At 30.0% G+C, this 72,089-nt stretch overlaps 5 protein-coding genes, 1 long non-coding RNA gene and 2 pseudogenes across 10 annotated transcripts in view; 4 read left to right on the forward strand and 4 right to left on the reverse strand.

The window, feature by feature from the left end:
• The window catches only part of LOC114423869, a 3,989-nt gene extending 404 nt beyond the window's left edge, over nucleotides 1–3,585 (reverse strand). Inside the window, exons 1-3 of one of the 3 annotated variants that reach the window (XR_003668947.1) lie at nucleotides 3,259–3,585; nucleotides 1,357–3,163; nucleotides 1–981 (exon numbers count right to left, since the gene is read on the reverse strand). The exon at nucleotides 1–981 is cut by the window's left edge and continues 404 nt beyond it. This is a non-coding gene — a long non-coding RNA (uncharacterized LOC114423869). Of the gene's footprint in view, nucleotides 982–1,356 lie in introns of all 3 variants that reach the window. The other 2 variants (XR_003668946.1, XR_003668945.1) reach the window with 2 other exon arrangements.
• Nucleotides 3,586–16,492: 12,907 nt separating this feature from the next.
• Nucleotides 16,493–17,587, forward strand: LOC114423879. The gene has a single exon (XM_028390792.1). It carries the CDS (start codon nucleotides 16,606–16,608, stop codon nucleotides 17,458–17,460), a length of 855 nt encoding a protein of 284 aa, XP_028246593.1. The 5' UTR covers nucleotides 16,493–16,605; the 3' UTR covers nucleotides 17,461–17,587.
• Nucleotides 17,588–19,376: 1,789 nt separating this feature from the next.
• On the reverse strand, nucleotides 19,377–25,156 carry LOC114423888 (adenine phosphoribosyltransferase 3-like). Of its 3 annotated transcripts, none has more exons than XM_028390807.1 (6): nucleotides 24,932–25,156; nucleotides 24,606–24,716; nucleotides 22,514–22,606; nucleotides 21,807–21,884; nucleotides 20,093–20,151; nucleotides 19,377–19,633 (listed from the first exon to the last, which is right to left on the reverse strand). In XM_028390807.1, the coding sequence occupies exons 1-6, from the start codon at nucleotides 25,011–25,013 to the stop codon at nucleotides 19,574–19,576; spliced, it is 483 nt and encodes a 160-aa protein (XP_028246608.1). In that variant the 5' UTR covers nucleotides 25,014–25,156; the 3' UTR covers nucleotides 19,377–19,573. The 3 variants fall into 3 exon arrangements, 2 of the variants coding, with proteins under 2 accessions (XP_028246608.1, XP_028246603.1); XM_028390802.1 differs by having other exon boundaries at nucleotides 21,735–21,884; nucleotides 24,932–25,148; XR_003668952.1 differs by having other exon boundaries at nucleotides 19,567–19,633; nucleotides 21,697–21,884; nucleotides 24,932–25,150.
• Nucleotides 25,157–30,008: 4,852 nt separating this feature from the next.
• Nucleotides 30,009–37,908, forward strand: LOC114397319 (annotated as a pseudogene).
• A 12,114-nt stretch (nucleotides 37,909–50,022) lies between these two features.
• On the forward strand, nucleotides 50,023–54,889 carry LOC114423908 (acid beta-fructofuranosidase-like). The gene is made up of 7 exons (XM_028390819.1): nucleotides 50,023–50,658; nucleotides 51,632–51,640; nucleotides 52,460–53,316; nucleotides 53,577–53,738; nucleotides 53,852–54,087; nucleotides 54,231–54,318; nucleotides 54,418–54,889. Exons 1-7 carry the CDS (start codon nucleotides 50,193–50,195, stop codon nucleotides 54,625–54,627), a joined length of 2,028 nt encoding a protein of 675 aa, XP_028246620.1. The 5' UTR covers nucleotides 50,023–50,192; the 3' UTR covers nucleotides 54,628–54,889.
• A 7,056-nt stretch (nucleotides 54,890–61,945) lies between these two features.
• Nucleotides 61,946–65,911, forward strand: LOC114423918 (hsp70-Hsp90 organizing protein 3-like). The gene is made up of 7 exons (XM_028390831.1): nucleotides 61,946–63,006; nucleotides 64,258–64,546; nucleotides 64,697–64,782; nucleotides 64,873–65,096; nucleotides 65,196–65,262; nucleotides 65,353–65,412; nucleotides 65,510–65,911. The coding sequence occupies exons 1-7, from the start codon at nucleotides 62,089–62,091 to the stop codon at nucleotides 65,621–65,623; spliced, it is 1,758 nt and encodes a 585-aa protein (XP_028246632.1). The 5' UTR covers nucleotides 61,946–62,088; the 3' UTR covers nucleotides 65,624–65,911.
• Nucleotides 65,912–68,832: 2,921 nt separating this feature from the next.
• On the reverse strand, nucleotides 68,833–69,742 carry LOC114423927 (pectinesterase inhibitor 9). The gene has a single exon (XM_028390837.1). The coding sequence runs from the start codon at nucleotides 69,634–69,636 to the stop codon at nucleotides 69,025–69,027; it is 612 nt and encodes a 203-aa protein (XP_028246638.1). The 5' UTR covers nucleotides 69,637–69,742; the 3' UTR covers nucleotides 68,833–69,024.
• A 1,899-nt stretch (nucleotides 69,743–71,641) lies between these two features.
• LOC114397393 overlaps nucleotides 71,642–72,089 on the reverse strand; it is a 1,851-nt pseudogene continuing 1,403 nt past the window's right edge.

Here is a 72,089-nt window from a genome sequence, read left to right on the forward strand (position 1 = left end):
ACCCATTTTAATAGGTTCATTTAGTACCTCTCTCTTTCTCTGCCACAACACCATTTCTTTCTCAATACCACAATTTATGTTAAAACGGTTAATTTGTCATGAGATAGCAAATAGTCAATCATGGAAGTCATAGATAGCACTTTTACTGAATTCAGAATCAGTTCACATTAGTTGGGTAAATTAGTGCATAGAAAAGAAAAATCTATCTTACTAATTTGTAGAAACTTGTGGCAGGCAACATTAACAAGTTCTTAAAGCTAAATGTGATTTTTGTAGTAAGTTCAAGAGGGAAAAAAAAGTAAAAAGGAAAAAGAGACTCATGCCTCAAGATTGGAAATAATATCTATATAGTATAAAATAAAGTGTGGGGTTAGGAGACAGATTTCTAATGATGCCTACTGTCTTCATCTCATGAAACTCTTGTATCATTTTGATTTCCTGGTGCTGTCAGTAAATAATCTATCTTTCTTCCCTGCCTGCATCAGCCTGCTGAGTTTCTGAGTTTGTAGCAGTGATAAATTTGCATAGATGGCAAAATTAGAAAGACATGTAAAGTTGAGCAGTATCTGGCTTGAGTATCCCGTTTGGTTGAGTGGTCCTGTATTTAGCCTTTTTCTTCAGATGAAAGTATCCTAGATCCTCAGGAGATAGAGATCATGGCCAAATGTCAGCAAACTACCAAAATAATTCGTACGAAACTCAGAAAAGCCTCACATGGTTACAGGACTTTTGTATGTATGGCTGCAGTCACGATTCACAAGTCCACTGTCAGACCATCAACTCTGCCCATTCATCATTGTCCATCACCCATCATCATTCAACATGTTTCAGACCTCTCAGCTAATAAACTTAGATTAATTTTCTTACTCCCATTTTCATTGTGAGTGAGGCCATGCCATTACTTATGTAACACTTCACGCATAGGCCTCATTGTGTGCTAGTCCAAAACCCAAATTTGTGATGTACACTAACAGCAATGCCCTATGCTCAATCATAAAAAATAGTTTAACTATTTTTCTTTTCAGAAACAAGATATTTGACTAAAATGTTTTTGCCCCTGTAAGTTGTAACTTTCTGATACTAAAAAAGCAACTCTAGCATGGTATTGAGGGGGGAATTTTCTTACTTAACATTTGCCTAAAAATCTACACACAATGTTGGCTAAGAAAAATCACACAGTTTTCCAAACTCGGAAAAAGAACCAGCAAACAAAATAAAAGTAGGTATTGACCAAAATACAAAGCTAATATATGCTAATAAGAGGGTATTACAGATTCTTGAGCCTAGTCATCCTATCAGCATGTACCAAAATAAAGAAACGTATACCCTTAAATGCAAAAAAAAAAAATCAAATACCTTGATTTGTTTGCATTTATAGGCGAATTGCATCAACAACGGCTCAGTTCACTGCGTATCAAACACTCCTCTTACAAGAAAAAGTAGTATTTTTTGCACACAACCTGGAACCTGCAGTTCCCATTATTAATAATACAATCATGAAAAAGAGACAGGGTGTTAGTAGCCGGCGGGACACAAAAGGAAGGACACTGATTAAAATATAGAAGTTCACCCCTCATTTTTCTTCAAATACTGAAGTGGTTGAATTTAAATTAGCAGACTCAATTTAATTTACATCCTTCTTATTCTGTGTTGTACTCATAGAAAAATTTATCCTAAACACGTTTAATATATTCTGTTAAATATTTTTAACTGCTCAAAATATAAATATTAGTCACTTTTCTATTTTTAATATAATAAAAAGATGAAAAAAATTACCTATAAATTAACAATATAAAGAGATTTTTATATTATTATCTAATTGCCTTTTATAATAACTTGCTTGTATATCATAATTTCTTATTGGTTGATAGGACAAAATATTTTACATGTGCATAAAAATTAAATCCTAAAAAATTATCAAATATTTATTGTTTTAATGAGTTTAACTTTTACATGTTGTTAATGCAAAAAAAAAGTATATATTGACAATACCAAGATTGTAAATTCTTATAAAAATCAATTAACTTATCATTTATAATAATTTGTAATTGAATTTTTAAACTATCATAGTGGAAACACTCTTTACTCTATTTTAATTTGCTCAAACATTGTGGAAATTCCAGAGATCTAAACAGAAATATCAAAACCACCAGTGGAAGTGTCCCACAGAATACAAAGTTCCAGCCACAGCCAACTTCCTAGCAGCAGTAGCTTGTTTTCTCTAACCAACATGCCAGGCAGGCAGTTAGTTGTTCATGCCAGTGGTAGGCCACTAAAATTATTGTAGTGGATTCAACTACCAGTTTGAGCATAGTAACAAGAACAATGACCTTATATACTTCTCAATCCAAGGCAATAAATTCATAACCTAAATGCGGATGCAATTATTCACCAAAGCACGGAGAAACAGACATGATAGTCAATGTTCGGCGGATCAATATCTATCTAAGCTTATGAAAGCTTCCTCCAAATATAAGTGCTTAAAATTATCTTTGCGGTAATCCCATTAACGATGATTTGTTGCACTAGTATTGGTGTTTTCCACATAATAGCAATGGCAGTTATGCTGCCAGCACACAATAATAAAACACCGTCGACACTGGTTTGGTAACTTTATAAATCTTTTCCAAAATTCAAAGTATGGAGCAGTCAATAATAACATAACAACATACTATCAGATAAAGTTTATCACATGGTAAGATACTATAAGATAGAATAGAACATTCTAAGCAACTAACCGAACTAATTTTATTTATTCAATTGGTATAGTCAAAATTTCAACTTACAGTCAACGTGACATTGTACAAACCACAATCATCTTGAATCAAACTTGATGCATTAGAAGGTGGCACTGGGCACATGCTTACTAGTATCATAACATGCCCCAAAAGATAAAATTATTTTTAGCATTATAAAAAGTAGTATATTTTATTGGTTATCACTTTATGAATCCAAACACTTGCACTTACACTCAACCCACCTGAACTGACAGAGTATCATCCGAGACATGATAGACATAAATCAACTCCAGCACCTGGCATAGTAACTCTCAGAAATATGATAACGGATTTCAATTCCTCAGACCAAATGGTTTTCTGCATCAGTGGCTGTGCAAAAAATCTGACAGCAGCAACAAATTTGCACATGGTAACGCCATGAAGAACTGCTCATTTGCGCTTTTGTCAGCACACACATCCTGTAGTTAGGATGGAAAATGAGACAAAAGCTGAAAAGAAATTATATACAACTCTGCTGTACCTTGATGTTATAATATATGTTAACAATTATGTGTCGGTAACTCTGTAGAGAGTAGGAAGCGTAGATACTCAAATGCCAAGGAAACAATAAATTACAAAACAAAACAACATCTAAGCAGTGTTAACAGATGGATTCACTGAAGAGTTCAGACCAACGATTCGCAAGATGTTTAGCCATAGACATAGAGGTTTGTAATGCTTTCTGCCTCAATATAAAGATGCGGCCAATGCACAAAAACACTCCCATTATTCTATTAAAAACAAATAAGAAAGAGAAATCGTCCCGTTGGATATTGCATAAGGTTCAATGTGCTCCATGAGAACCTGAATTATTAGAAGGACAAAGTATAGCCCACATCCGTCACATTCTAAATCAATCTTGCAAAATGAAATTACGACATGAGTCAGATTTTTCCACCTCTCACTGTCAAAAATCAAAATTACTTGGTACTTGATTTTACGACAAGCCATCCAAGATCACGTGAAAATATCAACTTATGTATACTAGCTAAATAACATGTGGGTGTCCATTATCATTTTTATTTTGCATAGGTGGTTTTAGTTTCAAGAATTGATTTTGAGTTCCAAATTTTTCAATTCATAGGATAAAAAAAATTATACTGAATTTTATATTTATTTTTAAAATAAAAATAAAAATACTCCATTATAAATCACTTCAATTGAACTAACATGCGCATGTTTAAGACTTTGAAGTGAAAGTTAACTCAAATTTCTTAAACAAAATAATATTGTGAATAAAAAAATGTGACTAAAAAAAGAATTATGTTAAAGATGACTAATTAAGTCTTCATAAAAAATATTAGTGAATCCCGTATTTTATATCAATATGGTTATATGATGACTAAAACAACTGCTTTGATTCAAAAGTAATTCTAATAAGTATCAATTCCATATTATTTCGAACAAGTTTTCAAACACTCAATCAATATCTTACATGTCGTTTTCCCCGCGAAACAAAGAAACGTGAGAGAGAAAGAGAAAGCAAATGCTTGTAAGTACAGACAAAACTGTGAGGGAGGGTGAAGGAAAAGACTTAAAACAATTTCATTTTTACCATACAAGCCAATTACTAAAAAAAGAAAAAAAGGGACACGGGCGTCATCCACAATGCCTCATACTTACTAGAGTAAGAACCTTTCTAACCATTCTTATTCACCCCAATTTATATATGCATTATATAAAAAAATTATATTATAATTTTGTAATCTTTCTTTATTATATTAAGTATCATATTTTGCATAAAATCAACTGTTTATATTAACTATAATATTTTCACTTCCCAATTTTTTTATCATATTTTCAATACTTGTATTTTTTTCCTATGATACGATTTCTTTTATAGAATCAATTATACCATGACCAACATTAAAGAGTAAATCCATGGTAACAAGTGTTTAAGGACTCATTTGTTTGAGACTTTAAATAAATAATTTTAAAAGGGATTATTTTAAATTTGAGATATTTTGAGCCGATCTGTTTTATTTTAGTTAATAAAATTAATTTATTATTAAAAAAATTAGTGTGTTTGTTTATTTTTTAACAAAATATTAATAAAAAATATTTTAATTATTTTGATAAGTTGTTTTAATTAATAATGAATTAGACATGTACTAATAGTATAGATATTTTTTTTTACATTGCCATTCTATTCCAAAATATTATATATGATAAATTTATTAATTTATATAAAAATTATATTAAAAATCACATAAAAATAATAATTTCTAACTTTTGGATATTGTCTTTTGCACTAACCTGATAGTATAACTAACATGTCAAGGTCATTATAAAAAGAAAAGACACAAAAATAACTAATGGACCTACATTAATAATGGAGAGCCCAACTCTTAAAATTGTTTCTTTCTTTATCAGAACTTGATATTGTCATGTTAGTTACTAACATGAGAAGATTCCAATCCATTTTAAGTAGTTTCTAAAAAAATAACAATAATTTTCTTTTAAAAAACAATAAATAATATATGCAATGATACTTTGAAATTTGAATTCAATCATAAACTATTATATGATAAATTTATAATAATTATCTTAAAAAATTATATTAAGAATAATTTTCATTAGTTAACAATATAAAATTCTTTACACTAATACATGTATACTAAACTCAATATAATTATCAACATATTTGTTTTGGCATTTTTCATTATATTATTTTGAAAACAAAACTCTTTTTAAAAAATTTAGTGCGTTTATTTAATGTTTTTATAAAAAGTTATAATCTAATAAAGTTATTTTAATAAGAAATTTTGGGCAGCTTTTAAACAATGTTAAAATTGTAATCATCCTTTAAATTAAACAACAATAAAATAATATGTAAATAAAAACTATATGTATTTTTTTATCTTTAAGAATCAAATTTAAATACTAAGAAATTTATAATAACTCATACATTCAACTAATTGAACTAGATTTATTAATAATATTTTATTTATTTTAAAAGACTTGAGATCATTTTTAGACAACACAAAACTAAACACCCATTTAACATCACACAAAACTTCATAAAATTCACATCAATAATGAGTAACCAAACACATTATGGTTATACCATGTAAACATCCCAAATTTATCTCTAAAACATAAACAACTATTTTTAACTTCTTCTTTTCACATTAATAATGTGCATATCAAGTTTCGGGAAATCTAACCAAACACATGCTTAAGAATTTCAAAGTAAAGTAACTAGAGTCTCAACCTTCGATGACATTCAATACACAGCCCACCCAATAAATTAACAACCATAGCACAGTAATCCCGGTAAAAAAAAATAAAATTAGGAGTGATAGCAAGATATTTTTTATTATTACAATAAAGTTTATTGGAAACCAATAAATCATGCGTGTGCTCATTAAAAAAGAGATGATATTTATATTTTTATGTGTTTTTATAATTTTTTAACTAATAATAAAAAGTGTTATAGAATTGTTAATAATTTTATTAGTATTGTTTAGCAGACACACCCGGACCACAATCAAACAAACTCAGCTATGTGGATTGTGGAAATTCAAAAGGACCAAAACCATTTTGGTCGCCACAACAATAAAGTTTTCGTGGTTATGATAGAATATAGATAAATGGTTGGGCCGTTGTGGTGGGCGAACGAGGCCCAATAGATCATATACATTTTATTAAGACCAGAAATATGTAAATAAATAGTTAGACTGTGACAAGCACGCTGCATGACTTTGACATGATTTCTATTATTACTTTTTTATAATTAATATATTGTATTAGTCTCTTAATATTTTTTAACTTCCTTAATATTTAGAATCAAATCATTTCACCATTTTTTTTATTTCTAAAAATTTCATTTTCTCATTTTCTATTTTTTTTTCCATAAATTTATCAATTAAACTATTTTAAACGTTCTTTTTCTAAAACTCCCACAATTGAATTATTATATGTCACTGAAAATTAAAATATCTCAAAGCTTTGACATTTAAAATCCTAATCTATCACATGATAAAATATTTTAAATATCCTTAAATTTTAACTTTTATTTTGTATGTCATATTTGTCTAAGGACCTCCATTATTTAAAAACAACATTTAAGAAATTCATAAAAATAAAAATTGATTTAAAAAAGGATTAATTATAATAGTCTTCGCATTGGCCCCATCCACGTACTCAACAACGTGAAAACAAAAGAGTGGTTAATTTAAACATGTTAGCTCAAGCTAGAAGAAATGTTTGGAGAGAGAGCATTACAAAGCTTTTGGATTCAATGTAATTTAAACATTCTTGGCCTTGCTAATGACAAAAGTTGAGACCTACGTTTGTTGTACACATATCAACGAGTCAATTGCCTACAGACTGGCTTGCCATCCATGATGATAATCAAGTCATAAACTTATTGTTTATCCCACCACATAGCGTGTTTGGATAACTATCATATGCATAATCAATTATAATCCTAAAACCATGGTAAAAATTTGAGAAAAAAATAATAATTTGTTGATTTATCTTTTAACGTAGAATTGAAATTAAAATTTGATAGAATTTTCTACGAGTTCAAGATAAAAAAAAATTGATGCATTTTTAAGGACTAGTTTAAATTTCATTCCGATTCATCTCAATTGGTCTAATATCATATATTCTTTTAAGAAAATATAATTTTTAACATGATTATATATTAATAATACAAGTTTTAACTCAATAAACAATAGTTTTTTTTTATAAATATATCTTGATTGTAGTCATATGTTTATTTAATTTTATGATTTAATTACATATATTGTTTAAATTAATATATTGTGTTAAATGTCAACGGTCAATAGATTAAGTATCTTACTGTAAGTTTGTTTAAATTTATTTATTGAAATAAGTATTTATATTAATAAAGTAGGTGCTTACTTAAAAAAAAAAAAAAACAAACAATTTTATATTTATCTAGTGTTTGTCTAAATTGTTTTTACTTAATTTTTTATTTTAAGAAGTAAATCCTATTTATTTCTTAAAAATGTTTATATAGAAATCATTTATTTTAAAATTATTTTTTTATGTTTAAACGAACTCAATCTTTTCTCATTTTTATATACAAAAATTGATTTTATCAAAATTTTGATCCTAGTTGAGACATATTTAAATCCGTTTTATGAGCACCCTAATATTTTCTCAATCTTTTCTACTATTAATAGTGCCGTAAACTTTTTATTTCACAGAATTTTTTTTAAATTGTTTTAATTTACGTAGTTTGTGTGTAAACAAAATCTGAAGGGATTTTTTTTTCTTCTCTCGAGTGACCTAGTGATTTATTGAGTGAATCGATTTTAGTGTCTCACTAACTTATATTACTTCCACTTTTATATATATATAATACTTTTTCAATTAATTCATATCCTTTAAAAAATTGATTTAGTTGATCATATTAAATTTATTAAATATTTATATTATTTATTTAAAATTATCCTTCATTTCTTTCTGTCAACTTAATTACTTTTCAACAATAAGTGATTAATGTTTCAAGTGAGAATGTTGAATTAATTAAGGTTGCTAGACTTTTAGAAGATTATCTTATAAAAGAGACAAGTAATAAAGTAAAAAGCATCTTATAATATATAAGAAATAAGATAATGTTCTAACTAAATAGATATTTAATAAACATACACTTAATATCTTCTAACAAACTACTTGAGCCCATCATTATTGAATGCATTGATTTACAAATGTTCCAAAACAAGTATCAAACTCGGAGGCAATGTACCAGGGATATTATAATATTTTTCTTTATCATGAGATTATCTATTAATTTTATTTTATTGATGATTAATTATTGCTAGTATAAAAATACTTGTAATTCAAATCTATCAACTTTATAATAATCTTTTAAGTGGATTCTATTTGCAACCTAGCATGTCATTGATATCTAGTTCGGTAGTATTAGAGATATTTTTTTTCTACCTTATTATAATTTTTATATTAATTATGAATTTTAAACAGTGTTTAACAATAATATACTGATATTTTACACTATGACATATAATCATATGTCATGATATAATTTTTAAGATAATTTTATAAAAATTAATAAACTTATTATAAATAATAATTTATGATTTGATGATAATATAAAATTATTTTATATTATTATTGTATAACATTTTCTTATCTTTTTAGTGTATTACAATTTTATATTTAAATATTTATTTCTTGAAAATTTTAATTATATAAAAATATAAAATATATGATGTACTTACAAACTAAGACTAAAATTCTAGTACTAATAATAATATAATAGGTTATGAACTGTTGCAATGGGTCCTAATTAACACTTAGCATTTACATGCGCGTTCAAGTAAAGCACTCTCGGTGAAGATTTGTATTTGTATTTTTTTTGACGGAAGACTTGTATTTCTAATCCATCTCTTTAAGAAGGAAAAACAATAATGATGACCTTCTGTATGAATTCATGGATCCGAAAATCACTCCTTCATCATCGAATACTTCGAATAATCTGCCCCTCCGAACATGGATCATTTATATTTTACCACTTATTTATGTTTCTAATGATTGATAATCATTTTAATCCACAACATATATGAATATTTAATTTATTTGAACAATAATGCTATGACTTCATTTCATCCATCAGCTTATCCTCCCAATCGTCTCTTCGTATATTTTTTTGTCAGAGGTCGTGGCTTTGTTTTGCTTAGCTCCCCCATTTTTCTTTGCTGGGCTTGATAACCCATTTATCCACAAAACTTAAATAAGCGTTAATAAGTGAGATTAGATTATTTTTCCAAAACAATATAAAACAAATGTTACCTTTTATGTTGATATGGATAACGGTTTATGTATTGAAAGTGTACAAATTTTATCATTGTTTATACCAAATTTTTTATCATTGTTAAATAATCAGAAATTGTTCTATAAGATAAGTTTATTAACTTATACAAAAAATTATCTTAAAAATTATACTACAAAGTTATTACATAGAATTGATTCCAAGAAAATGCGAGTTTTAAATAATGTGATTTTTATTTAAATAGCATGTTAAAAAATTGTTTTTAACGGATAATATTGTTTGAAAACTTACTATTAGAATTTACTTTAGGTACATAATTACCAAAAAGCATTGAATCTGACTAAGTATATATGAAACCAACAACAACATGACTGAGTAAATACATGAAATAAAACAAAAAATATGACTCACGTTAATGTTGATGCAAAAGTTACTTATAACTTTAGTGAGACTTAAGCTTGAAATTTGAAATCACGTTTTTAACATAATGTCAAATCAAAAAATTGTTGGTTTTTTGGCTCTATTTCTATGTAGAGTAAATGTACAAATGAGAAGACTCGTATGTCTCACTTATTTAAGTGGAAAGAGGTTAGAGAGTGAGATACAATGAGAGGGATAGAAGGAGAGGAATAATCATTGTGATTTTTGCATACCCACTAGAAAGTGTTTTTCGGATTACAATTGCAATGAATTAAGGTACAAGAGAACTTGATATTACACTTTAACCAAAAATCTTAAGACTCAGGTTTATGGATCTTTTATTCACTTATATGGTTATGGTGCTCAACTACTTCTCCATTTTTACTCAATGTGGGACTTTACCTTACATTTATACTCCAACAAAAATTACGTTTGACTCGTACTAGACTTGGCATGTTAAATATAGTCTAAACATATCTATAGTTATCTTGACTTTTGTTTGATTTTATAGAGTTTCAAGTCAAAAGATAAGGTCCATTTAATGCATAGTGAGAATTGAATTTTGTCACCAAGGTTTAAGTGATTTACATGTAAAGTGAAAAATTATATTTTATTAGATGAAACTTATTTGGATGGATGCATTGAAAATTATTTTTGTTTCAACTTTCAAGAAAAATTATTTATTATAGTTGGTGACAATCTTCACTATAAATAGAAAAGAGAATTAGTGGAAAAGAAAAACACATGAAGAGTGTGTGAGAATAAAGATTGTAAAACAAAGTTACTTTGTTGAGAGGAAAGTGTCTTTGTATGAGGGTGTTATCATTTCTTATAACCATTAAGTGAGATACTTGAATTTGTAGAGTAATACACTGTTTATGATGAATTACAATCTTGTAATCATTTTTGTGATAGGAAAATACTTTTGAGACGGTTTTGTAGATGTAGACAAAAAATGTCGAATCAAGTTAAATTTTTGTATTTGTTATTACTTTTACTACGGTATAATCTTTGTTGTGTATTCATGATCCTTCAAAGGTATGAGTAAATTTGTTTGAGAGGACGTTGATTACCCAACAGATTTACATTTTAAAAATATTATTTTTTGGCAAAAGTTAGAGGTAATATTTATTAAAAGATAATTTTGTTTGAATTAAGTAAAATTATCATGAGTGACAAAATTTTGATCTTATAAAATTGAATAAATATTTTTTAAAAAATGAGTTTATATATAGAGACTGAAATAGTGATTATTATGATATAATAAGTGTAAGGAGTAGGGTGGATTTATTATCCAGGCAGTGATGAGTCAATATTAGGAATGGTCTAGGGTTGTTGTGTCTTTAACCTTTTTGTATTTCTTTGTTTGTTTGTTTGCTTTATATGAGTTGACGAGGTTGCTGCAAACTTGCAATGCTTTAAGCCCGTTCGTCCATTACATGAGTTCAGTAAGTTGGTCAGAAAGATGGGTCCTCCCTCTCTCATCTTCAACTTCCGCAGTTAAGAGTTGTTGATTTTGCAAAGTCTGCTTTTGAAGAGGCAATATGATTAACAAACATGATCATGATTCTCCATTTCTTTTGACAAAAGCCATTCTAGATTTGGTTCGCCTTTTTCTGTTAACACACTTTTATTCCACTCTCCCAACCGTCCCAGTTGCAACTGTCACTCCTAATTAAAAACATTACTTTCTCTAATAGTATGTGTATTTGATAGTATTATCATTTTTTATACTATTTATTCAATTACTTATGATAGATTTATTAAAATTTAATTTCGATAATAATTATTTTAAAATCATATAAAATATTCTTTCCGAACTCAATTATTAGCAAACAAAAATTTAAATTTAAACAAATTTTATACCTTATTTATTGATATTATTTTAAAAATATCCTTTAATTAATTGACATTCTATTTCCAGTGATTTTTTATTCTTAATATCAATTTCTAATAAAAAATATTTTAGAAAAAAATTAAATGTGATTAGTGAAATTTATTATCATTAATTAAATTTTTAATTAACACAAATGTTAATTAATTTTGTTTATATTTAAATATAGAGAAAATGTGATTTTTAATTAGTTAATAGAGTAATGTAATAATTTTTTATGTCGTGACTTGTTATGTTATGACTTGTGAATCTATCAGCCCTCAATACACCAAACTTACAAGTACTTTTATTGCTGATTGTAATAACTGTTGTCAAGCATCAATTTTAAACGCTGATGTTTATTACGTGAAATATTAAAATTGAATTTTAAGTTAAAAATATGTAAAGTATTTTTTGGTACAGTAGTGAAAAAAAATACCTACAGTATTAGTAGCATTTAATTTTTCTTGTAAGTCAATTTTTTGTCCCACTGGCAGAAGTGGCCTATCCCAACTCATTGTCTTTTCTCTGTCATTAGTTAAGTCATTTGAATCTCCTCTCAGAAGCTGTAGATATCAATACCGCATGCAATCATTTTGTCAGAAAAAGAAAAGACAATTGATAACTAAATAATATAGGTTATGCTTGGTTTACATTTAGGATGTCCCAAACTTAGTTTTGGGAATAATTTTTGTGATATGTGTAGTTATCTTCAAAAAAATGTTTAACCATTAAAACTTTATATAAAAATTTAATTTTGTAGGAGTAAGTCCTGAGTTATTTTTGAAACATTAAGTTTAACTCAAACTTATATTTATAAACATTAATATACTTTACGGTGATTTTGAACGTAATTTTAATGAATTATTTATTACTAACTCTGTAACAAACGTCCTTTTGAACACGAGAAAGAAAATGGTTAAAAGAGAAATGAACCAAATTACGAAAAAAGAATTATGTTTTAGTATCTTAAGAAAGATACATATTTGGAGGTGGTTGTTGAATACTAGATAGAATACCGAATTTTAAGTTGAGGCACGCCAACATCAACATGTACGCATTTCCCAATGGATTTTGCAGGCGTGACAACAAAGCCTGCCAACATTTCCACCTGCACTCCTTCCAACTTCCCCACTCCATTCCTCATTCTTATTTTTTTAAAATATATATATATTTTTAATCTATTAGATTAAAAATTAAAACTATTTATGATACTGACCAACGTCAATCCAAAAAAAAATTATATATATAAAAAATCAAATATAATTTTTTTATTAAATAAATTATTCTTACACAATAAAATTAAATGTTGTAAGAGTCTTCTTAATAAACATTATGTGAATCTTATGGGTTATTATTTAAGAATATCTTACTACTACGAGTTTGTGACCAATATTAATTATATTATATCTATTCAAACAATAACAAATGTTGTTTTCTACCAAAAATAAACAATAACAAATCTTATTAATTATAATTACTTTGGTATCATTTATTACAAAATAACATTGTCATGTTAATAAATAATGATTAAATTTAAATCTATGTTGTTTTTTATTATTTTGTCCATACACTTCTTTTTGTTCAATAAATGGGTGCGGGTGGGGGTGGGGGGCAAGAATAGTCCCACGCAAAATAACCACATCTGGTGACGTTATTTGATTTGACTGCAGCTTAATTTGGCCTTGATGGCTTGTTAGAATACAGGCGCGAATCCTCGTGTTTCTTAAAAGGATTAATTAAATTTTTAGGCTTTCAAATTTTTTAACGTCTCATTTTTAGTCGCTTAATTTTTTTTTTGTCTATTTTTAGTTTCTCATTTATTTTTATTACTCAATGAGAGATTAAAAATGAACAAAATAAAAATTAATTTTGAATAATAAAAAAAAACAACAGACTAAAAATTTAGAAGAACTTAAAATTTGTAAAGAACTAAAAATTGTCAAAAAAAAATTCAAAGGACTAAAAATTAAAATTTAAAAATTTGGAGACACTGAAAATTTAATTAATCCTGATGAAATTATAGATAAGCTTTGATTATTATCATACGATTGTCTGCTACAAAGGAAACTAGAGGCCATTGTCACAATATTTTACTAACAGAACAGCGACTTGGTAGATAGAGTAGCCCCTGCAGGTAATCAATAAAGTAGTAATAAACAATGCGCAAGTTAGGCATTCCATACATGAATAGCTAAATATGATTATAAGCAACAATGGAAGAGAACTTGTCGTTTTATTAGTTTAAATTTCAGTGCTTTTTTAGATGCTTTCTCCCTCAAAACTCTGCCAGTTTCCATTCTTCTATTCTCCTTCTCCACACCAACTATTCCACTCCAAACTCCCATGACATGTTCTTTTTAAATTTCTATCTATCTACCATCACACTACCTGTTAGTACCTTCTGCATTTTTTTTTATTAAAAAAGTTACCAAATGAAGAGAAGGGAAAACCATGATTGCATTGACGAAACTACCCCGAGTGTCAAAATCGATAATTTAACTTCCTTCCTTTCACTTAGACTTTATAGTCTAGTGTTGTATTGAATATTCAAATTGACGACCCAACAATGCAGCTGAGTAATGGTCGCTTTGATTTCAAGAAGCAACAATGCCACCAAGCATTCTTAGTTAGAAGGCCAAAGCTTTTTTTAGAATATGACTTGATCAGCTAGCTACGTACTCACCACCATCTGAATATGAGTGGGGTTATTGTAAAAAACAAGAAACGCATATGAATTGAACATGGGAAGTGCCAACTAGTGTTCTAAGAAATTTAGTTAAGATTTTTTTTAAAGGCAAAAACTAAAAAATATTTATTAAAAATCCAGTTTAAAAATTGAAAGTAAACTGTTTATAGTGATACTTTTAATACACTTTTTAATAGAAATTTTGATTATTAGTTTCGTAGGATATTGTTAACAAACTTCTTGAATATATAGTCTTATTATTCCTATTCTTTTGGGGGGAGGGGGTGAGAGAACAAGAAGAAGAGAAAAAGATTTAGGTTATATCCGACAAAAGTAACATAAAAGTTAGGTAAAAATGGAAAAAATTAACTAAAACTTTTAAAACAAGTTAATTGTTGAAAGTTAGTTGATCGTAACTGATAGTGATTAAGTTAATTTATTAAATTAGTTCTTCTAATTTTTAATATAAGATACCATTTAAAAGAAATTAATAATATTTTTTATAAATTATTTTATAATTCCTATAAAGTATATTTTTTATTTTCCATTGTTGAATTGCTAAAGCTAAAGATAGTCACATGTGAAAACGAGCAGAGAGTATAGGGAGAGACTGAGCAAAGGAGAGATGAGCGCACAAGCAATCCAAGAGAGTCAAAGCAAGAAAAAAAAGCCAATTTTTCAAAGGTCATTTAAGCTAACTTTTTCTAAAGAAAACTATTATTTCAACTTTTTATATTAAAAAAATCATTTTTAATTTTTTAGAGAATTATTTATTAGTTCAATTTTTATTTTTAAGGAGAAGATAAAATAAACCAAATACTGTTTATTTAAGAACTGGCCACATTAAAAATACATTGATAAATTTTTTAATAAAAAACACCTTTGTTTTTTTAATTCTTTGATAATTACCTTAAAAAATAAAAATACACTTATACCAGTTAACATTTGCTTATTTATTATAGTTTTTAAGCTGACACCCATAAAAGCCACAGGCTACAAGGCTTAGCTTTTTCAGAGTCTTGACTCCCACAATAAATCATAGTAGTCTTCAGTCCTGATGATGCTGACCCATGAAACAAATTGATTTATAATCCTTTCGAATTACCCAAAGGCAAATTATGTATGAAAGCACTTGTTGGATGTCCAACTTTTCTACCACATCCCAAATCAAGCAATCAAAATGCGGCAGTTTTCACTTATAACTCTCAAATTTAGTTTATATTACGCAGGAGTTGATACTTTGTTAAAAATATTTTTTAAATTTATTTATGAATGAGTATTTATATATTCTTTTTTATTTATTTAGAATGAATATTTTTGTATAGACGGTATAGTGTTTATTTATACCAAATTATTTTTATGTATTTGTATTAGGTATACCACTTAAAAAGAATAGAACAATGTTTTTTTTTATCAAGTTTACATAAAAAAACTAGTTTTTGATTTTTAAAATAATTTAAAAATTACAAAATATATCCCTATTATTTTTTTACCTAGCATTTAAATTCATAATACATGGTTTTAAAAAACAATAAATTCAATCGTTTCATTAATTTATTTTTTATAATATTTTAGTTCATTTATATTCCTCCAATTTATTATTTTGATATTTCATATACTTTACAGTGCTGTATTATCTAACAATATTATATAATTCTAATAAAATAGTATGCATGGTATAATTGTCGAATTTTAATATACTATATTAAAAATTAATTTTGAAAATCAAAGTCATTTAGTTTAGAAGTTTGAAATGTTGGATAGTGAATACTGTGGCAGTAGCGAAAATGAGTCTCCTTCTTGAATTACTTACCGCGCGTGGACAGGAATGGATTCACGTTTTTTGTTTTGGGAATTAATGGAATTTGTTGTTTTACGAGGGCACGTGGGTAATTGGAAGAAATTCAGAAGGGCAGAAGCGAGATTTCAAGTAGGGAAGTAAAATCCATTTATTATGGCGCCATGTCTGTTCCACTTCTCCTCTGATTGATTCCAAGAAGAAGAAGATGAGACCCCATTTGTTAGAAGTTGAATAAGATAAGAGTCAGAAATATTATTACTTGTTCTTCTCGTTCAGGTAATGGCGAGTGGGTGGGTTAAGTCATTGCAATGCAAGTCCAGAGCATACCAAGACGTATACCATCCCAGTTCCAGCTGCAGAAACACCGTTCAGAACATCAGAGACGTAGTCGTCGACACAACCAAGCCCAGGCCCAGGCCCAAGACCAAGCCCAAGTCCAAGCCTCTCCAGAAACACCCCAGCTCCAGATACCCTTCATCCGCCGCCAAGCCCGACTTCGAAACCACTATCAACCGCTCCATGAGCGTGACAGCCACCGCCACGCGCCACGCCGACCCTCGCTTCCCTTCTCTCACCGAACTCACCGAGGGCCACCCTTCGCGGAACGTCGTGGAGATTATCTTCCACACCAGCTGGGGGCCAAAGCCCTTCTCGGGCCTGGTCGAGATGATTTTTAAAGTCCACAACGGCCCACGAACCGTCTCCCGCTTCGAGGAGTTTCGCGAGGCCGTCAAGGGTCGGGCCGAAACAGGCCCGGCCCATGACTATGAGGAGAATGTGCGATGCCGTGCGGATGGGAATGAGGTCATGAGGTTTCACTGCTTGGGTCCTACCTCCGGCGGCGCTCCCTACGGCGGCGCTTGCGCATTGTCCTTCCCCGGCGGCAAAGAGGCGGCGATCTGCACATTCTCCGGCAGCGGCGGTGCACATGAAAGCTCCGGCGGAGGCAGGGGCAGAAGGGCCATGCTGGTGTGTCGTGTCATAGCGGGTCGGGTCTCGAAGCAAATCGGGTTTATGGAATCGTTGTTGGATGGGCGAGTTGGGTTCGACTCGGTCAGTGGGGACAAGGGCGAGTTATTAGTGTTTGACTCGCGTGCTGTGTTGCCCTGTTTTCTTATCATTTATAAATTGTAAAAATACCTATTACAGTTTCTCCTCTTAATCTTCTTTTTTATAAACACTTTTTCTTGATTTATTTTCATTTGGGATGTATGTATGTTGCTTGTTGAGGTATTGAACTTAGCCTACTTCTTTTCTTGCATTTATCGACGACGCAATATTTCTTTACATATTTCCGATTTGGCTAATACTTTTCCTGCACTCCATTTTTAGGTGCAGAACGTATTATGAAAAATATTTGTATTTTATTTTCACTTTATCATGTTTGGCTTCAGTTAGAGCGTAAGAGTGAAGTAGTAGGATTATTGATTCGGGAGAATGTTACTTTTATTGGCTAAACATTTTTGCCTAGGCAATACTTTAAATGTTCATGAGAGAGTACTTACATTTGTTGAGAAAATTAAATACTATATGGTTGTAAAAACATGTACTAGTAATTTAGTTACTACCGCTGAAATACAAATGCTTACGAAAAGAACCACTGCCATTTGTTTGCTTCGTCGCTTTCAAGTTGTAAAGTAGAATAATTATTTATTATTTGGTAATAAGTCGTTTTAACTAACTAATTTAATTTCTTCCTCTTTTCGCCGAATTCGTAGCTGTCATTTTTAATTGCGAGATTCAGTTGGAAAAACGGGTTGTCGCTGTTGAAAAATCTTCAATGCGTCAATTCACATTCATGACATGAATCATGAATCGTGATTCGTGAGGTACCCCTTTACCCAGCGAAGCAAATGTTTTCTGGTGGATGAAAAGGAGGAAATACGTCCAAAACTGACTTTGTACCGAAATTGAAGTTATATATTGTTTAAGTTAATTTAGTGAAATCTGACAATGAATACGTCTTTAATTATACATTTTAGAGACAATTAATAATTTTGCTAGCTTCTGTTGAATTGAAGAAATTATTAAGATAGTAGTTGAAAGTTTTATGCTTTGCCTTTCCAGCAAAAAAAGAAATAAAACACAAAAGGCGTTAAATTTCTTTATTAGATTCAAGTCTCTCGTAGACGAAAAATTATTTTTTATACAAGAAATAAAACACAATATGCTACTCCCATGCTACTCACAAAAGAAATAAAACACAATATGCTACTCCCATAAAATATTTTTTATACAAGATACCTTTATTAAAAGTTAAAATATAATTATAGTTATAACTTCATAAGTTTATTTAAGTGAAATAATAAAACTGAATATATTATTAAAATTATATTTTTTTATAACCACGCTAACTAAAACTTCTGATTCATCAATGAAATTCCAAGATATCTCTCAAGTTTCCTCAAGCGGCTAAAAACCCAGATCTTAGTTTAAGGTGACATTTTGGCATAAACTACAATACGCAAAACGACTTGGACCCAAAATGACACCAGGCTAATAGGTAGCAACACCCACGTGTTATAAAATATGAACAAATAGTCAAATTTGTCAATTAAAATCTGATATAATGACAAATTAATTTTAAAAAAATAAAAAATACAAATTTATTTCTTAAATATTAAAAAATATGAAAAATTAATTATATCATTAAATTTATAAAATTATTTTTATTATATAGTAATATTTAAAAACTAATTTAACTATAAATTATATTTTTTTAAAAATCAATTTGACATTAAATTATAAAATTTAAAAATAATAAAAGTAAGATTAATTTATAATTTTTTTTACATATTTAAAGATTAAATTTATATTTTTCAAAAATTAATTTAACATAAAATTCTAAAATTTAAGAATAATTTATCAATAAATTATTTATAACTAAATTTAAATTTTTCATCTTTCATATTTGATTATTTACCTTATAAAATCCTGACAACCAGTTTAGTTGTGAAAATCAATTCAGAAAAAGCTAGGAATGGAAGGTGTTACAGGGCGTTCTGGTGTCCATATTGGTTACCGTCATGCAAAATATCTATAAGTATATCTTGTAGCCAAAGATATAATTTTATTCGAAAAAGAGATGAGAAGATGAGCCCAAAGAGTGGGTCATACAAATGCATTAATTTGATTTGATCGTTCCTACTACAAGCTAGAATTGTAATCAGAATGGGAAAGCACCCACTGAAAGACACATCATCTCCCAAATCTACATCTTAATATTCCTTTGCCCACTTCTTCATAATCATATATCCACATATTCCACCAACACGCACAAGGGCTTCCCGTTCAAACGTTCACGACCCTGTCATGTATTCGCAAAACGTCATTAATATAACAAGCATCACTCCACACACACAAACACTACTAAAAATACCTTGGCTTAATAATACTAGGTGAATAAAAATTAGGAAACACTTTGCAACATATATCAAGGAAGAAAAACCATAGTTCATAGGCAATCGATGAATTAATACACGATTTAAAAAATTAAAATAAAGTACATCAGATATTTGTGTTATCTACAAAATTAAATGGAAATCAAACCTACCATCTCAAAGTAGGCTTGCAGCTAGCAACGAGTAGTCTATGAAAAACAGAAGGTCATATTCAAATGTTGTGTCTATCTCTCTCCAATAGGTGAGTGAGTTCTATCTGATATTTATTAGGAGAGATACTGATACACGATTTGAACATGACCTGACATGTAGTTGAGAGGATCCATCCCCAAACAGAATATTTAGAAAATCCAAAGTATACATACCTTCAATTCTGGTAATTCAATTACACATGCACACTCCACTACTTCTGCTCCCACACGTTCTAAATGACAGCAAGCAAGCAAAGACATCAATATAATCAAAATCCAAAAATGACATAAACAGGGGGGTAATAAAGATATTAAAACTGAGGTATGTTAGCAGAAGTGCGGTTAAAAATGAATCCGTGATCCAAAGAAACAGCTTACTGTGGTCTACGAAGGACCCTCGTTCATGCATATTCATGAGTAATATTCACTAAAAGAACATCACTACTATTTACTTATCCCAGGAAAAAATTTATAATAGTAAATAAAATGAACCAGCAAATAACAAGGAATTCAACCTCTTTAATACAAGAACGATTGGAGTAAAAGCATGAGTCATGAATGTAATGCACACTAAAATTAAACTTATAGTACTATTAAAATACACGCCATAGGTCCTGAAATAATAGCCTACTAATCCAAATTCGCATGCCTGTAGTATACCCTCAGGGAAACTAATCCCTGCTGACAAGAGCTAGACTTGTGAACAAATGAACAGAAAAAGATTTCGGGGCCTGAGCACCCTTCAATAAAAGAGTTGAACAAATTAATGGATCATCCACATATAAAACAATGTCATATTCTGACAGAATAAATATCCATTAATGATACAATAAATGTTCATTTATGACGGGATTTGCTCGGGACTTTCATTTTTTTTCCTTTGTGATCGATTTCAATCTATTACCTAAAATAGAATAAGTCTTTACGACTTACGATTTATTATTTTTTAAATTGAAGTTATACAACTTCAAAGATATATATATATATATAAAATCTTGCGACTTAGAAGTCATAAATTTTTTTTACTTTAAAAGTTTTTTCTTTAGGATTTTTTTTATTTTCTCTTGTTTTGACTTCATTTTTTTAAAATTGTAAATAATTTTATTTATTTAATTATTAAATAAATATAATATAATTTCTACTTTTTATATTTTTCTTTAATTTTTTGATTTTATATTAATATATTATGTTATTTTTAATTTAACAATTACTTTTATTACTAAATTATTAGATGTTGTTAATAATAAATTTTTTTATACAAAATAAATAATATTATTTCATAAAGTATAAATTAATATTAGTAAGAAAATATTTTAATATTTGTTTTAAAATTTAATTTTTTTAAAATTTAAGTATTTAAAATAAAACAAATATTAAAAAAATATATTAAATAACATTATGTTAGTTTTTTTATTTCATTAGCAAAACAAATGAAATTCAATAACGTTATTAAAAAATTATCTAAATTTTAAATATACAAAATATATTAAATAAAATAATATTCAAATAATTAAATAAATAAATGAAAAATTCTAAAAGAAAAACTTTAAAGAAAAAAAAAACAACTTACAACTTTAAAGTTATAAGATTTAAAAAAACAAATTAATTTTAAAGCTATAAGATTTAAAAAAACAAATTAATTTTATGACTTCAGTAAAAAAAAATAAAAATCATAAGAGATGTTATAACTTTTAACTCTATGTTATGACTTATCCTATATTCAATAATAATTTGACATTGAAATCGATCCCAAATGGAAAAAAAAAATAAAAATTCACCTTTTGGTAAAAGTCCCGATTTGCTCATAGGGACTTACCTAACAAGTCCATAGCGGCACAGAGTGTTCCGCCAGTTGCAATCAAATCATCAACCACTAAAGCACGCTCACCAGGTTCAACAGCTCCAACATGCATCTCAAGACAGTCCCTTCCATATTCCAGAATATATTCTTGAGAAATAACTTTTCCTGGCATTGAGGTAAGCTTTTGTTACAAGAAAATAAGAAAAAAGTATGTTGTTACAGTCACTAACAAGTAACAGTTTTAACCAAAGTTTAAACCAACTTGATAAGGCGAGAGTAAGTTATCATTAATACTATTTCATGGTTTATTTATTCAAATTTCAAAATACATAGCGAAAGGCAACAATGAACACTCCAATTAATAGATGAACCAGGAGGGAAAATTACAAGTGCATGAAAAGTAGGAGATAATTGTATTCAAAGACTGCACTTTGTAGTGGGAAAATATCATAATGATTCTCTGTATATCAGGAGGTAACATCACAGATTTAGATAAACAGAAATTGCAAAACTCTAGACTTTGTACCGCCTAGATTTGTAAGGTTGAAACACAAAAAACAAAGACCAATTATCAAGAAATGCTTTCTTAAATACACTGCACATTTGGATATGCTACACAGGTGTGTGGAACCATGAATTGAAGATGAATCAATTGAGGAATGTTAAAATTTTGAGCATTAATGAAAGGTAACCCCTTCTACCGACAACATATGATTCGAAATATTAAAAGAGTGATAAAATCAGTACATTAATGAAAGTATTTTTTTTTTTAAAAAAAAGGTGTCAAATTATACCAGGCAACTTCTTTGGTTTCCTCAATGGTACAAACTTTGCTCCTATAGCCAGCGCAATGGGGGGACCAAAAATAAAACCTCGAGCTTCAATTCCTACACAAGAGAAATTATTTATCAGAACAAAAGATTATGGACAGTAATAATACATGTCCTACTGCAGTCTGTAGATGACATGTAGTTCAACACCATGAAGGAACCGTTTATTAGTGATAGTGTGCTACTACTTGCTACGAAAAGAAAGGGTAAAATGAAATAAACCTTTCTACTTTTTACCATTCCTGTTTGTAATTTACTTCCAAGTGGTTTGAGGGAATTTTAAATATTAGTGCCATCATCTACATAATTTGTCATTAAACAATATGATTTTTTTTAAATGATACATAATGCATAGGGACTGTAACCACCATGCATGTAAGAAATTGACCAAAAAAAACTAATGTAAACCCGACAGTGCCACTAATAAGGATATATAAATAAAAGTGAATGAGAAGAAACAAACAAGTGGATGTAGATTAAAAATTAGTAATAGGCGGGAGACCAAAACATGTTGGCATAAGACATAGGTTGCCTATGATAGAACTAACTAAAGCCATGTCTAGTAAAAGAAAATGCAAGCTTAATCATCAAGCTTACAACTTCAACCCTCCCTCCCCCACACACATAAAAAAAAAAAGAACAGTGGAGGGACTCATCAGAAATACCCTATCCTCGTATAGATGTAAACAGAGAACCAGACGCCGAAAAGTCCAAAAATGGCAACAGATTTAAAATGTTATAATGCCAATTGGCAAAGGACCTATCAATCAGTAGCAAATCAGCAATAATGCCGATTGGTAATACAGGTTAATTATTATACACAAGGACAAATTCTACATCTCATACTGGACTCTATAATTGAAGAGAAGCTTCCTGGGAAAGTCTCACAAAAGATATTATATATATATATATATATATATATATATATATATATATATATATATATATATATATCGGCAAAAAAACCCAAATAAGCACACGCAGACAAATCCTAATGCACATGCAAAAAGACAAGTCACACCCAACCCGATTGTGTTATGTTTCATTTTCTAATCATACATAAAGAACTAAAACCGGTGCAAAGGACCTACCAGCAATTCACATCTAAATTTAACCTTAAATTGTACAAGTGTAAAATGGGGCCTCTAATCTAACATCTGTTTAATGGACAGGGAAACAAAAAAAAAATACTGTATGCATTACAAGTTACAACAACATCCAAAATACCAAATTAGACAGAACTCATCTCATGATAGCTCCAGTTTCATGGCTTCCATGCCATATCCTCCGCAACATATCACACTAAACCCTCCAGCATATCCCGTCATGTCGAGGGGAATAAGGTTAAAAGCAGAAAAAAGCTACAAAAAGACGACACACACAGAGAGATGGTATAAAAGCAAAAAAAACAAGCACGATGCACAGTGTATAGTACAAAACTAGTAGTAGTAGCTCGTCCCCTTGCAGCTACTAGTGACATTTAAGTTTCACCAGGAGTTTAGTAACTTGGAAAGGAACAAGATAGTGACACAGGAATGGCCAAAAAAGTAAATAAATAAAAACAACAGTGAAATGGAGGAACCCACAAATCATAGAGAGAAAAAAAAAAGGGAAAACGGGAGGAGTTGAAACATGCGTCATGCGGGTCCACTTTGCACAAATTGGAAGCGATCACCAATGGTGGTACTGTTCCATGCAAATTGGATCCAGGCACATGTCCACGAACAAGAGAACTTGAGATTTCAGAATGGCAATCAATGGTACAACCCACTAACAAGGCCACACAGTCAAACCAAAAATCACTCCCAAAACCCACAGTGACTTCCATTCCATAGTGTCCTTTAAAAAGACAACCAGAAATTTATGTAATATAGAGTATTACTGCATACTCTCCCCAACTTTCTCGTCACCGTGGACCCCACCACCTTCTTCAAGCTAACAACACAGTAACATTCATAAAAAAAAAAATCAACTTGTTCAATGTTCATATCCTTTTTATTGTTATGCTAGAAAAAAAACAGCAACAGTAACGGTTTTTTCCTTAGTGTTTTTTTACCTGCAACAACAGAAATGTTTTTGCCCTTGTACCGCTCCACGAACAAATCTATTGTGTCCTTAAATGCTTTGGGATCAAGCAATAGAGTAGTAATGTCTAGGAACATAAGACCTGCCGTTGCAAAAAATAAAATAAAAAACATTAGCTACCAAGCTAAAGTGAAAATGAAAAAAAAAGAAAAAGAAACCTCCGAAGAAGACTTTCTGGAAATTGGAAACGGAAGTCAAACAAAACATGAATTCAAAGCCTCGCGGGTTGGTTTCTTAGTCTAAAAACAAAACATTAAAGAAAACAGAAGATTAAAAGGGAAAGGGAGAAAAAGGAACCGGATTTGGGGAAATTGGGGACGACACGAATCTTAGTTTTGATGCCATGAAGACGGGGATCCTGGTCTTTGTAAGCCGACATTGTATAAATAAGTGGGAAAGTGAGTTTGAGTACGGTTCAGAGAGAAGAAGATGAAGAATGGGAAAGGAAGCAATAAAAGAAAGAGAAGAACAACAATGAGAGGTGAAGATATCACTGTCTGCACGATATTTATAGAGAGAGAGAGTAGTAGTAGTATATGGAAAGAGTCTGGGTGTTCGTTAACACGGGTTAAACTAAAAACCTTATTATAAAATTCTTTCATTTTACTCCTCTTTATTTTTTTCTCATTATATCTATCTATTTCTAAATTATTTTCATATTTCCCCAATCCACCAAAAATAAAATAGATATTTAGTACTAGTAGTATTACCCTACTATAAAAGTTACAAATTTTTTGAACGTTTGTCGAGAGAAATAATGAGTTCGTAAAAAAATCATTTATAAAATTTTAAGTTTGTGTGTGGATTTATAATTTTGATATCACACTAATACACTATTAGCAATTCACAATTAAAAATACAAAACCAATGATACACAATTCTTCCTTCAATTTCTTACAAGGCAAAATTTATTGAAAGAATGTATAAGGCCTCCAAGCCTTTTACATTTTAATGGAATTCACAGATAATCCTAAGCACATGGATTTATATGGTCTCGTAGATTAATACAAATAATAAATATGCTAGTTAATTCAACAAATTTTAGGCGATCGAAGAGAACTAAGACATATTGATCTTGAATCAAATCCATCCATTTTTTACACTATTTCATTATCATGTAGCCACAAAGGACCACACTCCACACAACGGAGAGCACAAAATTAGCCAAACACATTCTATTTTCTTACCCCCTCACCAAGCCCGGTGTTGTAGAAAAATCATTCCATAGCATTAGAAGGTAAAGCAATATGAAAAGAAGCCAAAAGTAAGAGAAGACCAGTCCTGGTATGCAAACTTGAACATAAATAACAAATGCTAATGGTTCATGTTCGTTATACAAAGGCTACACTAAAGGCGTTATAATGGAACAAAATTAAGATTTCACATTATTAAAAGGACAAAACAAAACGAGTTTTAATTTTTAAATTCTCATATTATCTTTATTTAAATATACTACTATTATTCTTGAGAGGCTAATGATTATGATAAATTTTACAATGATAAAATATTTATTTTATAGTGTAAAAACTTTGTTCCTTCAACTACACCCTAAATTCGGGAACAGAAAATTGGAGTTCAGTGATGAAATAGATCATGCTTCATTTTCTTTTATCATGTTCAATTTTTATATTTACAAACTAAATAATAAAACAATTTCTCCTTTCACTTCACTTCTCTCCATTCCATCTTTACCATCAACCCAAACATACCCTAAAACGAAGAAAAACGTAAAAACTTCTTATTTGACTGTGTCGTGTGCAAAGATATGAAACTAAACACACACGTCTATAACAACATCAACCCAGACCACGGTACTGATATTTCCTTGTCTCCCATGTACGCTACATAGCCTACATTAACATTAACACTTTCAAGCTAATGTGAGAAAATTATTCTGCGAATGCATACAGGAAAATTGTTATCACATATATATCGGGTCTTTTCTATATATTCATAAAAATTATATTATATACAAATTTAAAGCATTTTAAACAAAACTATATAGTGTATGACAAAATTATTAATTTTCAGAAAGAAAAAAAACACAAACTTATAATTACAAGTAACAAAAGGGGACATCTACATTTTATATAAAAAAACTAAAAGTCGTTAAAAATATTCAATGCTTTTTTCTTCTTAAAATGGTGCGAACACTACTAAATACTACAAGTATAAAGAGTTTTCTTTATCAAAAAATTAAAATAGACTTTTCATGTTAAAGAAAAACTTAAATATCCCTTTGTTCCTATTTTAGGGTGTTTATTTTATTCCTTTAACTTCTTCTTTTTTTGGTCCTAATCCTATAAAGATTTAAATTTTTTGGTTTGAGTCTATGTTGTCAAATAACGTTAACGAATGATATATCAACAACAATTCATTGACTTATCATGATATTTAGAGAGTCCAAAAAACAATCATGTATAATTTTTTTAAATTACTCAACAACAAATTTGTTTATCAACCCTTTTGAATTGATAACAATTTAAAAACACAAATTACTTTAAAATATTATACATGATTATCTTATCAATTTTTATTTATTGATGTAACAAGTTAAGAAGTCGACTACTAATGTTGTTGGTGATAAGTCATCATTTAACACTTAACAACAGGAACTAAGATAACAAATTTTTTTTTAAATCACTAAAATCAAAACAAAATCTTTGAAGAACTAAAATAAAAAAAAAATATTTTACATGAACAAAAGATTATTTAAACCTAAAAGAAAAATAAAAGTTTATTACATTTAAAAACAATACTTATAGTAGTTCATTTTTATTTGGTTGTTAATTTTAAATATTCTTTTAGTCTCTCAAAATTTAGGATAAATTTATTTCCTTTCATCCTTTAAATTTAAAATTAATCATTGTATAGTCCATGTATTTTTCTTTAAAAATAAATTTTTTTAGTCCCTCTCCCATGCTTATGATTTCACTTACTAAGCTAACGAATTATAAGTTGCTTACAAGAAAACTTACTAATATAATTTTGCATTATTATCATCAAACACTCTATCACGTGTGTTTTTCTTTGTAAGTACCTGATGACAACATTTGGGTAAAGGAATATTAGATTAAAATGAGTTTTTTTTTTAATTATAAGAACATGAAAAAGTTAATTTTAAATTTAGAAGACAAAAAATAAAATTATTTTAAATTTAAAAGACTAAAAATATATTTAAATCTTATATATAAAACACAAATATTAAACTTTATCTTGTCTTATATGGGCACTAAATGACAAGTATTTTGACTGGCATTGGTGCCCTATCCAGCCAGGCATGGGAGCACTTGAAACAAAGGCAAGAAAGAAAATCTAGTACAATTTATTATACATCTCTAGCACTGTCTACACAATCTGTGACTACCCCATCTCAATATTTGTGTATCAGGGGTAGCTTTCAAATCTGCATAGTAATATTCTGTGGGCGTCTCTCATCCCTTTCCAATTAATTAACCCAAATATCCCTTTCTCTTTGCTTGTTCAACAGTGATTTATTAATTCCATCCGCCTAATTACAACAACTCAAAAGGCTGTGACTATTGACAAAGATATATATTAATTGGAACCTTTTGCATTGCATTACCTTGAATTTAAGACAGTGACCTCCGTTGTTGGCTAAATTGTGCAACTTTAGTAGCATCGTCTTGTAAGCTGCGAAGCCACACAATCTCTTTGCTTATTTTGTTTAGCAGTGCTTTCCCGTAAATAATTTCAAATTTGAAAAATATGGGTTAAGTAAAGTCATATCATTATATATGTTCTCTTGCGTCGTAGAAATGGCAATTAAGTTGATTATAAAGAGAACTGCGTTAAAGGACCCTTTGCTGGTTGCTGGAGTTGGCACATGTCATTAAAAGTAGGGAAAGCTAGGAGGAATCTGTCCTCTAAAACCCCCTAATGCAAAGGGATTTTCCGGAATGGACCTTTCGCTCCTCCATAAGTCTGCATGCAAGATGAAAATAAAAAGAATAAAAGTTGAAGATAAATTTTTAGATTAAAATACGGTGTAAAAGATATAGGTCTTATGTGTGATTCCACTTTTTTTTTTCTTATTTCTCTCATCCTTCTGTAAACCAAACACGGGTTATATCTATCTATGCAGGGAGAAACTTAATTTACTTTATTTTTTTCACAATTGAGAAAGATCGAGTAAAAAGTTAAGTATAATAAATATTGTTAAAAAAACATTTAATTTAAACAAATATTAAACTCTATTTAGTAATTATTATCGTTAAGAATTTATAAGGTTAACTAGAGAAGATTAAGGGTGGAAGGGAAGGAAGAGAGAGGAAAAAAGGTGGTGGTTTGAATCTTACACTAATATTTTAACAAAAATTTAGCAATGATAAAATAAATAAATAATTAGTGTCATTGCTCATTTTTAGTTACTGAAATCAAAATAATAATTATTGAAATAAAATATTAATTTTAATTAAAAAATATCACTGATAAATCTTTTGTCTTATATATACCTAAGTTTTGTTGTCAACATAATAATTGAGGACTAAAAAAATACACATTTTAATTTGAAGAAGTAAAAAAAGCATACCTTTAAATTTGAGGGACTATAAAATATATTTAAACTCTTTTTTTCCCTCTCATATAATAATATAACCGCTAGAGCAGAATTTGACCTTTACAAAATGAGGAAGGATTCAAGGAACATGATCAGAGAAATAAACAAAAAAAATTATAAACTAATCTATAGGAGATCGGCTTCTATAACATTCCTTAGCTGGAAAAAGAGAGTGAGCTATAGGGGCATGTTTTAATGGAATCGACGCAAAAATTGTGTTTAACAAGTCTCATCTCATAATTATAATCATGAGATAAAATTACGTAAATACGAAACTATCTGCGTTTTCACTTTGTGCAATTAATCTGCCCTAGCCTCTAGATAGACAATTCGCTTTGTGCAAGAGACCTTCGTCTACTAAATAGTAAGAGATATATACAGAGACACATCAATCTCTTCTTTTGTTTTTTTCTGCAAGTTATATATGCACGGATCCTCTACACCTTCACATTAATAATAGTAGCGACAAAGACAAAATGTTTTCTTCTAAACCACGTGAATATCCTAATCCAATACTAGAGCAAAATAAAAAGGATTAGACAGTTAGCCTTTTTTTTATATATATAATCAATTTCACAGTTACCTAATTGAGTTGGGACTTCACTTGTAAAAAGAACATTATAATTGTTCATTCATTAGTTAATTTTATAACTGTATAGATACAACACATACCATGCAAGCAGCAAATATCGTGAATGTATACGTATATAATTTTTGGTATCCATTTACAGAAGAAAAAAAAATGTCACAAAATCAAAAGAACAGATACCGTGGGGGAGATAGTAGAGGGAACCGATGCACGTGCTGTTGGCACGCTTGGTTCCACCTGGTCAGTGTCAGGTTCTAACGTGGCACGAGTCTTGTTCATTTATGTTTTTTTCGTACGGTTGAGATCTTCTCGCTTGTCCAATAGTCGACAACTCCAACAGGCTTGTTTGGTCCAATGACCATTTTACCCTTACTTCTATTCTCCATTTCTTCTGGATACACTTAAAAAAACTCCTTGGTGAAAAATGTGTTTTTTTTCATCTCTCAATATATTATGTTAGTTTTAGTTACTAAAAAAATGTAATGAGTTTTTAATCCTACTTTTATAAAAAAAATATGATTTTAATCCAAATTAAAAACACATGTGATTTAATTTTAGTAAAAGACTAAAATCACATCACTTTTTTATAAATATATTAAATTTTTATAAAGATTAAAACTAACATTTCAAAAATTTTGGAGGATAAAAAATATAGTTTTTTTAATTTTTTTTATACTCAAACCTTTTTTAGTTGTTCTAGAATTGAAGAAAGGTACGAGTCAACTCGTGTATCATGTTTTTAATGTCTTCATCTATTTTATTTATCCTTATGTATTGCTGATCTCAGATATTTAAATTTAAAAATCTATGGTATGGTGTCGTCTCCTATTTTTACTTATAAGTCATATTCCTATTATCTTTTGCTAAAATTACAATACATATACTCACTGTTAACTTGGCTTATGTTTCATAGTCGATCCCAAACTCAAGTTAAGAAGGAATTAAGTTGTGTTAGGCCATCAACAATCAATGTAAAATTCATTGTTAAACTCAGCATGGACTTGTTCAAGTAATTAAGGCTAAATAATCAATTTAATCTCTACAAGTGAAAAATGTCAATTTAGTCAGTATAAAAAATAAAAACATATCCTTTAAAGTGAAAATGTGTATCTATTTTTTTTATTATTATTTTATGTTTACTTTTTGAAAACTTGTAATGCACAACATGACTTTTTTTTAATTTAGTGTTTAAACTTAACTATTTTACTTATCTTTATCTCTAAAAACATATTTAAATTATTAATTAAATCTACATTACATGTAAATTATTATTATAATTATTATCATCTTTTCCTTGTCTTCTATTTCTTATCTTTTATGTTTTTTACCTTCCTCTCACCCATTTTGTTATTCATCTTTACTTTTACTTTTACTATTCACATATCAAGTTCATTTAAAATTTTAAAAATACTTAGACTCAAATGCAAGGCATAAGATATGCTTTTAAACCTCGAAAGAGCATAAAAATAAGCTTAAAAACTAGATTTCTACATAAGTTAGTACCATATAAGTTAACAACTTCATTTGGATATAATATGTAGTTTGGAAACTTGTAGAATCCTGTTAGGATATCTTAGATTAAACCACAAACTGTTGTTATATAAATATAATCACTCATAAATTAATTTCACATTTATATAATTAAATACATAGAAAATTAATTTCACATTTATATAATTAAATACATAGGAAGCAAATTTTTGAGTGGTAGAATATTACATACACACCATGCAAGTGTAGGATCCGTTATAGGATTTCCAAATTTTAAATTTATTTGAACAAAATGTAGTCATCCTATAAACACAATAAATAATACCATCCCATTGACCTTCGTATCTATGTTTGGTCAAAAGAATCAAAGTAATGGCAATGTACAAGAGCAGCTGAAGTTCGACATTAGGCCTTGGTGGCTTGGACTTAACGCACGTCTTCTTCAAGTCTATAATCATGAATGTTGTTCCTTTTTCTCCCACAAAATAGCATAGCAAGATCTTCAATTCTATTCATGTAGTCCCTAAACCACCATGCTGCCATACTTTCACATAGTTGATTTCAACAACAGTGTTTTAAGAGATTTAACGTCATGTTTGACAATATTCAGAGGATGCATATATAGGAGTAGAGGCCGAGGGTGGAAAGGATAAGTTAAGCTTGAAGGATAGTTTCTATTAATTATCCAAATCTAATTTGGAGGTGAAAATGAAATATATGTTGTCTGATATGAGGTCGATGTTGTTCACATACACTGAAGGAAACAGAAATTTAATAGGGCCGGGAGCGAAAAGGAAGGTCTCAAAGAACAAGGATGAGTGAAAAAATTGCGGAACTTGATCTGCCTTGAAAGTTTTTCTTCATCTACCATAATTAATGGATTTCAATGTTAACGAGGCCCCAACTGTAATTCCATGTTTGCCTGCATAAATTTCCACGAACATACATGAATATAGAAAGATTGTGAGAGGATATGGGCCCACCACGAAAGCAATGCATTTCTGGTGGTTGAGAAAATATTAACATAGCGAATGATGGTGCAAAAGCACAACTTTACTTTACATCTACTACTTCTCATCTCCCACTCGTGGCTAACTATGCAATATTCATCTCAGCCCATCATCATAAGAGTCGAAGCACACTAGAAAAATAATATCAAATTTTCAAAGGACGCTAATGATGCTACGCTGAATATAATGATAAGAATATCTTCAAAAATATTCAACGCAGGATTTGAGTTCTAGATTCCTAAACAATTTAAAGGAGCATCCAATGTAGTATATATGAATATGATGGAAAGTTTGCTTGTGAGAAAGAGAAACCCCACGGTTTGGATAGTGCACATTTTCTTTTCCCAAAATTTTTATTTCGGTCTATTTATAAAAAGACGAAATCATGCATTTCTTTCATTCATCGCTATTGTACGTGTTCTCTGCTCTTTCAATTAGTCAGAACGTGCTGAGAAAATATTTGATCGAGTGAACAAACGAATTGTAGAGTAGTAAAAATCGAAGGCATTTCTTCTTGGATTTCATAACATTCAACTTTCTGATTATCTCGTCTTCGTTTAAAGAGGAAAGTTATACATAGACTAACAGTGACATCTTCTTAATGTATGTTTGAGTTACCATTGAAAAATAATTATTTTGATAAAAGAATATAAATATAATTAAGAGTTTAATGATCATGCACCGTAAAATATTTTTATACTATCATTTAATTATAATTTATCATTAATATAATTTTTAAAATAATTATTATAAAAATTAATAAATTTATTATATATAATGGGTTACGATTAGATGACAGTGTAATTTATTTTAAAGTGTATAACTTTTTCTATAATTAAATGTATCAATAACTTTTATGTTCAAGATATATTTGGTGTAAAGTGTTTTTACAGTAATCTATTCATTTGAATAATCTAAAAAATCAAATTTTTTATAAAAAATTTACATAAAATGACACAAAGTTGTTTGTAATAATTAATTTTATATTTAACTTTGATAGTGAAAGTTAATTAAAAATAAGTTATTATTTTTAATTATAATTTTCAAAATTTGATTTATCATTAAAAAAAATTCTTTGCTCAAGTTATAACCTTGAATTATAATATAAATTACGTACTAAGCACATTTGAACAATAATTTTTAAGAGACATTTAAACAATAATTAATAATAACAAATATTTTATCAATCATGGGATTGAAATGGTGATCAAAAGAACACTAGTTTAATTAATAAAATTCATACCGACAGATATAGTGGAAGGTCACTTAACAGTAGGTTCAATTCAAAGTCAAAAATATAACTCGCTAGAAAACTAATATTAAAAGTAATGTTCAAGAATGATAATTGTTTGTAAGAAAAAAACAAAAGAAATAAGGCTAAAAATTCTTCTAACTACTGATCTCAATTTTCCAGAATAGTAAAAGATATGTGAAAGCTTAAATATATTATTATTATCAGACATGAGCTACTATCATACAATATAAAATAACGCACATCGATTTAATTTATACAACTTGACCATGTTAGTGATTTCCTCTTAAATTAAGAGTCCTGGATATCTCAAAGGTGGTGTGAGCCCAACTTGTCCTTCATCTTTTGATGAGAAAAAGGTTGTTCCTGTATTCCGTGGATATTATGTAATGTATGTACTGTTTCATTTGTCATCCAATTTTGTTGGTATGGAGCATGAGCCTCTAAGAAATTAAAGGGAGTGGAAGATACTAGGAAGTAAGAAAAATGCTTCGGAATGCTTCAATCCTTCGAAAAAGTTAGTGCATGGATGAAATTATAGACCAGAGTATCACGTTAAAGGTCTTACCCTATTGATACATTTCAACTTATTATTAACATAAGTTTTAAAATCATGTGGACGTTTGACTACATATTAGTATTGTTTTTGGAACATAATCATTTTAAAAATCTCTAAACAGTTATTATTCTCTTAAAAAAATAAATTAATCCAAACACATTATTATTTGCTAAATTATTCTTGAAGATATTTTACTTGCGTTTAGACGGATCATTAGGCAATAGGTGTGGAAAAGTCAGTTTTCTATACAGGCTGATATCCCATATCAATTCCCTAAGTTCAAATTCAGTATATGAAAGGCTTTGTAGTTCACCTACTACAAAAGGGTATTACATTTACACTTTGTTTGAAGGTGAAAAGGAATAAAAACCAAAGAAAATATAGTAGCAATAATAGTAGGGGGGGAAAAAGTGAACATAATATTTTTTTTTGGGTATACAGTGATCACAATAAGATTTAAATTTAACATTTTGTGTACATTATTTAAATTCTGGTCGCCATGAGACCAACCTTAGTAGGTTGAAGAGAAAATAACTATATATCTCACTATATTGTTAAGTATTAAGAAAAACAAAATAATAATTAAAAAGTTAGGTTCTCTACTTATTTAAATTGAGAAAAAAAAAATAATATAATTGCTTTAAGTAACATTTTAATTATTATAATATAATAATATAAAATCGAAGAAGGCCATATTTTTGTCATTACATGATTAATTCTCCCTTTTCCTCCGCACTCCTAGAAGAAAAAACATGCAAGTCCCACATGTAAGAATTTTACTTTTGCTGTTCTAAAAAGTATTATTTAAATATTATGCCTGTATAAGAGTTTGTGTTTAGCACACTGTTTTTACTTCCGCATGTTATTTTTTTTCCTGTGTCACTATTATGGGAGATATAAATTAATCATTAATATTTATTGATGATAAAAATTAGTATTACTACTATTTCAAACAAAGGAGTAGGTACCATTATGAAATTTATTTTCCTTAAAATAAAGTCAAATGAAATATAATTTTACAAATGTTATTAAAAAACAAGAATTTAAAAAAATAAAGCTTCTAGAGAAGTTAAGTAAAGAAATTTTTATTTGTAAAAAAAAGTTAAAATAAACCTGAATAAAATGTGACCTCAAAAATATATAAATAAGCCGCTTAAAGAGAGCTTAGTGAAAATTATTTTATAGTCTTTCACCAGCATGTATTATATATTATAGTTTTTATCGTATTAATATTTTAAAATATTTATTAACTTTATCAATCATTAAATTTTATTAAAAAATTTAATTAATCACTTTTATTAAGATTGGTTTGTAATTATTTTTTTATCCTTTAAGTTAAATCTGAAAGAAAATCGAATTTAGTTTCAGATGAAGATCAACCACATATTGGTGATTAATCTCAATATAACAATAACATGTAACTAGAATCTTAAAATAAAAATTAATCTCCGGCGAGAAGGGCATGGCGTGGTGGTTTTCGAGCAAGTGGGTGGCACCTGGGTGTACACTCCGGAGTTGGATTCGGAACCGCTAGGTTTGGACCCGAAGCGGAGCATAGTCCACTCGAGCCTCTACGCGTCGCTCCGAACCAATCTGCCTCGGGAGTGCATGGGTTTCCGAGATTACCCCTTCGCGAAGAGGGAGGGGAAAGGGAGAGATTCTCGAAGGTTCCCGAGCCACAGAGAGGTGTTGATATACTTTGCAGGATTTCGCTGCTGAATTTGAAATCGGTGAATTGGTGAGGTTTGGAACAGGTTGTGTTTGCTGTTCGTTCATCAAAATTCAGAAAGATTTAGATCAAGTATATAGGAACAAAAAAAAAAAGGATATAGACTTTTTTTTGTTCATATTTTTAAACATTGATTCTTTTGCTTACTTGAACAGGGGAACAATTCAACAATGTCTGAGCATCACCAAGGCGTAATACGTCATTGTACATGCGTCTTCGTATCTAACACAGGAAAAAGAATCGTCTAAATGGTGGGTTAAAAAAATCATTCCATTTTCCTTTTTAGCAGAAAAAATTTCGGGCAACCTGCAAAAGGACGTGAGAGCGGTGAAAGGGCAAACAGTGGAGGCAAATGCTTGTGCAGCAATCTAAGCATAAAATGTTCTTCTCGTTCTTCTTTACAGAGTCATGAATCAAACAGCGAGTGAAAAACTTCTCTTCCTTAAGAATGAGAAGCCAATTAGGAACTGAGTTGAACCCAACCTGAGCATATCAAGCAAACACTATAACCTTTTAAATAACTGAAAAATAATACTACTGGTAATAAAGACAAGAAAATACACAAGAAGAAAAAAAGGCTTTACCATGTTAGAAAAATGTTAAGGGTGAAGCTAGGTTGGTAGTTATTCTTTTGTACTGAAGTGAAGGATAATGAAATAACATGAGGAACTTTCCGCAATTTTAGACCATAGTGCAGTTCCGTGTTGAATGTAATTCCATTGCATGCAGCTCCATCTACTGGCGGCCTTCGCTGGACTTTGTGACCCAACGCCTCCCATTCACTCCAACACCATCAGTCAACACTTTGTTTTAGTAAAAAGTGAGACCGGATAATTGTTCTAATATATGGGTGGTTATTTTCAGAATTATCTCAACGGACTCTTTTTACAAATATCTCCATATTATTTCTTGGATTTATTGGCTATTGAATACTCAAATAATTTGTGAAAACTTTTGCTTAACATTGACTGATTTTTAAAAAAATTAAGTAAATTTTTTTTACAGAAAATTTTAAATAAAATCTTGTATTTTTATATTTTATTTTTTCTATTTTTATATATTTGCACCCATTTATTTCAGTTCTTATAATTTGCTCCCACTTAGGTCTATCACTTTATTCTGATACGCGTGCTATCTGAATGCTATCACAAAATTTCATTTGATTATTGTTTTTCTTATATTCTGTTCACATATGATTATTATTGATGATGAGGCACGTGTAGTTACGATAAGACTTTTTTGAACAAGTACAAATTTAGACCACGTAACACGTCACTTTTTTTTACTGAACTTTGTTCCCCATAAGAAGATATTATTACAAAATAATCTATGAGCATTGGAATATAACTTGTACCTTTTGTATGTGCAGCGTTATGAGCGACAGGAAGAAGAAAGAGATATCCTTGGTTTGAGATAAGGCTCTTCCTTGTTAAATTAAGCTTTCTCAAAATATCTCTCTGCGTTTTGTTTATGCTGGCATATCTTTATATACAATGGGTTACATTGTTACAGTACATAACTAACTTTTAGAGTGTTATTATAATTAACTAACAGTTTGTAACTAACTAACAGTCGTGCTAACTAACTAATGGCCATATGCATGCAATTTTACGTGAGATATCTTTCTTGTTCTCTCTGCTGGTGGTGCTATCATGCAGCCAATTTGAGATATTGCGGAAAGATTTAATCCTTTGTTCGGGAAGGATTGTGGTATTCTATTTTTATATGTGGATTCTTATATTCAGGTATTTTTTTTCATCTAATGTTCTTTATTTTTTTGTTGTACTTTTTATCATGGATATTTTTAATTTAAAATTGAATAATTTTTGTCAGGTGAACTTCATTTTTCAACTAATGGGTATGGAAAATTGGAGATTGCATGTGGATCAGAGTCCATCAATGGCAGATAAGAGGGTACAAATAGAATTTCATTCAAGGAAAAGTAAAGAAAAAAAGGAGTGAACTTTTGACTTTTTTGGAGTTTGAATCTAAACCTATAAATCCACAGGTCACAAATGTTGCTGGAGAGAGATGGAGAGGATCCGGTTCCCAGATTTTCCTGTGAGAGAGGACCAACTTCAACTTGCCTCTCTGTCCAAATTAAAACTATGAACTAAGCTCTCATCATCATCATCGACACAAGAGGGCATAAATCTTGTACTGATCGAGCTTGTTCAATCATGCATCATAAACATACTTCTAAGGAATTGCTTTCGAGACACCATTCGGATATTTAATTTATTTATGTTGGGTACAGCTGAATACAAATCTTTCAGAATAATGGGTTTGGTAATGGTGCATATGGATAGAAGGACGCATTCACGCATACTTTATTATGCTTTTGGCACCCCATCTTACGTTAATGCTAGCTACTGCATGCGTTGGTTATGTTTTGACTTTTGAGACACCTATCCACCTTTCGTATTAATTTAAAGAACCCTGCAGCTCTGTGGTGAATGATGGCCTCCGGCCAAATTATGAATTGAACTCTATATATATATATATATATATATATATATATATATATAAAAGGTGGACTAAGTCTGGAGTAAGTTGGATACAAATAATTTCGTCAATTAGTCGAACAATATCCCACACGTGAGCAACTTCAAAGTTTCAAATAATACATGTTCATTTCTAACCATAGTATATATGGCGGTAAATATTAAGTTTAATTATTTAATTTAACAAGCATAATTTATATATTTTTAGCATAACAAATATCCTTTTAATTAAAACTTTTCATTTTGAGGTTCCGGGACATGCGTCCATGACGCACATTTTTTCATTAACATAACAAATATTGTAAGGTCTGTTTTTAATTAACATACCAAATTTTATTATTGTTTTATAAATTAAAAAACTTAACTACATATCACATGAGCTTTCATCGGAACTATAAACATAATAATTTCTCTTATATACTATATATCAAAGGTTTTAAAAATTTCGGCCCCACTGCTCCACCAAGCCATACATCTCCATCATGTACCTACAAGCTTGCAATTCTGATGCAAATTAATGATGGCTGGAGTATGAGATCGCAGCGTGTCAACTCAAATTTTTTTCATACAATATTGAAATTCAGTAACCTTTCCCTCCCACTTTTTTTTTAAATCTTTTATGGCTTGAAAAAAATGGAGTTAGAATTTAGAATTATAATGATGAAACCTGCTAGAAATTAGAAATTATGTTTAGGATGCAAAAGATATATATAACACTACATATTAGTTTCTTTAAAATCATAAGAGACGTGGACCTAAACATGTACACTACAAGACTTCACATAATCTGAGTAACGCATCCAACTTTTGGCTCAAGCATGTGTTTTGAATAAATAAATAAAAAAAAGAAATTATGCATAATATTTACTCAAATGAATTTTTAAGATTACAAAAACGTTATTAGTGACTTTCATGTATCTAAGTATGGCAGTAAAAAAAAATTATTTAAGAAATAATATGACATGATTCACAAATATATAATTTTTTTTTTTGTTATTTTAAGCATATACTCAAGGGTAGGGTTTGATCTTCAAATAAGTATTTATGGAAAACTTTTGTTTGGAGAAATCAACCTCTAAATGAATCTTAATAACTTAAGGAATTAGTCCTTAATACCTCCTAGTAGCTAGAGATACCCTAGATTTACCAAAAAATAATTCTTTTAAATACCTCGTAAAGTTAATAAATTCTTAACTCCCTATAATTTTGGCCCTGCTACCTCAATTGGGGTTGGTTTGAGTTTATATATTTTACTCTAATTATATAAAATTTTAATGGAAACATACTAATAATTAAATGTTTTTTATAATTGAAAATCATGGTTTATATTCTATAATTGGAAACTATTAATCTTTATAATAACTACTTTAAATTCATATTTAAAACACTTTTTAATTGATTGATAATGTCAAAAATTTTATACTAGTAAACATATTCACATTAAACTATTTTATAGTTTAATATATGTTGGGCAGAAGTTACTAATTCCATACTTGATTAATATTATTTGCTGTGTAATGGTAGATTTTGACCAAATATTTTGAAGGTTACTACTAGTATTCAAAATAATTAAATGATACACTCAAAATTATTTATAAAAAAAAAAAACAGAATTGGATTTTCATGATATTAAAATGTAATTTTATTTTCAGAGAAAAAAATTATCTTCAATCAATTGTTTAAAAGATATACAAGTTTTAAACAAAAATAACATATCTTACTCAAATTTGTTAAGGTCACATACATGGATCATGGTTTAGATATACTTGTAACCCTCAAAAAACTTGACACCATGAGTTTTGTGCCTTAGAATATCTCTAATCTCCTACGATACCGACTGATCAAGTTTATATATATTACGAACATAAATTCAGTGTCTGGGCAGCCAGGCATAATCCAACTCTAGCTTGAGTAGTGTCCCATGCTGGAAAGTATCACTTCTGAACAGAAACACACGTATAGAATTTAAATAAACAAAATACGACAAGATATTTGCACGTAAATTTGCTGTGATTAGTTTGCTCGGCGGCAAAGGAAGAAGTTTGAAGACCAACCGGTTATTCATTGTAACAAACATTATGCTGTGAGAATATATATAATTATAATCACATCATACAACATTGTTGCCAATCAACCGACTCATCTAGCAACCGATGGAAGCATAGGCATGTGGAATCTGCAATACTTCACGGTGCTGCATGTGAAACATGCTAAACTAACTTAGATAAGAAGGACATATTATCCTAATTAGCCGGTAGAGATATGTTTTTAGAAAACACAAATATCTTGTATAAGAGAATTTCAGCCGGATAAAAGTATTATATGTAATAAAATTATTCTTTTAAATATTTAATATAGTTGTAAATTTAAACTTAAATTTGAAATCATTAAACTTGAATAATCTCATATTAATTAATTTGCACGATCAGATAAATATAAGGTGTTAATTATGATTTTAAAAGAATACATAATAGTTTTTAAGTTTTCCTAAAATTATGTGGTAAAAAAAGTTTTTTCTTCAAATACTTTTTGTAGTGTAATGGATCTACATGTAGTCAGCACCCACCAACCAACTACCACTACACATATGATGTCTTAATGGACTTATGATAGTTATCAATTTATTTATTTTAAAATTTTCTATTTTAATAATTAATGAGTTAATATTATAAGATATTTATATTAACTATTTATCATTAGTGAATTTTATTTTATATGATCAAATTAAGTGAGTCTGTTAGACAACTAAATCAGATAATATAGACTTAAATGAACAATGTCAATGTTGACCTATTAGGAGATAATGAAAATCCTATTAAGTTAATAGGTTATAGAAAGGTTATGATTCCCAACATACCACGTCGTCACATATAATTTTTCTTTTCCTCATCTAAAGAGTTACAAAAGTCCTACTAAGGAATAAAGAGGTTTCAATGGAGGAATAATCATAAAAACCACCGGTTATCCATTGTCTATACAATCACCTACGGATTCAGGTATTTCTTTATTGTTAATAATCAAACATGTTGTAAATTCTAAGACCTTCTGTAATTATTTTAGGTTATGACTTATTTGTTTCTTTTAGCTTTCACATAAAAAATAAAGATTATCTAAGGATTAAAGAAAAATTCCAACAAATGATATCAAAACCTGTCCTCATTGTTTGATTATTAAGATAAAATTTGACGTTTCAATCGTATTTCCATAACCATAAATACTATATGAATTCATTCATAGTTAAGATATTTATTTATGAATTGTTTGACTAATTTGAATTCAGTCCCCTTTTGCGTTCTTTTGCTGCAATAACTATTTTATTATTGCGTTCGGATTTTATTTTATTTGTTCACTAGTATTGCCTTTGGATTTTCTATGCGATAACAATCCTAATTGGCTTGAAAGGTTTTGCGTATTATCAATCATAATTCATAAATATTATATGGAATGTGGTTTTTGGCTTTTGATATTTTTTTTGTCTGGGTTGTATTTCCTTTTGGCATATAATATTGTTTTTATTTTGTGTGTGATATTAAGACTATACAAGATATATTGGTGATAGGTCTAAATATATTTCTCTGATATTCAATTTTTTATAATTATATTATTTTGTAAATCAACTTTCTTTACGGGATTAAGGAAATAAGATATTTTTTTTGAATTATATTATTGTCTTTTCATTTTATTTTCTTTTCTTTATTGTCCATAAAGATTCTTTTAGGAATTAATACATGATTTATTAATATTAATTCCTTTCATGAATTTGTGATACTGTTATTTATGGATGTAATATTTATTTATTGTATTTTAAGTATAAATAAATGATAGGGTTAAATATAATTTAAATATATGATATTTAATTGTTATAATTAATGTTTTATATTTTTTTTATTATGATTGGGTGTAAATTTAGCAATAATAGATCATTCTCATTTATTTGCATATCTAGTAATTTTTAATTAAATTAATTGATACGATATATTGTCAAAGTAATTCCTATTATAAAAATCGATTTGATTAAAATTAAATAGATTTTTGTATAAAATTATTCATGTGAATTGTGTTCGACCCAAAGGAATATACAATTTGACCAAAATATATTGTACTTGTGATGATAAATATGTGGTAATTATAAAGTATTTTCATGTGAATAATAGTCGGTCTAAGAAAAGGTTATTATTTGAGAGAATTTATTGTCAATATTTAATCATTGTGTTGAGAGTATCAATTATAAATTAATTTCTTTGTCCAAAGATTAGGAATTAATAATGTACTAGGTATCCTGTGATAGGCCTGTTTTGCAAATTGTTTACACGTCTTATTATATATTTTTTATATAACTTATTTGATTATATGTGAAAGTTGTGTAATTTTAAGACCTCTTATTTATTATATTAAATTATCTTGTATTTTTTTGATAAATTGATTGAAACAACATGTTGTCAAAGTAAATTTTGTTGCGCAAATTGATTTGATTGAATTTGCATAGATGTTGTATGGAATTATTCGTGCGAATTGTGTTCGGCTCAAAGGAAGACACAATTTGACAGAATAATTACATGTGGTGATTATAAATAGTGTGATCTTCATGTGAATAATGAAATTTCCAAAAGACAATCATTATTTGACTGGAGTAATCATCATATAATTTTTTCATCTGAGCAATGAAGTGTCCAAAAACAACATTTGTTTGACAGGACTTATCACCAATCTTTGATCAATGCATTGAGAGTACCACTTACCGTTAGTCTTTTTCAATCCAAAGATTGAGGATTAATGGTGCGCTAGGTATCTTGTTTGAGTCTTAAAATTTACCACAAATATTATTTGTGCATTGTTTGCTTATTGTTCTTTTCTTTAATTGTTGTTATTGCTACTACTATGGTTTAAATTACTCATATCATTTGAATCTCAAAGCTGCATTTATAAAATTTAGAGTTTGAAAGAAGTTAGTTGAGAGTTAAGGATATTAAATAGTTTTTTATTTTTTTTTCTAAAAAAGAAACAAGAGAACAAGATAAATAATTTCTTTGTGGCTTTTTGTAAGATGAGACATATATAAAAAAATGTCTCAATTACACTATTTAGTGTGTGAAGAATGGTAAAATTTTCATTTTTGTTTATTTTAAAGTTAATTTAGTTTTGTACCGAAGGACGCTAGTGGGTAGATTTTGGTTCTACTACTCACATAAACATGTCTATACAAGGCTACTTATGGAGTCATCCGTCAAGTAATAATGAAAGATTCATTTATGTGGGTGATAACATAAAGTTGAAGTTGAAACTATATAAACTTTTATGTTGCTTTAAAAGACTCAATTTCATTTGAATTTGGTTGAGACATATATTGAGTTGTTTATTAAACCAAATTTTAATTCTAATGTGGACAAATTCAGTTATTCTTGTTCAATTAGAAATAATAAAGTTTGTCGCTCTCATAATTCAAATGTTGTAAGTTGAGTTCTTTTATAGATATTGAGTATTCCTATTGCAAACAATTTTGAGTGTACAAAACTTAAAATTAAATGAGAATTTCGTCACTTTATAACATAAGCGCTTAAGTCATATATTTAATAGAGAATTTGGATGCTTATGTTATAGGAAATTTTGGATCATGTATATTGGTTGAACCTTATAGTCTACATTGAGTATATAAAGGGAAAATAAACAAACAAAATGAAATTCAGGTGTTGAAATAACTAAGGATGTCTTAGAACTAATACATACATATATTAGTGTTTTATTCCTTATGGATTCATGGAATAAGCAAATGTATTTTATTATTTTCATAGATGATTCCTCTTTATTTAAATTATGAGAAGTTTTGGCCTTTAGACATTTAGTCTTTCAAAGTTGAAGTTGAACTTCAACTAAGAAAGAAAATTAAGGTTGTCAAATTTGACCATGAAGAATACTATGGTAGATATGACATAAGGTGCAACATTTGGAGTCCCCCATGTGTTTTCCTCAATAATTATGAAATTGTTCTACAACATATAATGTTAGGCAAATCTACCATGTACAAAGTTGCAGAATGATGAAACTGGACTTGTACAAATATGATAAGAAGTTTGATTCTTCTCTACCAAAGTCGCTTTGGAGAAAAACATTAAATAATACAATTTATATTTTTTTTAGGATACCAATTAAAGTAGTCACTGATAACCCCTATAGGCGTGAGCCAGGAAAATCCCAACATTAGACATATGCACATTTGGAGATGTCCAGCCAAAGCAATGCCTTATAGGTTGCATGAAGGAAAACTAAACTTAAAGATAATTTGTTATAATTTTTTTTGTTACATTTAATGTTATTGCATGTATAAGTTTTACCGTCCCACTTTAACATCATGTTTGAGACGTGCAAGACTCCTTGAGGAAATTAAGTTTAGAGGGGAAGGAAACATAAGGATTTTTATCTTTAAAGAATAACATGTTATTGACAATAAATAAGTCTTTGTACTTACCATTGTTCAAGAAATATATATGCTAATTAAATAATGATGTTACTCTTAACATTATTAAAAGACAAAACAACACTTAGATTCTTTCTCAAGCACCACCTAAAGTTCAAACTCAATAACCTCAAGAAGCGTCATTAGGAAAATCCACTAGAGAAAGGAAAAATGTAATTTGATATAATTATTTTATATTTTTTTAAGAACATGAATATGACATTAGGTTGACTGAGAAGGTCTAATTGACTTTAGTCAAGTCATATTGTGCTCTAACTCTTAAGTAGATTGATTCCATAAATGATGTAATAAAACCGATGGTTGAACATAACATTTGGGATATCGTCAAATTTCCTGAAAGTGTAAAACCCATAAGTTGTAGATAAATATTTATAGTCGAAACGGATTCAATGGATAATATTGAGATATATAAAGTTTGTCTTGTCGTCAAAAGTTTTACAAGAAGGAAGACATTGATCACAAAGGAACTTTCTTTTTTATTTCTTAGAAAGATTCTCTTAGGACTATAATGACACTGTAAAGCATTTTGATGATTGTTTTGCATAGATGGATGTAAAGATTACGTTTCTAAATGAAAACATTGATGAAACAATTTATACGGTGCAACTAGAAAATCTTGTTTAAGATTATCTAAAGTCTATGGTATGCAAACTAAAGAAATCTATTTATGCTTTTAGACAATTCTCTTGTCTATGGTAATACAAAATTCATCAAGATTACCTTTTATGATATTGAGGTAAATTTGATTGATGATTGCATATACTAAAAGTTCAGTGAGAGTAAATTTATTATTTTTGTATCATATGTTGATGACATCCTATTAACATCATACGATTTATTGTTGCAAGACAATTACATTGTAATTTATCATGTATGCTTAAGTTTATTTTTTATTGTCCTGAAATAATTTTTTTTGTGGGAGTCCTAAGGTGATATATGAGTAATCTTGGTATACAACACTAGAAAATAGTAAAACGCATAATGTGTTAATTGAAGAGAACAAGAAACTACATGTTTGGTACGAGACATCATATTAGAATTTATGACGGCTAAATTATTGTAACTGACTTGTCCGTTGTTGCCAACATTAAAAAGTCATCGGGTGTTTATTGGGACAATATTTTAGCGGTCTTATTAAGGATTCAATCAAGTAAAAGTTTGTTGACATAAAATATTTGATTGTTAAATAAAGAATTTAGAAAATACAGATTTGTATAGAATATATAGGAACTCATTCTATGCTAGCTGATCCACTTACTAAAGGTCTGACACTTAAAGTTTTTTCATGAGCACACTGCTCATATGGATGTAATTCTTGATAGTACCTTAGTTTAGTGAGATTTTTGCTTATGTTCTATATCTTATGGTTTACAAACATTTTATTGTTTGGATTTTATGCAAAAATAAAGTTGAAGTTTATCATTTCATTCTGAGCTTGTTTTATTTGCAATATTTATGTTATGTTTAGATTGATTTTTATAAAGAATAAAGTTTAGAACAATTGAAAGTAGGCACGACTGAGATTACATTGCATGCAATTTCCATGCTACTTATCCATATTGACCTATGTCATTGAGTTTATTGATGTGGTGGTCATTGGGGTCTAGTTACATTTGTTATTAAGGTGGACCAGATTGTTAAGGTGGAAGTCTAACGGATGTGCGCTTAAGGGTTTTGATATAATCGTTACAATATTAGCCCAAGTGGGAGATGTTATCAAATTAAGTGGGTCCGTTAGACAACTAAATCAGATGATATGAACTTAAACAAACATATGTTAGTGTTGACCCGTTAGGGGATAATGTGAATCTTATTAGTTTAACACGCTATAAAAAGGTTAGGTTCCCAATATACTGAACTGTCACACATAATTTATCTTCTCCTCATCTAAAGAGTTACAAAAGTCATATTGAAGAAAGAGGTTCCAGTTGATGAAGAACCATGAAGGCACCAGTTACGCTATTAGTCGGTTATCTGTTGTCTCTACAACATTCCGTAACGGATCCTAAGAAGAGCGCATAGATCAGAAATCATCTACGAATTTAGATATTTTACTATCCTTAATAATCAAACATGTTATAAATCCTAAGACCTTCGGTAATTATTTTAGGTTAGAATCTACTTGTTCCTTTTAGCTTTCACATAAAGAATAAAGATTACCTAATAACGCCCAAGAAAAAATTCCAACATATTATACTCTATAAGACAACACATAAGGTAAGAACAAGTAAGTATCATTCCTTTCATACCATATCACATTAGATAAATATTATCTTTTACCATTTGAGTCTTGAGAATAGAATCGTAAACAGATCTAACGAGTGAAAAACTTGATAATAACACTTTTAATTTTAACAAGAAAAAATATTAAAATATTTTTAAGACAATCTAATTATTAAAAAAATTTAAGCATATGTAATTAAAAACACTTTCTCTCTTAATAAAAACACAAACTCACTCCCCCACAATCATGCTGCAGAATGACATAAGCGAGCGGTTTATTAGATATGTTGGTATCTGTTTGATTAGTTTTGTTTCATTGTCAATGATGAAACATTATTGGGGGGAGAGGTGGGTCTGAACCACATTACCAGCCTCACAAAACTGGCAAATAGAGAAAAAGAAAGTCTCGCACTGCATCTCCTATGAGAACAGCCAATGAGTGTATGCCAATTCATTTCTTTATATGCGGCGTAAAACAAACACAATATATTTGGTAAATACAAAAGCCACGGCAATCTGCCATGGCAAATGCATTATTGTATACAGTTGAAATGTGACTGCGAATAATGAGCAACAGGACCACCTCCATCTGACTCAGCAACAATTATATGTCAAAAACAATCATATGGAAGAAAACTCATTGCCGAGGTAGATGGTGAATGTTGGAGTTGGATTTGGAATCATGTGGAATAAAATATGTAATAATTAAGTATAGTTGACCATTGTTATGATTATTTAGCGAAAATAATAACAATGATTAATTACTAATAATGTATAGAAAGCTGACCTCATCTACCAAGCTCAATTTTCTGATAGTCGTGGCGGTGCTTCGTAGAAATAGAAATTCTGATTAAATCTAGTTCTCTCATATTGAGTATATTCCAATCAAATAATTAATTAATTGTTTGACTTAATACACGTAATTAACACACTATGTTTACACTTGGATTTCTTGTAATGTATGTATTTTAAACTTCTAGAGTTTTCATATGCCTCCGTGGCCTGTTAATGTCTCATGAGTCATCGCCAAATCAAAACACGGCTTCCTAATTACTACATCAATTCGTTGGACCATTCTATATATGTTGTTTCTGGCTTCTATTAATTAGTTTTACTGGTGAGGAGAACATAGGTTATGTGTGGACCATAATTAGGGACGGTTTATATTAGGTAGGTCTATTGCGCGCTCTTTTTTTCCATTGTTTGCAGGAGTATTACTTCTACACTTTTTAATATTATTGGTACACGTTACCATGATCAGGGAGGGATACATTATTTGGCTTTACTGTCCGTCTCTGATTTAACGTTCTTAACTTCACGTGGTTTAATTTAGTATATGGTGCTGGTGCATCATTTATAAATAATATTAGTAAATTGTCAATAATGTTAATCAGTTGCATCAAGTATATGTTTTTATGATAATTGTGTGAATTTATGTTTATTATAGGAAAAAAATACCGCCACAAGAAAAGTATATATGGAAAAAAAGTAAAATTATATTTTTTTATGTACAAATATATATTTCATTATTTTATAAGGGATATATAGTTGATTTATAAAAACAACTATAAATAAAAACTTATTTAGTAAATATTGTAAAGAAAATTGCACTCTTATTTATCAATTATAATTTTTATAAATTAACAATCTCCTTCTGCTTATTTAGTAAATTTACTAGTAAGTAGAATAAGTATTAGAAATAGAGCGAGTTTAACTCCCTTCAAGAAACTAGTTCAAAAGAAGAATGATTGACTATTCTTAATAATCACATCCTTGTGTTTTTTACATCTTCATTTCTGAAAATTACCAAAATTATATGTGTTTTTAGTTTGAGGTAAATGACATAAACCGTATTCGAATAAAAGGATGTAAACAAATTAATTAAAGGTGTAATTACATGTATATGTTTTTCTATGTAATTATTGGATGAATAACTGTAGCAGTAACTTCGTTTCGAAAAAAAAAAATCTGTAGCTAGAAAATATATACGTGATTGATTTCCCATTGGTAATCTAATATATACGTGATTGATTTCCCATTTGTAATCTAATAGAATAGCTTAATTAGTGGAAAAAATAATATGTGAAGAAGAAAATTCAATATAAATATTTGCATATATATTATTTTTAGATTATTATGATAACCCAAAAAATTATAGTGTTTTTTTATAAAATTATATATTTTTGTTTTAATAATTAACATGTATCACATTATTTTTTTTTACTTTGTTTCATATTTTAAAAATATAAACAATAAAAATATATTACAAATATTTGAAAATAAAAGTTGTTCTAGACCTCAGTCTAGCTGGTTTTGCCCTGCCCATTTGGCTCAACATTCGCTACACAAGACGAATCATTATAAACAGGGTAATCCTCTTATTTACAAGGATAATCGACAAATACTTCACATGCCAATGTAAAGGCAAAAAAGAATATAAATACTTCATATAATTAGCTCACATCTTAGCCTCTTACTTGTACGTTGAAGTTGTTACGGGTAACTTACCTCCCTTGCTTCCAACTTGTAGACCATATAAAGGACATAAGCCCTTTAGCATCCAACTTTTGGAGACTTTTATTGAAGAATCATCACCACACAATAAGATTATAAAATATGTGATCACTTTCATTTGGACAAGTCCAGAATAAAAATAATATGACATCTTTTTATAAATATCAATATATAAAAGTTTAATGTTTTTCTCAAAATAACCCTCTCCTTAAAATTAAATTTTTAAGATTACTTAATCAACTAGTTACAAAGTTACAAAATGTACGTATAATAAATCACTCCAAAAAAAATGTATAATAAAAGAAACTGATTAGAAAAACAAAGAACATTGGCAATAGAAAAAAAAAAGGTGGGGCCAGCAAGCTCAATTATTAGTTAAAATAAAATAAACAGTTGTGCCCATCCATCCTGGCAGAAAGACCCCTATAAATATGGTCATGTGGTAAATGCAGGTCACACAGAGTTGTCTGATTCAGTTTACAATTTGTGCACTTTTGTGTGTCGTTTTGGCGAATTCCTCCTCTCCCTCATTTATGCCTTTTCTCCCTACCATAACAAAAAACCCAACCCAAGTGTTGTAAGTCTAATTAATTTCCATTATCGCGTGAATTGCACATTCCTTGTTTTGTCCCAGCAATGGGAAGCCCCAACACAAGAACCAGCTCCTCGTCTGATTCCGAACTCCCTTGCTCTAATTACATTCCGGTACCCGATGGACCCCACTCTCCCGCAGAACCAGCTCGAAGAGAGGTGATTGTAATCTTTTGTGGGTTGCTGGTGCTTGTGTCCTTGGTGGCTTTCAATGGTTACAGCTGGGCGCATTCAAATGGACATGATGGAGATCATCATCATGCGTCATCATCATTGCCAACAACGTTGTTAACAGTAACACCCAATGAATTGGAACTGAGCCCCGACACAGTGCCATGGTCAACATGGCAGACGACGCTTTCACGTGGCGTGTCTGCAGGGGTCTCGGAGAAGTCCAGCTGGCTATTCAACAGCAACAATGGGAACGGGGAATCGTATCCTTGGAACAATAGCATGCTGTCATGGCAGAGAACAGCTTACCATTTCCAACCTGAGAAGAATTGGATGAACGGTAACTTCATTTTCTATAACTATATATTTTTGGCTTAATATGTTTCGTAATCACGTCAAGTATATATACTTCATTCACAGTTTGTTTTTTTGTTTTCTTTTAACTACATTTTAATCTATTTTAATATAGAGTTTAATACATTATCAGCGTAAAAATGAGTCACACAATTATCCCAAATCTAAGATATCTCGGAGTCTCACTTATAACAAAGACACTACTGTCACGGTGGTTACAGAAAAAAATTCAAAATATTAAAAAGAATAATGATTTTTTTTTAAAATATAAATGTTTGGAGATTGAATCGATGAAAGGATCTCCAAATTGGATTTGCGTTTCCAGGAACATAAAAACAAAAGAACAAAATGTGTGTGTTTTTTAACTTAGTCTTTGCTGTTTGTTAGTTGTTACTATTTAATTCTTTATATGCAGTAATTATTTCATTATCTTATTTAACTTTTATACTATAAATGGTAATTTTGTGCTAGTATAATTATATTATTATTATAATTATAATGATAACATTTGACGTAAAAGGCATTTAAATCTGTTATGGAAATTAAATTATTTTTCATAAAATTGATTATAACCCCAACATAGTCGACTTGTTAGCGTTGGCAGATGTGTTAATTTTAGTCCCAATCTCACCAAACGAGAGTCAAAATCAAAAGATACTGTCAGCAAAGGGTTTAGTCGGTTCACTTTATAATTATATTTAATAATTAAGATTGTGATTAAATATATAGATTTTCAATCATTAATATTTTAATAACAAATTATAACTGTATTTTATCTTTCAAAATACAACTCCTTAATTAAGAAAAAAAAAAGAAGCTAAATACCTTGTCCAAATTATTCTCTCATTGAAAATGAAAAAAAAATGTGATTAATGTTAAATGTTTGTGATACTAACTTTTTTTCAATCTTTTGTGGGGTGACTTCGGCTTGCTCTACGGGGGAATCTGCTCTGCTTCAGATCCTAATGGTAAGAACGCCCTCGCCTTTTGTCATTGTTTTTACCTAGCCCGCAGAAAAAAATTATTCATACAATTTTTTGCATAATTTTTATTTATAAATGAGAGATGGAAAAAATAAAAAAAATAAAATGAGTAATGTAATAGAGACATTAAAAAAAATGTTATCTAAATTGCTACATGATCTTGTTGTATAAATAACATTTTTCTTTCTTTAATTTCTTCTCTTTTTTATTGATGTATATTAATTTGTGCCATTTCTTTTGCCATGACTTGCCAAAATTCCTAACGTTATTATATTATATCTTTTACGAACATTGGTCACATGCTGTGGGTCTTTTGCAGAAAATCTATGAATCTCTGCACAGTATTTGAACGATAAGACTTTCAACTTTTTCATAAGAAATTAAGGAATGATATTTTATTAAAATGTTGAATAAATGGGTCAACCCCCGTTCTTAAACAGTACTTCCGGCAGTCTGTTTTTGAACCGCACGTTTGTGTGACCAAACAAAAACAATACAGCTATCATTAACCTTGTTATCTTAATTGAAATACTTTGAAATATTAACTAATCTAAAATTAACAACACCTTTGTAATTTACATATTTACTTATTTTTTTAGAAGGTAAATCTCTTGAGTATAATCCACCCCCTTCCACTTTCCTGATCCAATATCAAATTTTAGAAAAATATTCAGCCAAAGTAGTACAAAGCTTTTCCAATATTGTTGGAACTATTGAAGTTGAAAAGAAGGGCCATAACTGCCCAAATTTCCCTGCATCATCACCTTTTTGACACATTTGTTGCAATTTGTGAATCAACTTCAGGTCCAATGTACTACAAAGGGTGGTATCACTTCTTCTACCAGTACAATCCAAACGGTGCAGTTTGGGGTGACATAGTTTGGGGACACGCTGTGTCAAGGGACATGATTCACTGGTTTCACCTTCCACTTGCAATGGTGGCTGATCAATGGTATGACAAAAACGGTGTGTGGACAGGCTCTGCCACCATCTTACCCGATGGTCAAGTCATCATGCTATACACTGGTTCCACCAACGAGTCAATGCAAGTGCAAAACCTTGCATACCCTGCAGACCCCTCTGATCCCCTCCTTGTTGATTGGATCAAATACCCTGCAAATCCTGTTCTATTCCCACCACCTGGCATTGATGCCAAAGATTTTCGTGACCCCACCACTGCATGGATCACCTCTGAAGGAAAGTGGCGCATCAGTATTGGTTCCAAGCTTAACAAAACTGGCATTGCCTTGGTTTATGATACCAATGACTTCAAGACCTTTGAGCGTGTGGAGGGAGTGCTTCATGCTGTCCCTGGCACTGGCATGTGGGAGTGTGTTGACTTTTTCCCTGTATCTAGCAAGGGTGAAAATGGCCTTGATACTTCAATCAATGGGGAGAATGTGAAGCATGTGGTAAAGGTTAGCTTGGATGATGATAGACATGATTACTATGCACTCGGGACTTACGATGAGAAGAATGTTAAGTTCACACCTGATGACTTCAAGAACGATGTTGGTATTGGACTCAGATATGACTATGGTATATTTTATGCATCCAAGACATTTTATGATCAGAGTAAGGGGAGGAGAGTGTTGTGGGGTTGGATTGGAGAGTCTGATAGCGAATACGCTGACGTGGCCAAAGGTTGGGCATCAGTTCAGGTGTGTTAATCACCCATTTTTATTTTTTACAATTGTGTCCTTTTGAATGAAACTATTATATTTTGCATGATTATGGTAGCAGCCAATTTGTATGTGATACATAATCGGATTTTTTAATTTATGAAACAAAGTTAATAAGACTCAATTATGTGTCACATACAGATAGATCAGGACCTAATTTCGGACTATGTAATAATTTTTCTTTTTAAACTACAGCTATATAAGCTAACAACAATATTGATTGTATTTTAATTGTACAGGGTATTCCAAGAACAGTGGCACTTGATAAGAAAACTGGTAGCAACTTAATTCAATGGCCTGTGGCAGAGGTAGAGAGTTTGAGATTGAGAAGCGACGAGTTTCAAAATTTGAAGGTGAAGCCAGGGTCAGTGGTGCCACTAGAAATTGGAACAGCTGCACAGGTTTTGGTTCATGTTATTTATTTTAATTGGATAGTAGTTAGGAGAACATCAAGTTTTATGTAATTTAGTACAGCTAATTCAATAACATGAAATTGAACCTGCCAATGAAACAGTTGGACATTGTAGCTGAGTTTGAGATAGATAAGAAGGCCTTGGAGAAGACAGGCCAGTCCAATAAAGAGTATAAGTGTAGCACTAGTGGTGGATCAACTGAGCGTGGTACCATAGGACCTTTTGGTCTTCTAGTTTTGGCAGATGATGATCTTTCTGAATACACTCCCACTTACTTTTATGTCGTCAAAGGAAGCCATGGACAACTTAAAACTTCCTTCTGCTCTGATCAATCAAGGTATTGAGCTAATATTTTGTTTTGAACTTGAAATTGCATTGTTTGTTTCTTTGGTACTGACTTAGACAGAGTCACAGAGAATACAGTTTTGTGTTTAGTTGTGATAGAATACAATGATGAATTCGTTACATTTAATTTTGCAGGTCTTCTCTAGCAACTGATGTTAGTAAGAAAATCTTTGGAAGCTTTGTTCCAGTACTAAAAGACGAAAAGTTGTCCGTAAGGATATTGGTAAGTAATTTTGTGATTTTCTTGCTAGGATTTATATATATGTTATATGTACATGAACTAGATTAGCTAATCAAGTTTGATTTTTCATTCTCTAATTAGGTGGACCATTCTATAGTGGAAAGCTTTGCTCAAGGTGGAAGGACGTGTGTAACATCTCGAGTTTATCCAACGAAGGCAATCTATGGAGCTGCTAGATTGTTTTTATTCAATAATGCTACTGAGGCCACTGTGACTGCTTCAGTTAAGGTTTGGCAAATGAATTCTGCATTCATACGCCCATTCCACCCTGACCAAAGCAATTCATTTTAAGGGATGAGGGACTCGCAAGTCACTAATACAAAGCAGAATTTGTTACATGCATGACACAACTGTTCAAAGAAGAATTTGAACAAAGCCCACTCGTCCCTCATTTTTGGGTAGGCTTGATTTTGTAAACTGGCTGCTGGAATGGGAGTCATTAAATATCTTGCTCATATTTGGCTAAGCTTGTAATGATGTTTGTAATTATAATGAAAGAACTGTGATGCTTCTCCAATTCAATAATGAAATTGTTACACAATATTATTGTTCATTTAATAAATAAGAATTATTCCTTTTACATTAAATACATTTTATAGCTCATAATCAAACCATAGCTATATGTTAGTTTTTAATTGGCTTGATTTAGATATAGGATGATTCTTCTTAATTTAGATATAGAAAAATTATTGGACTAAAAATAAAAAATTTCTAAAATAGGAGTCCAAAATTTCAGGAAAAAAGGAACTAAAATTGTGAATAAAAAATTTTAGGAGATTTAAAATTGTAATTTAACCAAATTAAAATGGGCTTTCTGGTATATTGTCGCTATGGGCCTTTCCTACGTTGACGTTAGCTTTGATCTTCACACAAAAACAAAAAAAAAACGCTGGGGGTGGGAAAATCCTGGGCCTTCCCTTTATAAAATGTTGCCACAAAACTTTAGAAACAAAAGTGAGACTGCTTAAGCTTAGTCTTAAAAAACAGTGAATTTAAAACTATATACAAAAGGAATTTATTTTTTAGAGATTTTATAAAAATTAAAAGGTATATTTTGTTTGGTTGCAAATATAAAAATATAGTTTATTTTAAAAATAAATATAATTTGATTTTTTAAGCATTTCCAAATAATAATAAAAAATAAAATTCTGATTTTCTTCAAAATCTTAAAAAAAATACATTAAAATATTTTTAAATTATTTTGTTCAAAATAAAAGTGTTTTTCACATATATTTAAGAAAATAAGAAAAATTAAAACAAACTGGCCCAGAGTATATAATTAAAGAAATAGTTTGAAAAAAAAACTCTTAAAACAATTACTAACATAAGTTTAAATAACATTGCACACTCACATTGCATGAAAGTTCATCTTTTTTTAAAAAATACAAACAAATGATATGATTTAAGTTTGAGTCTAACTAATCGAACATAGTATTGGCTTGTAGGTTAGAGAGTGTAGCAAGAAGCTTTTTGATTATGTGGCGTTACCAGAGAGCAAATAACAGTTGAACACGTGTACTACTACTTGCCACTCTTCCATCCCTCCTCCACTTTTCACGATGAATTAATTACTGAACTCAACTCAATTCGCTTCTCCTTCCTCGTTGCTTGATAGTCAATCATATCTTGGTGCTCGTTATGATGATGGCCCTCAATTCATTCTCACCACTCTCAGTTAATTCTCTTCACGTATCTTCAATCTCAAGTTCCAAGATTTCGCGTTCTCTTTCAAAGTCCTTCCCCGTTGTGTGCCAAACTAACTCCAACAGAGATCATCGTCAAGGTGAGTACTAACTACCCTTTTGTTTTATTACCATTTTTTTTTTCATTCAAACAAGAAAGAGTGTAAGTTGCAACACAATGACTTTCCAATGCAGAATCCACGAAATGAGGAAATGTGGTTTCGGCCACGTTGGCGGCTGCGATTATTGCCTTCAGCTCTGACATGTCTGCCCTTGCTGATCTCAACAAATTTGAGGCTGAAATGAGGGGTGAATTTGGAATAGGATCGGCTGCGCAGTTTGGCTCTGCAGACCTCAGGCTTGTTTCCTTCATTCTATTTTATCTTCTTTCCGCTTATGTACTGTTATGGGAAATAGCAATAATAATTGAATTGGGATCCCTTATTGTTGTGCAGGAAAGCAGTGCATGTCAATGAAAATTTCAGGTAATGTTTATGTTTTGTTTCAATTGGCTTTGTGTTATAATAAATAAATAAAAAATAGATATGCAATTTTCTTGTAACTTGATTAAATTTGTAACCAAAAAAGAAAGGACGAAAAGGTAGAAAATAAGATGATGGAAATAGAATGGAGAATCAATAGGGAAATGTTTTTATTTACTCGTATATTGGGTCTAGTGGTTTGCTATCAGAAGTAAACATTCATCTTTCACTGTTCCTTTAGTAAATGTTCATTTTTTTCGTTGTTTCTATTTTATGGCGTATACCAGGTACAAGTATGAGTTGGCTCGACACCATAGTTTTCATTCTTTTAATGCAACCTTGTCAAAACAACAAAAATACTATACTTCACTGGTGCAAACATTCCAAACTCAAGATTAGTCTGTTTTTTAATGTTTTTCAGCATCCATTGGTCCCTCAAATTGATGTTTTACTTGAGTGCTGAATTGCCAATTGCACTGCTGGAGGTACTACTTGTCAAATAGAAGTAATGAGCTCATAAGCATACTAGGAAACTAGATAAATTGTTCTATGCAGTTAACATATAAGTGTATTTCAAATTAACATTAACAATTTTATGCAGTTCACCATTTTATACACACACATGAGCAATTAAACATAGTAGACAAGTGCTACTTTAATTAATTCGAAATTGTCACTTCGTAGCAAATTATGGAATCTAATAATGTATAAATTTGGAGTCCTCCTCTATTCATAATCATTCTGAATGACTGATACTGAAGAGCCAATTTCACAGCTGCTGATATGAGAGAATCTGATTTTAGCGGTTCAACTTTCAATGGTGCCTACCTTGAGAAAGCTGTTGCATACAAAGCAAATTTTTCAGGTACTTATAAGCTTATTACAATGTAGATTTCAAAAGGTAAGCAATTTCTTTACAGTTTACAACATGTTTGAATGCAATTCTAAGTTATATATCTTGAGATAAATAAATAAAAAGTCCGATAAATTCATATAATAGATTCTGCTAGACCCACTGTTCACCCAAATTATCTAATTCATTCACCTAATAGATTCTATTGGACCCAAGGCAGATTTCCCTTCAAAGTCATGATTAAGCCTTATAAATCCAGAAGAGTATTTATTCTGTAAGTTAAAAAATATGACATCAATATATTCCGGCAAAAGACATAAAGAACTCGTATATAAACCTTTATCATTCTCGTGTAACTCCTCGTTTTCTTTAAAGAAAAGTTCCTGTGTTCCTGTGTGTAATTTCCAAAAGTGATTCTAACTTTTAAATATTTTCATTTGAAATTTTTCAGGTGCCGATTTAAGTGATACATTGACGGATCGCATGGTAACTACATCAAGTTCATTAACTTTATCTATATGCTCGATACTATTTTTTTTTTTTTCTCTCTTTGGGTATATATGTGATTTTCTTGTTTGAGGTCTACAGGTTCCGAAGAGTAACCAGGACTAATCCAAGCATGTTTTCATCTTCCAATTGATCACTTTCCTTTATTTTTATTGTTCTCAAATGAGAAAAGTATTCTTTTGTACCCTTTGCAAATCATGACCTTGTAATAAAAACAGAAATCTTTTTTTCTATCAATTCTTTTGTACCGTTTTCAAATGATAGGATCTTGTAACTTACAGATCTTAAATAGGCCCATTTAGTGTCTTTTCTCATGCTATTTGAGCTCACCTTTCTCCCATGATCCTCACATCTGATCAAGATCCATTCTTGCTTAGAATATGTATCATTGTGGTTGAAATGCTTTTCTGGAGCATAATGACGAATGATGATGCATACTATTTGATTTAATTGTATAGGCTTTATGCAAGTATGTGACAGGAGTAAGCACAAGAGTAAGCTTAGGTTGTGGGAACAAAAGGCGAAATGCTTATGGCTTAAAAAGATTACAACACATTAAAATTAATATTTTTAAAAACATCAAAAATATTTTTTTAAAATAGTTAACAACTATATTTATTTGATAAAAATTGTACTATTTCAACAAATTTAAAATGATTTTTAGTTTTAATAATAAATGCATTTAAAAATTACAACACATTAAAATTATATAAACAACAAATAAAATAAATACACAAATTTTAATGATTATATAGTACAATATATTCACATTTATTATTCTTAGATTCTTTTGAATTTATACTTTTTAAAGAGAAAAAAAGGCTGGAAAATAAAAAGTAAATGTTTAATCATGTTTTTCCCTCTTACTCCATGAGTAAAAAAAATTATATTAGTGTCAAATTACTCACATCATTATTATGATTTTTTTTTCAAAACTATTACTATGACGTGCTATAAACCAGACTGATTTTATAGATAAGGTAGTCATTTTTTATTAATCTCTTTTTTTCTTTTAGTAAATATGAAATTTATAGTTTATAAGAAAATATTTGATAAGTTAGTTTAATAATATATGATATTTTATTTTATAATAACAACCTCATGAAAGAATCAATAATCAATATGCCTGATTTTAAAAAATACACATAATACTTACAAAATTTATTTATAATTTACATGTAAGATGGTTATTATTTTATAATTAATTTTTTGTTTAAATATATTTTTTGTCTCAATGATTCTTTTTTCATTTTGGTCATTACAAAATATATTTGTTTTATTATTTTTTTTCTTAAAACAGTTTAGATATCATTTTTTTCACTTTTTAAATCATTTTTTTATTGTTTAAAATACTGTCTAAAACACTTTATGACGAAAAATAAAACAAACATATTTTATAAGTATTAAAATAAACAACAAATTTACAAGGACAAAAATAAAAAACACTAAATAATAGGAATGACAAATATGTTTAAGTCTTCATTCCTTAAATAAGCTAACTATCTATTTCATTGTAATTTTGTAGGAAATAGAAGTTGCCTGGTTCAACAACCGTTAGTGTGTACATAGTGCTAAAGAAGGATAAATTATTTAAAGGTCTCCTTTCTTTCAAGGTTTAGTTTTTTTTTTCTTCATTCGTGATTTAGTTAGATTTATACCAATGCAACCACATAGGTTTGTTTTACACATTTAACTTTGTCTCTATTTAGTATTTTGGTTTGAAGTACATTTTAGGTGTCTAATGATGATGTAATATGCCTTCAGGTTCTTCAGTTTAATTAAGCATCATCTTTATATGATTGATTATCTTTTTATTTTATGTTTGTTGACATTGAATAATGCCATGAGAAATGACATGCTAAATACGAATGAAATTATATATATATATATATATATATCAAATTCTGTTATATTCCTTAATATTTACATGTTATAAATATTATACTCGGGAAGAACCAGTGTGATTAATTGTACTCTTGAAGAAAAGAGTAAAAGACATAATATAAATATGATAAATTGGTTGTTGGTGTGATTTTTTTATCATTTCCTGTAATAACATTCCAAACCCTTATCCTCTCGCACCCTAAAACTTTATTGTCTCTCGTCTATCTTTGATGCTTTTCGTTTCCTATAAGCCATTTTTCTCCTCCCCGTCTCTTCCCACTTCATCAAACTCATTCATTTCCTTCTCCTAAATCCCATTTAATTATAAAATTAAAAATTTATCATAATTATAAAAAAACTTATTGGTGTTATTTAAATTTAACTTAGAATCAAAATATGTTTGTGTTATTAATTAATTTGAATTAGAAAATATAACTATATCATTAGTTATAATCTTCTAATCATGATTGATTATTATAATCAGAATACTTAATTATATTTTTATTCTCTCAAATATGAAAATACTTTTCTAGTCATTTGTCCCATATGTCATTAGTAGGTGTCAAATGAGAAATATAAAATTTATAATTTCTGATTACTTTAAATCGTCATAATAAGTCAAATAGAAAAAGAGTTAAACACTCATTAGAAATGCTCCCCAAAATCTTAAGAACAACTCCTTCAAGAAAAATACAAAAATTCAATTTTCGATAGGAAAAAAATAAATGTCCATTTGGAAAACAAATGTCTCCTATACAAAGATCTCTTTCTTTTAACCCCAGTCAAGTTCAAAATAAGGATCTTCATTCTTTCAATTGATTTCAACTCATTAACAAAAACATGCACACAAACAGTGAAAGACAGACGTCATGCGTGAACTTATGTCGCTTCCATTACTTTACTTTCCCATACAAAGTGGGTTACACGCTCCTTTACGTCGGGTGGGAAACTTCGAAAAATAGTGTCTTGAGGTTTGCACGTTCCCTTCGTTGTCCCAGGTTACATGGGTGGCAACGACCTCGACCACCATAAGTCACCGAATGGCGATGTCGACAACATGATAAGCATGATCGGGCTTGATTGAGCTGGTAGAGCTCTCCTCAAACCATCTCATAAATGCATTGTATGCTATCAGTTATAATCATTGTCCCTCCGATCAACCCCTTCCTTTGACCCTCTTGATGCCATCATTTGAGCCATTATGCTCCGCGAAGTGTTTGTTGGAATGCTCCAATGTGAAGTGTGCGTGGGACAAAGTGGGGAGAATGATATTTTGTAGTGATGAAGACAGAGGAGTGAAACATTCGCATTCGCACTCCTATATATTTGTTCAAAGGCTAATTCTTGTTTATTCATCTGTTATGAGTGTTGCTTTAAATGTTGAATAATCATGGATGTGGATTTAGTTAAATGTTCATCGTGGAGTATTTTTTGGTGGTGTGGTTATTGATCACAATTTGTAGCGGTTTTTTATTGCCAAAAAGTATATTTTAAAATTAAAATAAAAATCAAATTTTTACAGGTAAAGATTGTCACAAATTACACATTCATAATTTTCTGTTTAAGGGATTAAAAAAATAATTTTTAATTTGAAAGATTAAAAAAGATATGTCTTATATTTGAGAGACTTAAAAACATATTAAACTTAATCAGAATAATCCCCTAATTAGAGTCAAAATATATATTAGTGTTATTAATTAGTTTTAATTATAATATATAATTTTATTATGAATTAGATTCTTATAATCATTAATGATATTATGTAATTATAATTTAATGAGAATGAATATGATAATGTGACATAATATCAATCTACTTGACAAAACCTTTTTTTATATATATAGATAAATAAAATAAATAGATAATAAATAATATATAGTTAGATAATATACAATAGATTAAAACACACAAACGTTCCCCTAACAATTTATTAAAATAAATTATCTCACATCTGCCCGAAACTATCCCTTTTTAGATAAATACTTGATTTTTTTGACTGATTTATTTATATTGTCTCTATATTTTAATATGTAATTTATACATTTCAAAATTATTACATATTTTAATTTTATAACAATAAACATAAACACACAGTAGTACCATCTAATACATGTCCTAAAATACTCTAGTTAAATAAAAAATATCTAGTAAAAAATAAAAATACTAAACATAAGGGAAGTTGGAAAATAGAAGGGATTGTGCTGGCAGAACATTCCAGAACCCCTCTCTTGGCGCACCCCAGAACTCTCTAGTCTCTATCCAGTACCTTTTGGTTTTCTATAAGCCCTTCTCTTTCCACTTGATCAAATCAAATTCATTCCTTTCCTTCTTTCTTCTAAACCCTATGGCCGACGAAGCCAAAGCCAAAGGCAACGCAGCCTTCTCCTCCGGGGACTATCCTGCCGCCATCCACCACTTCTCCGATGCCATCGCCCTGGCTCCCTCCAACCATGTCCTCTATTCCAACCGATCCGCCGCATACGCCTCCCTCAAAAACTACGCAGATGCATTAGCGGATGCCAAAAAGACAGTTGAACTCAAGCCCGACTGGTCCAAGGGTTACAGCCGTCTCGGTGCCGCGCATCTTGGCCTTTCCCAATACGATGATGCTATTTCGGCTTACAAAAGGGGTCTCGAAATCGACCCTCACAACGAGCCCCTTAAGTCTGGTTTGGCAGATGCGCAGAAGGCCTTGGCCGCGGCCTCCAGGCCTCGCCCCTCGGCCTCTAACCCCTTCGGTGATGCTTTCTCTGGGCCTGAGATGTGGGCCCGTCTCACCGCAGACCCCACCACTAGGGCTTACCTCCAACAGCCTGATTTCGTGAAGATGATGCAGGATATCCAGAGAGATCCTAATAACCTCAACTTGCACTTGAAGGACCAGAGAATCATGCAGGCCCTAGGAGTTTTGCTCAACGTCAAGATTCAAACCCCTCCCACGGGGGCTGACACCGATATGCCGGATTCTCCATCGCCCTCTGCGGCAGCGTCTGAGAGGAAGAGAGCTGCGGAAGCCGAGCCTGCTAAGCAGCCCGAGCCTGAACCTGAGCCCGAGCCCGTGCCCATGGAATTGACGGGGGAGGAGAAGGACGCAAAGCAGAAGAAGGCTGAGGCTCTGAAGGAAAAGGAAGCGGGCAATGCAGCGTATAAGAAGAAGGATTTTGATACCGCGATTCAACATTACACCAAGGCTTTGGAGTTGGATGATGAGGATATTTCGTATCTCACTAACCGCGCTGCTGTCTATTTGGAAATGGGAAAGGTATGCTTTGTTTTATTTATTAGCCTCATGTTTATACTAAATTTATATTCATTTATATTTGGATGGTCATTGTGCACTTCTCTAGCTTAATGTAGTTTAGGTTGGACATGTGTTTGGTGCTTTATTTGAATATAGTTTGACTGCTTGGTCATAATAGTGCATTTAATGAAGTTGTTATTGGTTGAAATGTGTTATGTTATTTGATAGGAGCATTTTCCCATTATATTGGGACCAAATTAAAAACAAATCTATATAAAAGAACCGAAAATAGAAATTAACTTAAGTTATGACTCGTTATATGGGAACTTAGCCAGTGGGATAATGCTTTTGTTGTTGTTCCTTTTATAATTTAACGTGTAAATCCCTTTTAATGATTGGGATTCACACAGTTGAATCAACTACAGAGAACCCTGATCATGGGAAGATTGGATTACTTTGAATTATTGTAGTATTCGAGATATATTTTGGCAAGTGACTTAAGTATTTATTAAGAGTATATCACACGACTTAAATTTTGATGAGCTTCACAGTTGGTCTTGTTGAAATAAGGTAGCAGAACACTTCCTCTAGGAAGTGCTTCGTTAAGTAATGATTTGTGTAAGCTCTTGCATACATCTTTGTCTTTGGGTAAAGCTGTCTCATGAAGCTGTGGGCAACCAATATCCTAGTCAAGTATGTAATCCTACTAACTTATTTTCGTTCCATACCATCAAAGTTGAAGAATAATGTGGAATTTAACATGCACTAGTTTATCAAGATTTAACAATTTAACTATACAATTTCAAGATCACTGGGATTTTGAGATCTTGTGCAGTTATACCTACATTTGCTAGATGTTTTGTTGTACTCGACAGTTGAGCACCTCCACACTGTTTGTGTCTAATGCTATATTAGATTTTCATTAGGCCATGTTTAGTATGATATATTAGATTTTTATTAGGCCATGTTTAGAGGAAAAAGAATGATAAAGATTGAAGTTAGCTTTCACACTGAACATGCCATTAAAAATATCCCACTTTTGTTGCTGAAGCTTGTGTACTGGATGGGGAATTTGGTCAAATTTGTCCATGGTTCTCATTATTGTGCCTCAGTGAATATTTACATAAGGTCTTGGATTTTTATAGCATCTATTAGATACATAGGACAAAGAAGTTGTTCGAAAGAAAAAGGAGGAGTTATGTTTTAGTTAGCTAAAGTGACTTTTCCCTGAATTTTGCATTACAACAATTCCTGGGTTAATATTTTTTTCAGTATGAGGAATGCATAAAAGATTGTGACAAGGCTGTTGAAAGAGGAAGAGAACTAAGATCAGATTTTAAGATGATAGCAAGAGCTTTGACAAGGAAAGGAAATGCCTTGGTGAAAATGGCGAAGTGCTCGAAGGATTACGAGTCTGCCATTGAGACTTATCAGAAAGCACTCACTGAGCACCGCAACCCTGACACTTTGAAGAAACTTAATGAAGCTGAAAAGGCGAAGAAAGAACTAGAACAGCAAGAATATTTTGATCCAAAGTTGGCTGATGATGAGAGAGAAAAAGGTATAATGTCTTTTAGTTGACTTTCTGATTTCTTCATCCATTTTCACCAATCATTGTATATTTTTTTGTGAAAGAACCACAATAACTATGTAACTTATGATTCTTGTCATTTTCTTATTACATAGTATAACTAAAAATGTTGATATGTAGGAAATGAATTCTTCAAGCAGCAGAAGTATCCTGATGCTGTGAAGCATTACACAGAGTCTATACGAAGAAATCCAAAAGATCCTAGGGTAATAATACTTTTTAAATAGAGGTGATAAATACTTGTGTTTAATGGCAAATGCTAGTCCTAATCTGTTTAAATACTCCAATGCTTTCAGGCTTATAGTAACAGAGCAGCATGCTACACTAAATTGGGGGCAATGCCTGAAGGGTTAAAGGATGCAGAGAAGTGCATTGAACTTGATCCAACCTTTGTAAAGGGTTATACCCGGAAAGGTGCAGTCCAGTATTTCATGAAGGAATACGACAAGGCTTTGGAGACATATAGGGAGGGGTTGAAATATGACTCTAACAACCAGGAGTTGCTTGAAGGCATCAGAACGTATGTATATTGGTCTACATTTCTGGACTGTGTGCTTAATATTCTGGTTCTTATATTGACTGCAATTATGTGTGCCTAATAATCTATTATCCATATCAGATGCATACAACAAATTAACAAGGCTAGCCGTGGAGACTTAAGTCCTGACGAATTGAAGGAGCGACAGGTATGGCCTAATGTTATACTTTTTAGTCTTCACTGTCTAAATCATTGCAGTTAGAAATTATATTAATTTTTAAATTTTGTATTCTTGCAGGCCAAGGCAATGCAGGATCCAGAAATTCAGAACATCCTTCAAGACCCTGTTATGAGACAGGTTTGTTTCCTTTTCGATTGAATGCTGGTGTGTGTATTGTGGTGATGAAACAAGAATGAAACGTGGTTACTAGAGTTGGGTACTGCTGTCTATGCAGGTATTGATTGATTTCCAGGAAAATCCCAAGGCTGCACAGGAACACACGAAGAATCCAATGGTGATGAATAAGATCCAAAAGCTGGTCAGTGCTGGAATTGTCCAGATGAAGTAAGTTTGTGGCAGGTGGCAGTTCGTGTGAAAAAGCAATCAAGCAATCGATAATGATGTCTCAGTGTGACTATTTTGACATTTAAATAGATGTGACTGGGAAAAAAGTTGGGAAATTTTGAGTTGTTTTTACCTTTGTTTTGTTTTAGTGAATTCATATAATTTACGAATATCAGGTGCAGTCCATTTATATTTCAATGGCTTATTGTGGTGACATGACTTCCTTTTAATTTAAAATCGGTAGGGGGCGAATGTGAAGTGCGGTTTAGTTTTTAAGGTTAATAACTCTAAATCCTCGTATCCTATACTTTATAATGTTTCTATCTACTTATTAATCTTCTTTTGTATGATAAATAATAATCTTCTTTTGTATGATAACATTAATGCGTTTTATATTTTCAAGAAAATGTGTTTATATATATTTTTATTTAATATTTTCTATAAAGAAGCCGAATGATTGGCAGGAAATTTTTGCTCCACTTTTAATATTCAGTATTCTAACAGTACGTAATTTTCGTCCACTCTCACTCTGGTCATCTGAACATACACTCTTTCATATTCCAATTTTTTTTCATCCTTAAAATTTGCTTCTTTATCATATTTAATTCTTTGCTTAACTGAAAATAATCATTTTCAATTCTTTGTATATTTTATTCCTCGAGTCATTCTGAATCTGCTGTCAAAAACAGTCATTCATCATGTGACTAGAGTACTGCATTTTATGAAGGCCAGATATATCCTATAGTTGAGACAATTTGCTTGAATAAGATAAACCTACTACCATCACTAATTAAATTAAGCTGAAAAATCTCACATCAATTAATTCACAATTCTAATTTAATCAGACATTTTAGTAGTCATACAGTTTTTTGTATATATATTTTTTTCATTTGTTGGGGTCTTTTCAGCTATCTTAGTAACATTTATCAAAGAATAAAAATTCCCAATGAACTTTTTTTATAATAATTTTATTATTTTTAAATCCTTCTTAAACTTTTTTAAGTAGCATATTTTTTACCAAAAGGAATGGGTGCAGCTTATACTTGTTGGTTTGTTTGTTTCACAAACCCACTGGAAGTTTCATACCAAATACCAATGTGAAATGGAATCATTTTATAATATTCATTCATTAAAAGTTTGAAATATCCTTTTCAATGCATATGATACCAATCAACTGTAAATTAAGATTAACTATTGCGCATGTATGTCTAGTCAATAGTCATTGAAAAGATGTAGACCAGATAGGTAAAGGGTCGTTTGCCAAAGTATGTTGGGTCCCCTAACAAAAGTGAAATGAATACGTGTTATTCTAGTTCTAGCTTATTTTAAATCATTTTAACTAAAATGTACTTACTGTCATATAATTAAAATTCTTAATTTTTGTGCTAGTTATTTTAAAAAGTTATATTTAAAATTAACAGTATAAAAATTAAACTAACACTATGATCATATATATATATATATATAAAAAAAAAACAAAACGTAATATTTCTTTTCGTCCTAATTATAAGAAATATATAATTATTTTGTTATTAAATCTAATATTTTTCCATAATTGATTGTCAGCATATTGATGATTATTTTTTTTCGAAAAAAATAAATGTATTTACTGAATTATAATAAAATAAAGTAAATTTATAAAAAATTAGTTTTTTAAATATAATTATATCTTAAATCATTTAATGTTATGAGTATTTTTAAAATAAAATTAAAATTTATCCCTTGTGTGTTTCTTTTTTATCCCTTTCAAAAGGAAAAGTATAAAATATTCACTGGCTGTGCCATTGCTCATTGATTACTATCAGTATCATGCATGTGGACCGTGTGTGTGTTCATCAGTTAATCACCTTCAGTAGTTCATACTTATCCTACTCATCTGACTTTATCTTTTGCAGATAAAATTCCAAACAAAGACGGAACTCATCCTTTTCTTTTGCTTTCAAAGTTTGAAATTTTGTTAGTCTTTTGCCCATGCAGGGAAAATAGTGGTTAATAAAATAATTTGGCAACTAACTAACCCCATAATCACCGAGGCACTTAAATCGAAGCATAAGGGGTTTTAAATCTTGATGATTATCCAACTTTCACCTATAATGGATAACAACAAATCCCGAATCATAACAAATATTAAGGTGGACCCGGAAAATTAGGCTCTAGAAATGTGATAAATATTAGCAATATAGTGGATATAACTGATAAGATAAATACTTCTTTTAAACACGCTGTCAACAAATTTAATTTTTAGGCTTACATAGATAGGAAAGAACAGCTATCTTCACAAAATTAGCTGAAAACTATTTAATAAAAAATTATAAATATTTAATAAAATTAGTTATTAAATTAGTTGAAAAATATAAAATAATAAAATCATGATTTATTTAAAAAGATAATTAAAAATTAATAAATATGCTGAAGATAAAAATGAAAAAAATATAAAAAATTAAAAACTAATATTTAAAATAATACAGATTAAGTAAGTTTAAAAAAATATTAAAAATTATTTATCCAACAGTTAAATAAATTTTTTAAACTAATAAAAAAGATAAACACTACTGAAATATTGAGGAGATAAGTTTTTTAAATTATTTTCAGTAATTTGGAGAATTAGTCTTTAGTTATATGTAAAATATTCCACTTAAAAAATGTGATAATTGTCGCTTATGTTAAGATTGGGTATGGACAGTTGTGGCGTGGGATCCTTTTTAATTTCAAGCAGATCTGGTCTACTGACAGAAAAGAAAATCCAAGATTCTCTCTGCTATAAAGTACGGACAGGACGAAAAGCAAAATCAAATAACAAAAGAAGAAGAAATTGTTGTTGAAGAAAGGAATAATGGACAACTACAAAAATAGCACGGGAATCCTTTTTGTAGCATGCTTTATCAACATATTTATCTTCGATTTCAAGGTCCTCTTAATTCCGGATTAACTAGTACAGAAAAAATATCATATAAAAGAATTAGAAGATTAAACTACTTTGCGTAAACCTTAAGTTATATTGTTAATTTGATTTTTAAAATAAATTAAAAGTTTTGTTATCATGTATACATAATAGATTCTACATGATAACAAATACATATTAATCTTATTTTTTCTTTTAATTCAAAACATTTTTTTGGTTGAGTATTAAAGACTAAAATATGTTAAAATATACTGAAATTTATTTAAAAAAATATTTTTAATGGATATTTTGTTCATATGTGTATGGTAAGATGATCCAAGCCTTGACGGTTGAGATTTATTTCCCTCTTTGAATTGCGTCTGACAAAAGGGAATTCAATTATTGAATAGGAACTAGTTAGATACAGCATATATAAAAAAGCCCTATATTACAAAGACTTAGTAGCATAGGTAGGATTTTCCAAGAGAAGAAATTTAAAAAGACAGAAAGGCATGAAATAAGAGTTAAGGAGTTTGAGTAGCACTTGGGTGTCTTGAGGCAAAGCGGTTAACCAAAGCGAGAGCGTTGCTTGTGACTTGAGCAACGTGGACAATCCTGTCCTTTATAAGAGCCTTCACGTTTCCGTTCATGGCGGAACCAGCGAAGCCGTCAAGACAAGTGCTGTCGTCGGTGAGGGCAGCGCTGAGCCAAGTCAGGACGTTGCTCATGTGCCAGACGAAGTCCTCGCCCGTCCGCCCCAACTCCGTAACCGATTGCCTGAGACGGTCCACGCTGTCACCAATGTTCTCCACGCAGTCTTGCACCGCTCTGTATTCTCTAGGCTTCATGCCTCTCGCTTTCAACATCTTCTTCACCAACCATGCGGAGGATCGGCTCCTCGATATGCTTACCGACAGAGCGGTCGTGGCTAGTTGTCGGTCGCTTCGGCGAATCACGCTTGCGTAGGCCAACAGAGACTTGACGCATAGAACAGGGTACCGTGTTGCCCTGCACGAGGACTTCACGAACTCTTCTGGGTTAGGATTGGACTTTCTGCCGATGGAAGATTCTGCGCTGCAGATAACAAGGTTCATGAGAAGCATGAAAGCAAGCTTCATGAGTGTAGTAGTTGCCATGTCTAACAAGAAGCAAGGATAGTGTTGTATTATGTTATATGGCCAACTTCAATTCTAGCTCGCATATAAAGGGGGTTAGAAGTCCAATATATATATATATTAATTTGGGTCTCACTCAATTACGTGGCTCGCAATAACAGTGTTACTAATGTTTATTTAGGAAATGAAATGAAAACAAAGGAGAGATAAAAAGAAGGAATATAAAAAGATTTGAAATAACAATGTGTAATTAATAGAATGAAAATCCATATAATAAAATAATAAAAACCAAATTCTAAGAGTGATTCAACGAGTAATAATTCATTCCGAGAAATGTAACACAGGACTACTGCATACCCAATTTAATTCTTCTAGACTTAAGGAAAAAGAAAAATAACAAATTTATCAACAAAAAAATTATTTGTTATCCAAACCATTTCGCCTGTCTAGACAAAAAAATAATAAATAGTTTTTTATGTTTGTTATAAGTTTTAAAAAATTATTTTCGGTATTATTAATTTTCAAGAATGTAATAATTTTTTATCATATTTTTCTACACTTTTATTCTTGGATAGAAGGGAATGAGATATTCTCATGAGAATAAGGAAATTATTTGTTAAAATATCATTAGTTTATTTTTCTTTTACGTATTTTTTATTTAAGCTATTTTAAATTTTAAAAATATTTTTAAGAATATTAAAATATAACCAAACATATTTATTTTTAAAATACCTGAAATGATATCTCCATATTATATTCTTGAAAGTAACATACTTATAAATGAAAGAAGATTTGGTAAAACAAACATTCCCATCCCTAGATAGTATAAGACTAAATCTTATAAAAAAAAATATTATGCAAGTACTCAACTTGATTTTCGTCAATTTTGTAGCTTGTTTTTCAATTTTTAACTTATTATTTATGTAATAAAATAAAGTCACATTGGATTCCTTATTATTTTGTACAATTTTTTTTAACACTGAGCAAAGCTCTTTATCAAATGGAACAAATCAAGGCTATGTTTAGTTTATTTATTTTTTAAAAAGTAAAAAGAATAGAGAGAGAGGAAAGAGAGTATAAAATGATATAATTATTTAAGTTGTTTGATAAAACAAATCTTTTCTTGTTTTATTGAATAGAGTGAAAAAAACTAAATACAAAATGAAATAAAGATTTTTTTAAAAACTGAAATAAAGAATTGAGAACCGAACTAAATTGAATAAATAAATAAATGTAGTTTTTTTTTAATTTTCGGTTAATGATTCGTTCAGTTTTCGTTTTTTTTTTTATCAATTCTTGAACAGCCCTATTAACAAGAAAAATATAACCAAATTATTCTTAGTTTTGTATATTTTTAAACTATATTGCATTAATCTCAATGCATAAGAATGAAACGCTAAATAATTTACAATAGTTTTAGATCAACATAAACACACATAAATTCAATCATATACTTCAGAGTTCAATCTCTTCAAATCGGTAAATACAACACGAGCTCCAATGGCAATATTGTAGGATACATCAATATAAACAATTCCTTCGTCAATTATTTCTATTTGGAAAACATGTTCTTTTATTTAAGCAATAGGTTTACGAAGGAGTACTTTACTTTTAACCGTTTTAATGCTGGTTTTAAAAGTTAAAACCCATAAAAAAAAATTTAAAAAAATGAAGGAACACTATGCGTTCTTGGGATGTCAGTGAGATAGATAATTAATGTGGTTGGCAAATAATATTATATATGTATACTTAAATAGTTAAATGATTTATATCAGGATTTTTCATTTCGTCTTACTATCATTGACTCAGTTTATTACGAAATCGCATTCAATGACTAATTTATGTTAAATGTGGACATTCGGAAATTAAAGCAACACAGGTTGACATTTTTAACGACTAAATTGTACTCCTTAATGATAAAATTGCATACCGTAACTAATAGTAGGTTGCCAATTTAAACCCATTTTACTGACACCAAGTACACTTGGTTCATCCATCCTTCAAGCTTGTACAGAATCAAGCTACACAGTTCACAACAGAAACTGTACTGTATATTACGATTTTAAAATCAATTTTCATCGAAGTTTCAACAAAAGATGCACAAGTCGTATTTCAAAATGTACAATCTGTTATTTCTGATACCACACATCCCAGTTCTTTAGTATTGTTTATTTGATCAACAGCACAATTTTCAAGAAAATTAATAATAAGGTGGGCAGAAACCCACTATATGCACTAAACTGTAATGTACCTAAGAACAGCCCCGCGGAGCTTCTCCATGTATTCTGCAGCCTGTTTCTGCAACAAGGAGGATAACTTGTAAAACTTGTCATGAGGCAGAATACAAGCACTAATGTGAACATCGCTTACACACCACAGGTTTAATTGTATGGTTCATTATTCAACAATAAATCATGTTCCTATAATCCTAATTCAATTAATAGACATGTGCTAGTTGAGAGCTTTTGTTTTTC

Source organism: Glycine soja, chromosome 1 (assembly GCF_004193775.1).
Source record: "Glycine soja cultivar W05 chromosome 1, ASM419377v2, whole genome shotgun sequence".
Taxonomy (NCBI): domain Eukaryota; kingdom Viridiplantae; phylum Streptophyta; class Magnoliopsida; order Fabales; family Fabaceae; genus Glycine; species Glycine soja.

What these genes read in the sequence shown, in the direction of transcription:
- LOC114423888 (XM_028390802.1), bottom strand. Translation starts at nt 25,013, where the DNA reads ATGTCGGCTTACAAAGACCAGGATCCCCGTCTTCATGGCATCAAAACT. An exon ending in AAACATTTCTGTTGTTGCAG is followed by an intron (nt 22,607 to 24,605) that starts GTAAAAAAACAC and finishes TCTCTTGTGTAG; the next exon opens with GAATTGAAGCTCGAGGTTTT. An exon ending in TTGAATTACCAGAATTGAAG is followed by an intron (nt 19,634 to 20,092) that starts GTATGTATACTT and finishes AATACATGACAG; the next exon opens with GGTCGTGAACGTTTGAACGG.
- LOC114423918 (XM_028390831.1), top strand. Translation starts at nt 62,089, where the DNA reads ATGGCCGACGAAGCCAAAGCCAAAGGCAACGCAGCCTTCTCCTCCGGG. An exon ending in GAAATCCAAAAGATCCTAGG is followed by an intron (nt 64,783 to 64,872) that starts GTAATAATACTT and finishes CAATGCTTTCAG; the next exon opens with GCTTATAGTAACAGAGCAGC. An exon ending in ACGAATTGAAGGAGCGACAG is followed by an intron (nt 65,263 to 65,352) that starts GTATGGCCTAAT and finishes GTATTCTTGCAG; the next exon opens with GCCAAGGCAATGCAGGATCC.
- LOC114423927 (XM_028390837.1), bottom strand. Translation starts at nt 69,636, where the DNA reads ATGGCAACTACTACACTCATGAAGCTTGCTTTCATGCTTCTCATGAAC.
- LOC114423879 (XM_028390792.1), top strand. Translation starts at nt 16,606, where the DNA reads ATGGCGAGTGGGTGGGTTAAGTCATTGCAATGCAAGTCCAGAGCATAC.
- LOC114423908 (XM_028390819.1), top strand. Translation starts at nt 50,193, where the DNA reads ATGGGAAGCCCCAACACAAGAACCAGCTCCTCGTCTGATTCCGAACTC. An exon ending in AAATTGGAACAGCTGCACAG is followed by an intron (nt 53,739 to 53,851) that starts GTTTTGGTTCAT and finishes CCAATGAAACAG; the next exon opens with TTGGACATTGTAGCTGAGTT. An exon ending in AGTTGTCCGTAAGGATATTG is followed by an intron (nt 54,319 to 54,417) that starts GTAAGTAATTTT and finishes TTCTCTAATTAG; the next exon opens with GTGGACCATTCTATAGTGGA.